This window comes from Eptatretus burgeri, chromosome 9 (genome assembly GCF_056783735.1).
Source record: "Eptatretus burgeri isolate ZD-2024b chromosome 9, Ebu_testis_v1, whole genome shotgun sequence".
Classification (NCBI taxonomy): Eukaryota; Metazoa; Chordata; class Myxini; order Myxiniformes; family Myxinidae; genus Eptatretus; species Eptatretus burgeri.
This window is the reverse complement of record NC_140969.1, coordinates 85417458-85489546: the sequence shown is the minus strand read 5'-3', so window position 1 is coordinate 85489546 and position 72089 is coordinate 85417458. Positions and strand designations below refer to the sequence as shown.

The 72089-nt window shown below is 41.7% G+C and overlaps 2 protein-coding genes across 4 annotated transcripts in view; both read left to right on the top strand.

Moving 5' to 3' along the window:
* The window catches only part of LOC147020517 (protein phosphatase 1 regulatory subunit 14B-like), a 42994-nt gene extending 33667 nt beyond the window's left edge, over positions 1 to 9327 (top strand). Inside the window, exons 2-4 of the mRNA XM_085895915.1 lie at positions 2308 to 2385; positions 4513 to 4545; positions 8988 to 9327. Coding sequence (XP_085752041.1) covers positions 2308 to 2385; positions 4513 to 4545; positions 8988 to 9056 — 180 coding nt within the window. The 3' untranslated portion in view covers positions 9057 to 9327. The remainder of the gene's footprint in view (positions 1 to 2307; positions 2386 to 4512; positions 4546 to 8987) is intronic.
* Positions 9328 to 16252: 6925 nt separating this feature from the next.
* On the top strand, positions 16253 to 65526 carry STYX (serine/threonine/tyrosine interacting protein). Of its 3 annotated transcripts, none has more exons than XM_085895912.1 (11): positions 16253 to 16484; positions 16676 to 16708; positions 27840 to 27893; positions 36918 to 37015; positions 37126 to 37186; positions 45552 to 45588; positions 45875 to 45914; positions 48996 to 49046; positions 49279 to 49351; positions 57389 to 57482; positions 65001 to 65526. In XM_085895912.1, the coding sequence occupies exons 1-11, from the start codon at positions 16404 to 16406 to the stop codon at positions 65063 to 65065; spliced, it is 687 nt and encodes a 228-aa protein (XP_085752038.1). In that variant the 5' UTR covers positions 16253 to 16403; the 3' UTR covers positions 65066 to 65526. The 3 variants fall into 3 exon arrangements, with proteins under 3 accessions (XP_085752038.1, XP_085752039.1, XP_085752040.1); XM_085895914.1 differs by lacking the exon at positions 16253 to 16484 and adding an exon at positions 16485 to 16563; XM_085895913.1 differs by lacking the exon at positions 49279 to 49351 and having other exon boundaries at positions 65001 to 65373.
* Positions 65527 to 72089: the final 6563 nt, after the last annotated feature.

The following is a 72089-nucleotide window of genomic DNA, read 5'->3' as shown; positions in this document are numbered from 1 at the left end:
TTAAGTCAACAGCTAAGCAGGATTTGAACTCGGGGCCATCAGATCCAAAGCCCACCACCCTAACCATGAAGCCAACACCAGGCATGAGTAGCTAATCAATCTCGATTATACGAAGTAGGGACGCTTAGCTAAAGAATTGTCTTGTTTGAATGTACACCGTACAGAGGATGTTGTGTGATAATAATTAATTAGGGAGTGAGGTTAAGGAAGTTGTACGTATGACCCCTTGTAATGTCCTACCGGATGGGACTGGGTGACCTTAGGGCTCTGTTGGGCAAGGAAGAAAGGGGACATGGACGCGTTGAGGGGTGGAGTGTTGTCTGGAGAGCGAGGGGACGAGCCTGTATCGCATGGGCGTGCTTCGTTTTGGAAAGATTGTGAGTCTGAGAGAGCCTGAGAAGGATCGTGGACTCTGGGGAGAGCTTATGGAGGAGAGCTTCCGTCCTGCCTGTTATGTCGTGTCTGCAGCCTGTTCGTCATCCCTAGTTCCTGCCATGTGCTTTCATCTCTCCTCATCGCCTGCTCGTCTCCTCATCTCCTCGTCGCCTGCTCGTCCAGCAGCAGCTGAAGCCACCCGATTCTTGTTCCCTTTCCCCATCTGTGATTGAGTCCAGAATGAGGTGCCTTCGATTTCTAAAGGTTTTAGTTCTCATTGTATATAATTATTTATTATCAATTCTGTGGTCCTCCTTTCTTCCCCACCTCGACCCGCTGTAGCCTCCACCGTCGCGATCACCATCCCCTGGTTCTTTTGTTATTTGTCTCGGGAATAAACCCCGTTGGTTTTAAAAGAGCGAAAGTTCTCGTGTTTCACCTCACAACTGCGCACGCGCGGAAAGCCGCCATAATTGACGCAGTCCAAGGGAGCAAAAAGCCAGATCAGTCCATCGGTCCAGCGTCGGTCTTAATCGGCGTAGACACGACAAGATACAGTACATGCATATTGGGACGCACAACAATGTACAACCGAAGCCAAAATGTTGTTGCAAGATGATTGTATTTCAAGATTGTGCCTTATGCATGATCACATTGTTGCACTCGATAAAATGATTAGTTGCTGAACGGTAGAATGTCCATCTTTGAGCTATCTAATTTGTGTTCCATCATCCTAGTTTGGTGTGGGCCATGATAATGTCCTTCGAAAGCATTTGCTTCCATGTGACTACTTCCTTCCACTTCCTGATTGCTCAAGTGTCAATCGTATTTTATCCAATTCGTAGTAGCTTATCCGGAGGAGATCCTTTGCCCACTTAAAATGGTCCACCTGTCTTTTATTTATTTCCTTTTTCTTTCTTTGAGTGCAACTACTTCCATTTGTAGAGCCATTGCGGTGTCATTTTGCTGCTCTGTTATCGGGGAAGGTTGCGTCGTTATCAGAACCTTTCTATCTGGCTAACTGGAGCCCACGAAGAGTGTTTGTTTGTTTTTCCTTTTTTATTACTATTTTCTTATTTTGGCTCTATCTTCAGACTGTGAAAGTTGATATACATATTTGACATGTAACAGTTTGTGAATTAAAGATGTGCTTTGGTTGAGATGGATCGTAAAGGAAAGATACAAGCAACTCTCTCTATCGAGTGCAGCCTGTGGCTGCTGATCGCATCATTGGTTGGGACGCGGCTATGCCGCTGATGCAGTGTCCCCCCATTACCAGTACACTGGTGCTCATTTTGCCGACCTCAGAAGGATGACAGGCTGAGTCAACCCCCTGGTGTGTATTAATTCAGCGGCCCAAGGGGGCTTGAACTCAGGACCCAAGGATCCCAAGCCGCCACCATAACCACTAAGCCAACACCAGGCTTTCATACAAGCAACTGAGAGTTCACAACAGCCGTTCCTTTTGACAGAATTTGAATGGTTGTGCTTTTATGTTGTGACCTTTATTTTATGACAATAATAATTTTTTTTTTTAATTCAACGTTAAAACAATTCTGAGTTAAACTTTGCGTGATCTTGAGAACTTCAGAATTGTCACATGGTTTCGATCTTTTTTTAAAAATTATTATTAAACTTTTTTTATTTTGCAGTTATTGATGTTCTCAAATGAGCTAAATAACAAGGTAGATTTGCAATGGAGCTATGGGGAACAAGCTGACAAGAGCAGACAGGTGAACAAGGTTAGAATCATAAAACTCGGGGTTAGTTGGGAGTTTACATGAGATGGCAGCTCGCTGCCATTTGAAGGGCTGTAGGGAAGGATCGGGACCAGTTCCTGTTTATGTTTGCTTTATCCGTTAAAGAGAATATTTGAGAGGGATTGGGGGGTCATTAAAAAGATAGGTGAACGTGATGTGTACCATTTTGCAGGAGCCCTCTGATTTGGAGATTGATGTGGATGACTTGCTGGAACTAGAGAGTGATGAGGAACGAGCAAAGAAAGTGCGGGTAAGATCGGAGGAAGGTCCTCCATTTAATTTGTCACTCTTCCGTTTTAAGCATCCATTGTATTGATCTCCTGTTTTCATCACCTGCCTTAGTTTGAACAAATTATTCGATAACGATATCACAACACAACTAAAGTACAATCTTGTACTTTAGCATATTTCTTAAACATTTGACAGTAATTAATGCCTTGGCATTGGCAAAACAAGAATGGCTTTGTTGGGTTAGTAAGAAGGAAATGGATTTTGAGTTTCTCCATGAAACAAGATAGATGGTGCACGGAAATACCGTCAGGTGGACAGCAACCTCCTGACCATACCTTGGTGTTACCATCACGCCAAGGGCTCAAGATACACGGGGGTGGTGGGTGAATTCGCCCTCAAAAGCTCCAAAACTGCCCTCAAAAAAAAAAAGTCTACAATATATTTTCCGTTCCCTGCTCGACGGACGATGACTAGCGATCTGCTTGCGGGCACGGCCATCGTGTTTATTTACCACATCGGGCGTAAACAGTAAAGTCTTGCAAGCACAAGTACACTTTGCAGCTTCGCCGATGAAAAAGACAATCCTGCAACAATCTCTCGCTAAGTTGGCTGGTTGTGGGTTATGATACGGCGTCTCGCATATTAGATGGAAGCATGGCGCATGATGGAATCGGTATCACGACCGGTTTCTGATTCGACCTAAACCTGCGCAACCCACCGGCACGACAGAAACTTCAAAAGTGCCTTCGAGGTCATCTTCTGAAACGACAAAGACCGGTGCATGTACTGTCCGTTACATGTTCCCATGCTAAAAGAAAGCAGAAGAAGAAGCCTGTTTACAATGGAAGCTGGACTGGATTTGGATGCAACGAATCAGCGACGGGAGGTTGCAAATACACTGCAAAGCCTGCTTGCCATATTCCTTAAATGTCTCATCAGGTAATGAACCAAAAAAGTGAACAATGGGTCAGAAAAGCCATTGATGTTAAAAATGCCATTGCTATCCATTTTTGAAAACTGCAAAAAAAAAAAAGTCAATATAAAAGAAAACGAAAAAATAACTCAACACAAATACATTAGGTAATGTTACTATGAGACTGCTTCACCGAGCAAAGAGTTAGTGAATGTGGAAAAGGAGCTCCTGAAAATAAAATAAAAATAATCCCCAGAAATCAAAAATTAGTGCTCGAAAAAAGTAAGCTGGGAAGTTTTTTTTTATTATTTTTTTTTTTTAAAAAGAACCCTCAAATATATGTTATTTTGAGACTTGCGTCACGCTGAAGCTGACACTTTAAGGATAGTTGAACTATCACTGTTTTTCACAAGCCAATGCCGAGCGGTTGTTGGCGGTGTATGATCCAGCAGGGTCTATTACCGTGCCAGTTAGAAAGCAGGATCACAATAAATTTAGCCCTCCAGGAATCGAGAGATAGTCCCAGCACAGCGCCAACTGGTCGGAGCTGATCCATGGGAGCCCAGAGGTCCAAACTGAGGCACATTAGCTCTTCCACGAGTCTTGACTTTGTATACCAAAAAAAGGAAAAAAAGATTGACTGTGGCAAAGACTGTGCTTTATCTGGTCCGGGGTTTTATACCCAACCCCCTCCACAGCCTCGGAAACAAATCCCCCCCACCCCCGCGCGCTGACAGACAGCCGCCAGGAGAAGGGGTAATCTCCCTCTGTCGGCGGAGGGAAGGAACATGCAATGCCGTCCCCATCCTTGCCGGCTCCACATAGTCCCATAGAGTGGAAGAAATGGATGGTACACTTTAATCTATCTTTCTTTAAATCGGACAATGCCTGTCTCATTGTGGGCAACACTAAAGACTCCTCACCCAAGACACTCCTCAATATAGGTAAGAGATGTTAAGCTGCGCGAACATACATGGTGTCCAGGATCTTAATCTAACGATGAACCCCTCCCCCGTAGACGTGACAGCACAGTCGTATCTCTTTTAAGATGCATTCTTTAAGACTCGTTTGATTTAAAAATAACAAAAAAAAAAGTATGACGTAATAAATTCCACAGTTTCAAAAACTTTTTGCAATTATCTTGTCCAAGTTATTCTCGAAGATAATTATTTATCCAGGTGAACATCTACGATTGTAATTGTGATGCTTGACCCTTTTGTTTTAAAATCGCAGGAACTGATTCAAGGGTGCGCAAAAGATCCAGAGGTAAGAACATAGCTGTGGATGCCCAGTGTGGCTTCCAAAGTCCCCCTGGTTGGTCTCCCAATCACACTTTTGTTTTGTCATGTTTTTTTTTTTTTAAATTGTCATTTATTTATTTATTTTCCTCATTTCCTTTTAACATGGGAAACGCTTGTTGAATGTACGTACAATGGTTAGGGTAGTTGGTAGCTCAGCTCCCCATGTTTTATTTAAAGCTCAACCTTGATTCGTTAGTTTCTTCATCAAAACCTTCATCTCTGGCAGTCTAAAACGGTGAATTGCCATCTCACGAACTTCATATGGTATTTCTCATGATTTTGGGTGAAATCGATGCAGCTTTGGTGTCGCCATGGTTACATTGATACAGGACGTCCAAAGGATGTAATCGAGTGACTCGAGTAACTTGCTGTTGGGTGGTTCTCAGCGGTTCCCTTTTTCATTGTTTACATTTTGGCAATTTTATCTCTTCTATTATGAAAGCAACAATCACCTTGACGTATGCATTCAAAAATAGTGAGCAATAGTCATTGATTCGCAATATTCCACAACATCCTACTCCTCCTCGTGAACTAGTTTATTCAGTCCCACCTGAGACTGTCCTGTTCGTCCTCTGGAGTCGAGACCTTGGTGCATTGAATCCTGTGGAGAGGTGGTTGTGGTCAGGCAGCTTGCTTTCTCAACACGGAAGGCTACCCCGACTGAGGGTAACTTTAAGTTGCTCCATAATCAAAAAGGAAGACCAAATACTGCATTGGAGTCATCAGGAGGAACCCGAATAAATAGAGCAAAGATCGAGTCATCTGGAGGAACCTGGATAGGATTCGGGTTTCAGTCGCTAGTCCACAACCCTCAAACCCATCGAGGCGCAGCTAAGTGAGCCTTACAAAAAACTTTCTGCAAGAATTTCATTCAAGAGGTGAATGAAACGCAGCGAGAATAGGAAGTGGAAGAGAAAGAGGAAGGTGGTGATTAAGTGGAAAAGGAACAAACTAACCAACAACTAATAAACAAAAAGTGGTGAGGGAGAGGAAGGGGGGGGGGTAATAACCTGAAAAAAAAAGGAGTGCTTGAGAATAGGGTCATTTGGGGTAGAAGAGATCATGAGTATGGATGAGGGATACCCTGAAGTAGTGGTGAACATCTGTTTTGAAGCCCGAGAGGGAAGAATGGTACTGAACAGACTGGGAAAGTTGTTTCCACAGGTGAGAGACAAGAGGAACAAATGGGTGGAGGTGGACAGTGAGCCTGGATTTTGGGAGCTTAACAATAAGAGGATTACTGGCACACCGTTGGAGTCACTTCGGGAGTCTCTTGTATGTGTGCTCTTCAGCCTGTCGCCCTGTCCTTGTACTTCTCATCGACGTCAGTCAGCACGCATCACTCGCATTCACAATAAAGGTGCAAAAAATAGATCCCATCATTTACAGAGCAGGATACTTAAATTTATATTCAGTGTCGTGGAATACATCATCACTGCCAATGAGGTCTTTCTTCTTAAAACAGCCTGATCTCTGGAAATCAGGTTGGATTCTGGCCCAGTCACTAAACACTGGACATGCTGCTGTTCCTCTCTCAGAAATTGACAGAGGCTTGAAATCTCAAACGCGGTCAGACCCATCTCCTTGGAGATATCTCAGGCATTCGACACGGTTTGGCATCCTGCTCTGCTTGCGCAGCTTACTGCCTCGTTGTCACCATGGCGTCCTGGTTCAAAATACAGCACCGCTTTCATACCTAGCTATTTTTACTTCCTTCACTCATGTAGTCAACATGTTTCTCTCAATGGAACCCTCTACTACTCGCTTCTCCCAGTGGAGGCTTGAATGCCCCAAGGCAATGTCTTTAGCACAGTCTTCTTCATGGTCAACATAAACAATTTCTCTGATATTCTAGAAAACCCTTCTTTCTTTTGTTTATTTTTTTTTTTTTTTTTTGCAGATGACTTTACATTGTGTCAAAAAGTATCCCATCCCATTGACACACAGCAGCCACATTGCAATTCCCGATCAACCACTGTGCTGATTGGGAATTGGTTCGATGTTGGCCTCATGTATGGAACACGTCCTTCATTCCTGTTCAATCTCGGTGTCAGCGTGTCGTGCATTATTGAAGCCATTTCTGCCATTTACTTTTCTCTGATCATTTGTCGACAGGCGTCATTGCCAATTTGCATGTTCATCTCGGACAGCTATGTCGTTTTCACATAATAACTTAACTTTTGTTTCCACTGACGTCGTGCTTGAGGGAGTGTACACATCACCATGCTGGTCCTCTTCAATGCATATGAACATGTTTGATTGAATGTGCCATTGAAACGATCCAAGCCTTGTGTGGTGTGTTATGGAGGAATGCTCAACTAACCCGAATGAACTGAAGACTGACAAGCTTGTCGCCACTTCCCACCAACCTGAACCCTTCAATAGCAAAAGGAACTCGAACGGCACTCGGTAGCGCGCACACCTCCGCCAGGCTGAATACTGTGACGTCCACGGGATTTGAACAGTCCCGCCAACGTAGAATGAGCCGAAACAATGGAGGCGGTTTATTTTTTTATAACCCAAAGATGGCGGTTTTAATCGCTCCACAGCAAACGGGACGAGGAAGGTGGCACGAGTCGCTTTTCACTGAGTTAATAATGTTTATTTCTCTAACAGAAATAATAATAAGACTCGGCAAGAGGAGGGATCCGGGGCGATTCGACGGGATGGTGGTGTGGGTTCGGACGTGGGGAAAACACAAACAATTCCAATGGATATACAAATCTCAAACCCTCTAAGGTGCCAGGTACACACACACACACACACACACACACACACACACACACACACACACACACACACACACACACACACACACACACACACACACACACACACACACAAAACGTAGCTGGTCCTGGTGGTCAGGCTGGCCCGTGGTGTAGATGCAACAGTCCCTGGATTGGCGTCGGACGAGCTGGCGTTGCGCTCATCAGGGGCAGGAGACACCGTGGTGCTGTAGACCTCCTGGTGTCGGCCCAAGTCCGCTCACAGCCGCCAGGGAACCAGTTCTGGCGCCAAGATGCGAGCAGGAGAGGGAGGCAGGTCCGCCCGCCGTTCAGCCCCATACTCCGAGCCAGCAGAACCCCAGAGCCAACCGAGGTGAAGCACGAGGCACAGCAAGGCCACGAGACACGACGAATCGAGGAACGAACCAGTGCAATAAGAGAGCACGCTCCGAGACCCACAGCCTCGACCAGACCCTTTCTCTTTATCAATCTTCTTCTTCCACCTCTTTTCCCCGAACAGAACCTTTTTATACTTGAGTCCTCGGCACTTCCAATCGAGCCGTTTTATTGGCCCTCCGCCGTCGCCTTCCGCCAATCGTGATCAAGGGGCGGAGCCATCCGCAGCACTGTCCTGTTACGTCACGGCAAGCCTCCAGGGAATACTAAAAGGGTTTACGCAGACACACTTACCCTAACCCGTCTCCCTATCTAATTACGTGACAATTATCATTTCCCCCTTAAAGAAATGAACATTTACTAGACAACTTATCACCACTGAATTGCTACTTATTACATCGAGATCCTGGTAAACTCGAACAGCATGGCATACCTAATTAAACATCCTAATTACCCTTTGAATGCATACCCCCCCCCCCCTCAGACGTAACAATACTTTACGTTTTATATCCCACTGAAAGGCCGGATCTGGATCCAGACCTTAACTAAAATCAAATCGGCTAGTTCTTGTCACCTAACCAACTCGTCCACCTAGTTTTCTCATAACTCCTCCACAAGTTTTTGAAATATCATGCTGTATATCGTTTTTTTGGCCCCGTCTCTCAATAGTGGAGTCACTGAAAAGATTATTGTATCCGGATTCAGATCTTCACCAAAATCAAATCAATTCTTCCTTGTCACACCCAACCTGTCCACCAAGTTCCGTCCGAATCCTTCCACAACTTTTTAAGATATCGTGTTCATTGACAGACAGGGGTGAAAACATAACCTCTGTTCACCTTCGGTGTCGGAGGTAAAAAGCATCGACACCTGTCCCAAAAGATAAGGTGAAAGATGATTGATTGTCTCCAGTAATTGCAGGTGACAGATCATGTACATTTAATAATCGTGTTTGAAGCTTTGTTGCCTATGTAATTGCGCATGGTCACGTACCTTTAACCTCGACATTGTGTGCTTATTCGAAAGAGGAACAAGTTTTTGAAATAATTTCTGTAAAACTAATTTATGAATGCCCCCACCCCACCTCCCCCCCCCATCCCCCAACTCGTCTCCCCTCCCACCACCTCTACCACTTTGTAAAAATTGCCATGTTTTTATTCTCAAGATTTTCTCGTAAATTCCTTCTTGGACATGTCTTCGTGCATGATTGACTATCAGATTATAAATGTGTACCGAACCTAAACAGAAGAAACATTGTTCTGCATGGTGTGTTCCGATCCAGGAATTTATTCGGGAGCTCGTGACCAGGTTAAAGGGCATGGAGAAGCTCAGCACACCCGGGAAGAAATAATGTTTCTCATCATGCAGGTCAAGTGTACCCAGAGGTGCATAGCGAAATGCTCTTGTAAGACTTGTGGGGAACTGTGTGTCGGGGTGGGTGGGGGAGGGAGGGCAGGGATGAAAACCACACAAGAACTGTCACGGTGTGGAAGGTCAGAGGCCAATGCCGGAATACTTGAGATTTATTTTCCACAATGGGGTGTGACACCATTTCATGTAAACATTCTAGAGTTGGTTTTTCTCCTAATTTTATTTTTATTACCAGATCTCAGTGCCTGATTTTAACTTTTTCGTTTTTTTAAACTCCTTCACCTTGTCCAAAGAAGTATGTCACTCTAGGTTGGCATGTTCACCAGGCCCCTTCGAGGTTGCCACGTTCACCCAGGCACCTACTTGGCAGCCTGTGTGTTTTTGACCAAAATCTGCTCCTGTCAGGTTCTATAATCACCATTCAACACAATGATACAGCGGAAGTGGATTAGTGGAGCCGAGAGTTTTCCATGACAAAGACATCACCAGCATTTCGTTAATCAAATCGGTTGTTTGGCTCGATGGTCCAAAATTATGTCATGGAGTTATTTTTGTCACCATGGGTGCGTGCGTCCAAGTGCTCGCTCCATACATGTCATGGTTTACACGTTACTCGGGGCATTTATTCTTGGCACAGAAGCGCATCAAATTATTCCCGTTACCGGTGTAAAGGCTCTGGTACACCTCGGTGGTGCAAACTCATTTTGGGCAAAATTATGATTGTTGTTGGTGGCTTTGATCTTCATCGAACCGAGTTTAGAGCTCACAAGTTGGACAATGCATGTACTCAGCTGTGGACATTGTACTGCAGACGTGTGGTATAACTGCAGATGGTCTCGGAATAAGGTCGACGATGGTACGCGCAAGTCGTTCAAAAGCCGATACAAGCCGGAGCCAATGCATCGGTGAACATCATTCCCGAAAAAACTACCGAAATACCTGTTGAGGCAAATGCAAGAAGTAGTCGTAAGTAGTTGGGTTTCAATTCATTGAACTGACTGGTTCTCTCTGGCTTTATCGTTTCTGTTGCGCGACACTTTAGAAACGGAAGAATTCATGTTTTTGTTTCTGCACTTTGAAGCCTTCCTTTTTTGTGATTTCCATGAATGAAGGATGCAGACACGAGCACCCTGAGTGAGAATTAGTGATGCAATAATCGTAGCCTTTGGCCAGCGGGTGCTCTGGCTCAGGAATGCACATCAAAAGCTATGCCAACGATTGCAGAACAAAGAACCTTGTTACAACGTCTAAAGCAAACGAGCTTTACTGCCAGGAGCTGCAGCCTTGGTAGCTGCACGGTTGAACAGGTGCATTTGTTATTTTTATTTTAAAATATTGTACGTGCCACGTATACATCTATCCCATTTGTAACGCGGTTTGCCGACGCACCGAGTATTACAAGTGTTGTGCATTTTAGTTTTTTTTTTTTCTCCATTTGCATTTTTATTATTTTATCAATAAAGATGACTCTTTGTTCTGGTGGGTTTCTTTTTGTTTTTCTTCCCTCCTTGTTTATTACAATTTGAATTGTAGCATATTCTTTCAAAAGGTACCTTTTTAACATTCAAAAGTGAATGCTACCAGATGGGTTATGACAAGTTTAATCTCCACTTTGTACAATGGCATACTCTTTAATGCAGCACTGTCTGTGAAGCAACAGGGTGAGGGGTTATAAGTGGGGCCGGGAATCGAACCCAGACTAGCTCAAAGCCGAGTAAGCTACGGCGTTCAAGAATTGCTGCCTCCTCAAACATTGTTCAACTAGGTCATAGAAGCAAATGTAATGGTCGATGATGTGCCAAAATAGTAACTTCTACTACTTTTAACGGCTCTAGTTATTCCTACTTCTTTGGGTAGGCCGGGGAACCCTTTGGAAAGCTTCATATTTGACTGAAGAAGATATAAAAATTAATTAATAGGTTCATGGTACCAAGTGATAAGTCACTTCCTCTTAGCTAAAGACACCATGGGATATTTAAATGTCTGCCAATGACCCGTGTTGGCGGACAGACGCATCCGAGGAATGGCATGCATCGATGCATCATATCGCATGCAAAACGCCAGGGTGGCAGTTTTTATCACTGGGTCAAGATTCGAACCTTCAAAAGTGAGTGTGCATCTGTGTATACCTCTGAGCTATCTTCCCAGTCCAGGGACCACATTAACAAGACGTGACAGAATTTGGAAAAAGGTCTTCCTTGTGAATTTAATGATGTAGCACTTCAGGTTTTCTACGGTGTGTACATGCCCCCAGGATGAAGGGCTACCTTCAGTTCGGTTGTAGGCCAATGACAGTCCTCCAGAAAACGAGCCATTTTCATCAAAAAGGTGAAAAATGTTTTCCCGTGGAATGGGCATCCGGGTATTCTTCATTGAGAACAAATGTGCAACCATCACAAGATTTCGAGGAAGATGTGACAGACGTGACAAACGTCCCATCATCGTTATCACAATGTTCCATGCCATGTCCAGAGCATTGGTGCTGCGGAAGCAGTTACTAGGCAACAATCCAATTCGGGTTTCCATTCCGACTCGGGAAGTCACGGCAGGAATTTGGAATTTTAGACATGGTGGTGGTGATAGCTCTCCTCCTCTTTTACGTCCACCAACTAATGACAGCAGACAGGACACCCGGTTTAACTTCCATCCGAAACATGGCACACACTGACAAATCACCCTGCCTGTGAAACACCAGGATGACAGTTTATAGCTGGCTCGGGATTCAAACCCAGGCTAGACAGCTTAGAGGTGAGTGCAAATGTCCCATACGTGTTCATTTGTTGAAAGGTGTGGAACCCCATCGGCTTGATAAACCCATCTGGTGTGCGAATATCCACGTGAAGTTTATGATATCTCTAGGGCCGTTATCCTCCCCAGGAAGGACATCATTTAGCTGTAGGACACCTTTTGATGTCGTGTCTTGTTGTTTCATAATCTCCAATCGGCAGAATACACCCCAGCCGAGCTTTGCAGTAGGTTGGCTATAATATCAAATAGACCAGCTCATCTTATTGGATAGCTTGAAGGACCCAATCGGAAATTGTACATTTGTCCATTGAATAAATGTTTGCTTATTCATGTAACTTTTGTACCAACCTCTCTGAGCAAGTCACTGTAGATGATGTATTCTTATTTTACCATGAAAATGTTGCAATTGGTCAACAGGCAAGCCAAGCTATCTTGTGATTAAATAGTGAGCTGAATGATCATTGATTGATGAAGCCTGGTGTTGGCTTAGTGGTTAGGGTGGCTGGCTTGGGATCTTTGGGTCCTGAGTTTGAGCCCTGTTTACCACTGAATTAACATCAGGTGGGTTGATTCAGTCTGTCATCCTTCTGAGGTCGGTGAAATGAGTCCCGGTGCACTGGTGTCTGGGCACAGCATCAGTGGCATAGTTGCGCCCCAACAAAATGATAGCTGCCAAACGCAAGAAGAAGAAGATTGATTGATGGAGACCTTGTGTATGTGCATGGCTCACAAAGTGGGTACACTACTGTTACACAAAGGGCAAAAAAAAAAGTTTAGGGAAACATGAAATGCAACCCATTATGTTAATCTGCATGTATTCAAATAGCTAAATCTAAATTTTTAGACCTGCAGCACGTCCGGTTTTAAAGTTACCACTGAATATGTACAACTGTAAATACACGTTCGAATTTCGAGCTTGGTGTCAGTGTTATGTACGGAATCAGATGAAAAAAAACAACATGAATATTATATTTTGGGATAAGAAACAGATAATTTTTACTCTGACAGGAAAAATAAAAAAACAACACATTTTGAGAGTTGTTGTTCATCTTTCGGCTGCTCCCGTTAGGGGTTGCCACAGCGGATCATCCGTTATGATCCGCATACTGATTTGGCAGAGGTTTTACGCTGGATGCCCTTCCTGACACAACCCTGGTCGCCTCTTACGACACAGGGATCAGGATTTGGGTTTCGCCATGATTCCGGGCTGCTCTACACCCTGCCCAGTGCAGAGCCCCCGTCCTCAAGCGATCCTCCAACCCAAGCCTCCGAGTCGCCGGATTACAGGCGCACGCCACTACACCCGGTACATTTTGAGAGTGTCCAATGTTATAAATTACGAAGAAAACACAGACGAGTTCAGTACCAAAGAAAGCCACACTTGTAAGTGAAAAATAACGTTAAAATCGAATCTCTTTATTTCGAACTTTTCAAAATAATCACTTTAAACATGAAAATAAAAACATAATTCTTACCTCTCGAATCCTCACGAAGCACCAAAAAAATTCGAGCGTTGGTTAAAATGAAGAATTATCAGACAAATGCGAGTCACCTCATTCGGCTCGGCGTTCTCATGCTGGATTCGTACATTACGGCTCTCGCAAAGACACGGACACAAAGACAAACGCTGTGCTCGACGGCGAATGGAAATGTGTTGACATGCTTGCAAGTGCCTATTATATCAATCAATCGGGGAAGTTTGCAAGATTTTCTAATGCTAGCGTTATTTGCGTCCGACGAGAGATGATGATTCGTACATAACGGGATTGACACGAAAATCAAGACGAGATTACTTGCGGTCCGAATTTTATTTTTCTGATCACAATTTTGATCTATATTTTTCTGCGTTAGACTCTGTCATATTTCCAAGAAATTAAGGGAGATTTGGAATAAAAATCATAAGAAACATTATCAACACTGGACTCCTTATTTTTCTTGATGCAGTGGACACAAAGCGTTATGTACGAATCCATTATTTCATCAGATAGGAGAGATGCCAGAAAACCCGAATAGGGAGACAGAACATCATCAAAACATAAAAGAGACACCAAGGTTCACATTCTGAGTCACCACAATCAAAATAACTGTCACAAAAGAAACGTTCAGTAAAATAAAAATTTTACGAATCAAACTGTAACATTTCTAAGGTTAAAATAACCATATTCTGTTGCTTTAATAAAACAGGGAAATGGAGAGTATGATATTGCCGTTTTCTACAGGTTCCCCAAGATGTCCACTTTCATTTCTGACCATTGATGGTTTGTCGGAATACCTCATAATAGTTTTATGTGGAATTTCCCACAAACATACCACAGCATACCCACTTTGTGAGCCATGCACATATACATGGTGATTGCATGGTGTTGTCAAGGCTTTGGATTCCCACTTTGGGGTTTTTTTTTAAGATACCTGGTGTTTAAGTGAAGTCTCCCTTGAAAGAGTACCCATGGCTGTTTAACACTGTAAATTGTTATAATCTTTTAATTTCAGGGAGAAGACTCCCTTTGGATTGAGAGTAGTATCCTACACCCCTATGAAGTAATGAGTGCATTATTGAGAGTCATCCTCTCGTAAATATAACTCCTTTGATTGGCAACCATTTTGTGTTCACCTTGCATGCCTCCACTGTGGACACCACCCACAGCTCTTACACTACATAGACCCAACATCACCGCTGACAGTACCTGCAAACTCTGCCAGGCTGCCCTACACACCACAAAACACGTTATGGAAGACTGTCCTCTCTGGTCCTGGCTCCACGTAGACAAGAGTGCAACATCATAGATGTGAGGGATCTTGGGGTTGCCCCTGGGAGATCGTTCGGCTATCTCCCTGCCACGGGCCTGTTCGAGCAGAACTGACCGGGGCAACATAACAACAACATTTCTCCAACATGTCCCCCCCCCCACTCCCAACTGGAGGATCTTTTTTTTTCATTGAATTCAAAATCCTCCACTGTCCATAGATGTCAAGGGTCGACAGCTGTTTTGAAAACAGCAAATTGCTGGAGAGTGTAGAACTGCAACCACAGGCACGAGGAGGGATGTCAAACCTTTTCTAATACTTTATTAATTGCAGCATGAGTGGTCTCAATGAGGGAATTATTCAAAAACATTCTCAACTGACTTTTACACCTTTTTAATGGATTGGCCTTCAAGCTTGCTTTTCTTTTCAGTCGAGGCTCGTGGAAGAGCTGGAACATTGTATGGATCAGGATACAACAGGACAAAAGGAACGGTTGAAGGATAAAATAGAGACTGACAAATAAGGGACAGGGGAGGATGGACAATATGGATACAGAAGCAAACTGGAAATTTTGGAGGAGTAGAGGTAAACAGGGGTAGATAATATCATTGTTTTCGATGGAGGATGATCTGAGATGGTGGAGAAGAGCTGTCTTGAAACCGTGAGGGGGGGGGGGGGGGAGAATAAGAATGTGGAAGTTGATTCCACTGGTGGGAAGAAAAAGGAACAAATTATTATTAATATTATGTATGCAGCCTGTGGTTGCCGGTTGAACCTCAGCACTGCTGCAGTGCCCCTGTTACCAGTAAGCTGATACTCATATTGCTGACCTCAGAAGGATGACAGGTTGAGTGAACTCACCTGGTGTTGGTTAACATTTAAACAAGGGCTTGAACTCAAGACCCTAAGATCTTTAACCAGCCACCTTAACCGTTAAGCCAACACCAGGCCAGAGCAACAACAGAGTAGGGGTGAGCAGTGATTGTGGATTTGGGGAGTTTCATGAAAAAGGTGTTGAGAGTGGACCGGCATGCACCTTGCAGAAACCTTTGCAATGATTATGTTCCAGTTTGTGCACTTTCTTCTTCTAAATAATCTCCAAAGACTAAAAAAAAAAATGCAGACCTCAATGGTCTACGTCATCAAAACACACTATGGGATCTTGAACCTGCACAACATAAATATAGACCTGCAGGCATGCTCTGCCATACGGCGCCCCCTGCTGGCACTGGTCAGGATCAGCAATTGATCGTCATTTGAGCCGTTCGATTGTTTTGCAGGAGACCAGTTATCAGCTGAATGCGACCATTTGAGATATGCAGCCACACAGAACAAAAATAAAATGCACAATAAATACATTTATTACGTACGCACGTGAGTGGGAGGAAATTCCAAATGATACAAGGAAAAGAAAGGCGAGGAGTATGATTGATCAGGATGAAGGGAGAGAGAGAGAGAGCAAGGGGTGGGGAGAGAAGGGAGGGAGGTTTGCGAGAAGATGAGTCGAAGAAAGGGGATTTTTACGCAGGCTCAGAGGAACCTCCGCGGTACCTGCATACGTCATAAATAAACGGATCAAAATAAAATAATTTAATGCAACAAACTTTTGCTCACTCAATCTCTCAACTCTCCTCTCAAAACCCGTTTCCCAGCCCTCGTCCGGTTTCACGATTGCTTTTAATCAAGTTCAACAAACGAAACGCGAAATGCTCGCCATTGTGGCCGTGACGGACACCGTAGGGCCTTCCTTCAGAAAGACACAGCGCCGCTTGTCCGCTCGTACTCCGAGCCGCTGTGATGGACGCGATGTGTAACTGCAAATAGCCAGAGCAAAATGGGTGACAACAGGAACACCATGGAATCATTACGACTTCAGTTCCCGGCGCTTCCCGCTGGCAAGGCCGAGGATATCGGGGTACGCGCTCGACTAGTCTCGGCAGGGCCGCCGTTGCGCGTCGTTCCCATGTCTGTCTAGTCGACACGCGCCTTGAGTTGTGTGTGTTTGAAACGTTCGGTTGAAGATGTTTTGAGAGATTCTTGGTGAAATTGGACGCTTGGTCCGACCAGGTGGTGCTGATTTGTTTTTAATTCCTGTGTTATTTTCAGGAATGGACGTACACGATGCGCAGGGAAATGCAAGTAAGGGAAATGGATGTGATCGTTTGTCTCGTTCTCATTGACTTCGAGCGTCATTGTGCTCGACTTGTTTATCGGTGATTTCCGGGTACACGTACACACACACACACACACACACACACACACACACACACACACACACACACACACACACACACACACACACACACACACACACACACACACACCATTTATTCGATTACACACACACACACACACACACACCATTTATTCGATTACACACACACACACACACACACACACACACACACACCATTTATTCGATTACACACACACACACACACACACCATTTATTCGATTACACACACACACACACACACACCATTTATTCGATTACACACACACACACCATTTATTCGATTACACACACACACACACACACACACACACACACACACACACACACACACCATTTATTCGATTACACACACACACACACACACACACACACACACACACACACACCATTTATTCGATTACACACACACACACACACACACACACACACACACACACACACACACCTCATTTATTCGATTACACACACACACACACCTCATTTATTCGATTACACACACACACACACACCTCATCTATTCGATTACACACACACCTCATTTATTCGATTACACACACACCTCATTTATTCGATTACACACACACCTCATCTCTTCGATTACACACACACCTCATTTATTCGATTACACACACACCTCATTTATTCGATTACACACACACACACCTCATTTATTCGATTACACACACACACACCTCATTTATTCGATTACACACACACACACACCCTCATTTATTCGATTACACACACACACACCTCATTTATTCGATTACACACACACACCTCATTTATTCGATTACACACACACACCTCATTTATTCGATTACACACACACACACACCTCATTTATTCGATTACACACACACACACACACCTCATTTATTCGATTACACACACACCTCATTTATTCGATTACACACACACACACCTCAACTCTTCGATTACACACACACACCTCAACTCTTCGATTACACACACACACACCTCAACTCTTCGATTACACACACCTCAACTCTTCGATTACACACACCTCAACTCTTCGATTACACACACACCTCATTTATTCGATGACACACACACCTCATTTATTCGATGACACACACACCTCATTTATTCGATGACACACACACCTCATTTATTCGATGACACACACACCTCATTTATTCGATTACACACACACCTCATTTATTCGATAACACGCACACTCCTCATCTCTTCTATTACACGCACACTCCTCATCTCTTCGATTACACGCACACCGCTTGTCGATTTGAATCAATAAACACCGCTTGTCGATTTGAATCAATAAACACCACTTGTCGATTTGAATCAATAAACACCACTTGTCGATTTGAATCAATAAACACCACTTGTCGATTTGAATCAATAAACACCACTTGTCGATTTGAATCAATAAACACCACTTGTCGATTTGAATCAATAAACACCACTTGTCGATTTGAATCAATAAACACCACTTGTCGATTTGAATCAATAAACACCTCATGTCAATTTGAATCAATAAACAGCACATGTCGATTTGAATCAATAAACAGCACATGTCGATTTGAATCCATAAACACCACTTGTCGATTTGAATCAATAAACACCTCATGTCGATTTGAATCCATAAACACCACTTGTCGATTTGAATCAATAAACACCTCATGTCGATTTGAATCGATAAACACCACTTGTCGATTTGAATCAATAAACACCACTTGTCGATTTGAATCAATAAACACCACTTGTCGATTTCAATCAATAAACACCACTTTTCGATTTCTATCAATAAACACCACTTTTCGATTTGAATCAATAAACACCTCATGTCGATTTGAATCCATAAACACCACTTGTCGATTTGAATCAATAAACACCTCATGTCAATTTGAATCAATAAACACCACTTGTCGATTTGAATCAATAAACACCACTTGTCGATTTGAATCAATAAACACCACTTGTCGATTTGAATCAATAAACACCACTTGTCGATTTGAATCAATAAACACCACTTGTCGATTTGAATCAATAAACACCACTTGTCGATTTGAATCAATAAACACCACTTGTCGATTTGAATCAATAAACACCACTTGTCGATTTGAATCAATAAACACCACTTGTCGATTTGAATCAATAAACACCACTTGTCGATTTGAATCAATAAACACCACTTGTCGATTTGAATCAATAAACACCACTTGTCGATTTGAATCAATAAACACCACTTGTCGATTTGAATCAATAAACACCACTTGTCGATTTGAATCAATAAACACCACTTGTCGATTTGAATCAATAAACACCTCATGTCGATTTGAATCAATAAACACCTCATGTCAATTTGAATCAATAAACAGCACATGTCGATTTGAATCCATAAACACCACTTGTCGATTTGAATCAATAAACAGCACATGTCGATTTGAATCCATAAACACCACTTGTCGATTTGAATCAATAAACACCTCATGTCGATTTGAATCCATAAACACCACTTGTCGATTTGAATCAATAAACACCTCATGTCGATTTGAATCAATAAACACCACTTGTCGATTTGAATCAATAAACACCACTTGTCGATTTGAATCAATAAACACCACTTGTCGATTTCAATCAATAAACACCACTTTTCGATTTCAATCAATAAACACCTCATGTCGATTTGAATCCATAAACACCACTTGTCGATTTGAATCAATAAACACCTCATGTCAATTTGAATCAACAAACACCACTTGTCGATTTGAATCAATAAACACCACTTGTAGATTTGAATCAATAAACACCACTTTTCGATTTCAATCAATAAACACCACTTGTCGATTTGAATCAATAAACACCACTTTTCGATTTCAATCAATAAACACCACTTGTCGATTTGAATCAATAAACACCACTTGTCGATTTCAATCAATAAACACCACTTGTCGATTTCAATCAATAAACACCACTTTTTGATTTCAATCAATAAACACCACTTGTCGATTTGAATCAATAAACACCACTTGTCGATTTCAATCAATAAACACCACTTGTCGATTTCAATCAATAAACACCACTTGTCGATTTCAATCAATAAACACCACTTGTCGATTTCAATCAATAAACACCACTTGTCGATTTGAATCAATAAACACCTCGTGTCGATTTGAATCAATAAACACCACTTGTCGATTTGAATCAATAAACACCACTTGTCGATTTGAATCAATAAACACCACTTGTCGATTTGAATCAATAAACACCACTTGTCGATTTGAATCAAGAAACACCACTTGTCGATTTGAATCAATAAACACCACTTGTCGATTTGAATCAAGAAACACCACTTGTCGATTTGAATCAATAAACACCACTTGTCGATTTGAATCAATAAACACCACTTGTCGATTTGAATCAATAAACACCACTTGTCGATTTGAATCAATAAACACCACTTGTCGATTTGAATCAATAAACACCACTTGTCGATTTGAATCAATAAACACCACTTGTCGATTTGAATCAATAAACACCACTTGTCGATTTGAATCAATAAACACCACTTGTCGATTTGAATCAATAAACACCACTTGTCGATTTGAATCAATAAACACCACTTGTCGATTTGAATCAATAAACACCACTTGTCGATTTGAATCAATAAACACCACTTGTCGATTTGAATCAATAAACACCACTTGTCGATTTGAATCAATAAACACCTCATGTCGATTTGAATCAATAAACACCACTTGTCGATTTGATTCAATAAACACCACTTGTCGATTTGAATCAATAAACACCACTTGTCGATTTGAATCAAGAAACACCACTTGTCGATTTGAATCAATAAACACCACTTGTCGATTTGAATCAATAAACACCACTTGTCGATTTGAATCAATAAACACCACTTGTCGATTTGAATCAATAAACACCTCATGTCGATTTGAATCAATAAACACCACTTGTCGATTTGAATCAATAAACACCACTTGTCAATTTGAATCAATAAACACCTCATGTCGATTTGAATCCATAAACACCACTTGTCGATTTGAATCAATAAACACCTCATGTCAATTTGAATCAATAAACACCACTTGTCGATTTGAATCAATAAACACCACTTGTCGATTTGAATCAATAAACACCACTTGTCGATTTGAATCAATAAACACCACATGTCGATTTGAATCAATAAACACCACTTGTCGATTTGAATCAATAAACACCACTTGTCAATTTGAATCAATAAACACCTCATGTCGATTTGAATCCATAAACACCACTTGTCGATTTGAATCAATAAACACCTCATGTCAATTTGAATCAATAAACACCACTTGTCGATTTGAATCAATAAACACCACTTGTCGATTTGAATCAATAAACACCACTTGTCGATTTGAATCAATAAACACCACTTGTCGATTTGAATCAAGAAACACCACTTGTCGATTTGAATCAATAAACACCACTTGTCGATTTGAATCAATAAACACCACTTGTCGATTTGAATCAATAAACACCACTTGTCGATTTGAATCAAGAAACACCACTTGTCGATTTGAATCAATAAACACCTCATGTCGATTTGAATCAATAAACACCACTTGTCGATTTGAATCAATAAACACCTCATGTCGATTTGAATCAATAAACACCACTTGTCGATTTGAATCAATAAACACCACTTGTCAATTTGAATCAATAAACACCTCATGTCGATTTGAATCCATAAACACCACTTGTCGATTTGAATCAATAAACACCTCATGTCAATTTGAATCAATAAACACCACTTGTCGATTTGAATCAATAAACACCACTTGTCGATTTGAATCAATAAACACCACTTGTCGATTTGAATCAATAAACACCACATGTCGATTTGAATCAATAAACACCACTTGTCGATTTGAATCAATAAACACCACTTGTCAATTTGAATCAATAAACACCTCATGTCGATTTGAATCCATAAACACCACTTGTCGATTTGAATCAATAAACACCTCATGTCAATTTGAATCAATAAACACCACTTGTCGATTTGAATCAATAAACACCACTTGTCGATTTGAATCAATAAACACCACTTGTCGATTTGAATCAATAAACACCACATGTCAATTTGAATCAATAAACACCACTTGTCGATTTGAATCAATAAACACCACTTGTCGATTTGAATCAATAAACACCACTTGTCGATTTGAATCAATAAACACCACTTGTCGATTTGAATCAATAAACACCACTTGTCGATTTGAATCAATAAACACCACTTGTCGATTTGAATCAATAAACACCACTTGTCGATTTGAATCAACAAACACCTCATGTCGATTTGAATCCATAAACACCACTTGTCGATTTGAATCAATAAACACCTCATGTCGATTTGAATCAATAAACACCACTTGTCGATTTGAATCAATAAACACCACTTGTCGATTTGAATCAATAAACACCACTTGTCGATTTGAATCAATAAACACCACTTGTCGATTTGAATCAATAAACACCACTTGTCGATTTCAATCAATAAACACCACTTTTCGATTTCAATCAATAAACACCACTTTTCAATTTGAATCAATAAACACCTCATGTCGATTTGAATCCATAAACACCACTTGTCGATTTGAATCAATAAACACCTCGTGTCAATTTGAATCAATAAACACCACTTGTCGATTTGAATCAATAAACACCACTTGTCGATTTGAATCAATAAACAGCACATGTCGATTTGAATCCATAAACACCACTTGTCGATTTGAATCAATAAACACCTCATGTCGATTTGAATCCATAAACACCACTTGTCGATTTGAATCAATAAACACCTCATGTCAATTTGAATCAATAAACACCACTTGTCGATTTGAATCAATAAACACCACTTGTCGATTTGAATCAATAAACACCACTTTTCGATTTCAATCAATAAACACCACTTTTCGATTTCAATCAATAAACACCACTTGTCGATTTCAATCAATAAACACCACTTGTCGATTTCAATCAATAAACACCACTTGTCGATTTCAATCAATAAACACCACTTTTCGATTTCAATCAATAAACACCACTTGTCGATTTGAATCAATAAACACCACTTGTCGATTTCAATCAATAAACACCACTTGTCGATTTCAATCAATAAACACCACTTGTCGATTTCAATCAATAAACACCACTTGTCGATTTCAATCAATAAACACCACTTGTCGATTTGAATCAATAAACACCTCGTGTCGATTTGAATCAATAAACACCACTTGTCGATTTGAATCAATAAACACCACTTGTCGATTTGAATCAATAAACACCACTTGTCGATTTGAATCAATAAACACCACTTGTCAATTTGAATCAATAAACACCACTTGTCGATTTGAATCAATAAACACCACTTGTCGATTTGAATCAATAAACACCACATGTCGATTTGAATCAATAAACACCACTTGTCGATTTGAATCAATAAACACCACTTGTCGATTTGAATCAATAAACACCTCATGTCGATTTGAATCAATAAACACCACATGTCGATTTGAATCAATAAACACCTCGTCTCGATTTGAATCAATAAACACCTCGTGTCGATTTGAATCAATAAACACCGCATGTCAATTTGAATCAATAAACACCACTTGTCGATTTGAATCAATAAACACCACTTGTCGATTTGAATCAAGAAACACCACTTGTCGATTTGAATCAATAAACACCACTTGTCGATTTGAATCAATAAACACCACTTGTCGATTTGAATCAAGAAACACCACTTGTCGATTTGAATCAATAAACACCACTTGTCGATTTGAATCAATAAACACCACTTGTCGATTTGAATCAATAAACACCACTTGTCGATTTGAATCAATAAACACCTCATGTCGATTTGAATCAATAAACACCACTTGTCGATTTGAATCAATAAACACCACTTGTCGATTTGAATCAATAAACACCACTTGTCGATTTGAATCAATAAACACCACTTGTCAATTTGAATCAATAAACACCTCATGTCGATTTGAATCAATAAACACCACTTGTCGATTTGAATCAATAAACACCACTTGTCGATTTGAATCAATAAACACCACTTGTCGATTTGAATCAAGAAACACCACTTGTCGATTTGAATCAATAAACACCACTTGTCGATTTGAATCAATAAACACCACTTGTCGATTTGAATCAATAAACACCACTTGTCGATTTGAATCAATAAACACCACTTGTCGATTTGAATCAATAAACACCACTTGTCGATTTGAATCAATAAACACCACTTGTCGATTTGAATCAATAAACACCACTTGTCGATTTGAATCAATAAACACCACTTGTCGATTTGAATCAATAAACACCACATGTCGATTTGAATCAATAAACACCACTTGTCGATTTGAATCAATAAACACCACTTGTCGATTTGAATCCAGAAACGCCACATGTCGATTTGAATCAATAAACACCACTTGTCGATTTGAATCAATAAACACCACTTGTCGATTTCAATCAATAAACACCACTTGTCGATTTCAATCAATAAACACCACTTGTCGATTTCAATCAATAAACACCACTTGTCGATTTGAATCAATAAACACCACATGTCGATTTGAATCAATAAACACCACTTGTCAATTTGAATCAATAAACACCACTTGTCGATTTGAATCAATAAACACCACTTGTCGATTTGAATCCAGAAACGCCACATGTCGATTTGAATCAATAAACACCACTTGTCAATTTGAATCAATAAACACCACTTGTCAATTTGAATCAATAAACACCACTTGTCGATTTGAATCCAGAAACGCCACATGTCGATTTGAATCAATAAACACCACTTGTCAATTTGAATCAATAAACACCACTTGTCAATTTGAATCAATAAACACCACTTGTCGATTTGAATCAATAAACACCACTTGTCAATTTGAATCAATAAACACCACTTGTCAATTTGAATCAATAAACACCACTTGTCGATTTGAATCCATAAACACCACTTGTCGATTTGAATCAATAAACACCACTTGTCGATTTGAATCAATAAACACCACTTGTCAATTTGAATCAATAAACACCACTTGTCGATTTGAATCAATAAACACCACTTGTCAATTTGAATCAATAAACACCACTTGTCGATTTGAATCCAGAAACGCCACATGACATGTAAAACACCATAAATACCATGAACAAAGAAAACAAGCCTTGTTGTTGTCCAGAACAAAAAGTACCCAGCGATTTTGGTATATTTTAGGCACAAATATAGAAAATGACCAGATACCACGATCTCAAAAATGAGATCAAGAGATCTTGAACGCTGAAGAATGGCAAAATTGTACTGTTGATAATTAATTGGAGCAACAGGAATAATAAAGAAGAACCTCACTGAAATTTTGAAAACAATTCCCAGGAATATTACTACAAACAATCTACAATTGTAGGCAATCCATGGTTCGGTGATGATCCTGAAAAGAGACCTCGGAACAAAACTCTGGGAACAACAAAGTTGAACAGCTTGGTCCATGAGCTGCGATCCCTTACCGAAGTGGAGGTGAATACTTTTTTTTTGTATACAATGTCGAGGCTCATATGAGAGCTACCGCACAGAACTTACAGCAAGGGGAGCAGGAGACGAGGGGTGGGAGAGGGAAGGAAAAAAAGTGTGGAACAGAGACATGAGGAGATCTGTGGAAGGAAGAGGGATGGGGTGGGGTACATCGGGTAAACTGCATGGACACTGCAGGGACTTTCAGGAAGGAAAGCAAGGAATTTGAAGGGTGTGGGTTTGGGGTGGATTAGCGGGTGTAGAAAAAAAATGGATGTTTTGGATGGGGGAAGATGAGAGATGGTGGTGAACAGTTATTTTGAAGGCCTGGAGGGAAGAATGGGATTGAAGAGAGTGTAGGAGTTTGTTCCAAAGTTGGAAAAAAACAGGAATGAAAGAGTGAAGGTGAGCAGTGATTCTTGATTTTGGTAGGTTTACCAGAAGAGGGTTGCTGGTGGACCTTGAGCACTCTGTGGAAATATGGTGTGGGACATATCTCAGACAGAGCAGGGGGGGGCGAGGCCGGAGAGTGGACAGTATAGACAGAAACACCACCGACCTGCCTGTGGTAAGCGAGTGAGAGACCCAAAAACCCAGCCTCATCACGGGAGGTACCAATGATCCTAAATGCCTTGGTTTCCACAGCATGAAGCTGAGAAAGGTGAGAGGTGGGAGCAGCAGCCCAGAGGGGAGAGCAGTACTCCATCAGGCTGCGGACCAAAGCTTTGTATGTGCTCAGGAGCTCAGATGTGCCAAGGAAGGACTTTGCACGATGGAGGATGCCCAATCGACGACTGGCTTTGGAGGCCAGCTTGGAAATGTGGCTTTCACAGGAGAGATCATGGCAGATAGTGAGACCAAGAAGCTTGAATGAAAGGACTTCTTCAAGAGGATTCTTGAGGAAAGAGATAGGGGGGTTTCCAGATGGTACTTTGGGAGAGACATTGTGAGAGTGTGAGATTTGTCAGGATTGAAAGGCATGTTCCATGTGTTGGACCAGTTGGTGATTTTATCCAGATCTGCAGTGAGCGAAGAGGACTTTGAGTCCTGAGAGGACTTCGTTCCACCTCCTCAAACCAGCAAATGGAGATAACAACCAGTGACACACACACACACACACACACACACACACACACACACACACACACACACACACACACACACACACACACACACACACACACACGTGATTGCAAAGCCCCGTCTTCCGCTACACGGGGGACGGCTCGTTAAATGTGATGTCGGTTCACCTTTGGTGATCTCTGGGTGCCCTGAGATCACCAATGTTTGTTCTTTAAACAGAGCCAGAGTCTTGCACACCACTTCTGCCGAAACATCGTCACACTGCATCGTGTCGTGTGGAGTAGTCTTCACGATTTAAGACTTTGATTTCTGTGCAGTTGTAATGTAATATTTCCTTTCCAGGATCCATGGTATTCACTACACATTCACCACACGACAACTTTATCACTGCCTATGCTTGATAGTCCTTCTGTGGGTGTGTAACTTTATGATCGCTTGCATGACAACCAGTCACAGTGTACTCTATCAACACTTGAATGTACTATGGAGCATTTCCTCTTCACACATGATATGTGATTCTGTCATTTGTGATTTGCATTTTATACCAAATTTTAATTATTTGCATAATTTAACAATTGTGTGTGTGTGTGTGTGTGTGTGTGTGTGTGTGTGTGTGTGTGTGTGTGTGTGTGTGTGTGTGTGTGTGTGTGTGTGTGTGTGTGTGTGTACATATCAGCGTTAAATGGAAAACAAACTGGCTCAGCACGTTGGCCCTAAGGCGAAGGCTCATGGTCATACAAAAACAGATTCATCCTTGCCCATAGGGTCCAGAATGCATGGTGAAACCTTAAACGATGGTGACCACTCGTCGAATAAGCCCACATTGCATAATAAAAAATAAGTTAATCAAACATTGAAACAGAACTATGGACGTGCACCACGGCCCCATGGCTAACGACACACTCCAACAAAGCTTGTCAAACTGATATACACAAGCACTTTGGCCTGCAGGCCAAATCCTATCGTCAAACAAGCACATACATACCTTACAGCCCACAGGGACAGAATGCATGAAGATATAAATTAATATGTCTGCCCATGAGGAAGTACAGTATATACCTCAAGCATCTCTTAACTGCAATAGTGACCTAAACACAGTGGATGTGTGGCAGGTATCCCTATTTATCCATAACCCTCCAACAAGTGCTGGTGTGGCACAGGGGTTTATGGTCACCATTCCACTTAAGGGGTGCTGGAGGTATGTATGTAAATGTATATGTATTTATATTTTATGCAATACTTGTTAAGATGTTCTACAATCGCATTTGTGCCTCAAGATTAACTTGAATAGCTGAGTTTACAATTTTTTTTTTTTTTGGTGATTTGTAAATCCAATTTATATTTTTATTCTGTTTAATTCCTGCAGGAGATTGTTCCTGGCGTGTACCTTGGCCCATATTCTGCAGCAATGAAGAGTAAGGTATGGTTCAAGTTTGAACACCTTTATTAGTAGCACATTGTTTGGTTCGTTTTGGTACTTTTTACCTGTGTGATGAGCCTGAAGGTGGATATTGAGCTTTCATGCTTCATGTGCACTGAAATGTGGCTTGACCTGTTGGACAAATCAGCATTGTAAATGATGGACAAATCAATGCAAATACTGTATATGGCAGGTTGTGAGCTGGATCGAAAACTCTTGAGCGTTTTAGATAATTTGGTCAAAAAGATGTTTCGCCAAATCCTAATTTGTTTCTTGCAAACAAGAATTAAAACATTTTGTTACGTTGGGGGAGGGGGGGGAATCTGTGGCTGGATTGGGATAATTATAGCATGATGGACTGTTAGAACAGGGAATATTGTTAGAGTAAATCGTATTGTAAAATTTGGACTGAGGAGGCAGTGAGTGTTCACTTTAAGACGGTGTAAAATAAGTTTGTTGTGTAAAACCTATTGTTTTTGAACAAGACCGGGTGAAGACTTGGGCATAAAGGCACAACTGAAAAGTGCATTGCGCTTTAGGAGGAATCGGCAGTGACTGTTTGGCTGGTGCACCGCAAGCCATGGCGGCAAGATCGGTTGCAGAGCCTTGGAGAAGGGAGTGTAAGACTTTTTAGCAGCGTCTCGCGTAGCGAACACTGCACTAAGAGAGCTCGGCGCTGTTGTTGTTGTTGTTCTTCTTCTTCTTGTGAAGACAAAACCTTTATATTAGGACTCGGCTCTTTTATATACAGGATCCGGATCTCCTTAAATACTAAGCACCTGTACACATCCTCGCATTGAGGATGCCTTTTGAGAGCGTCTATCATGAACTTTTAAATATATTCACACATTTGCTTTAAAGTTTCGAAAAGTTTACGTTACTATTTAAACATTATTAAATTTAATGTGTTGTAATTTCGTAAATACACGATTTATTTCGTAAATACACTTTATTTCGTAAATACGTAAATACACTATGACGGGTATCGCTATTGGCTTAATCAAGGCACGTGACGAAATATCGGAAGTTGTTGTTGTTGTTGTTGTTTGTTTGTTTTTAGCCGACAAAACCTTTAGGACGCTGCTCTTGGACACATTCTAGGGCATAGCCAGGCTGAGGCAGACGAGGCGGTTGCCTCGTCGCTCATTTCCTGAAATATGATCTAGCCTGAGCCCTCTGGCCATCTGCGCTCCCTGGGGAGTAAACTATCAAAGCTACCCAGCAGTGCTCTGAATACTCTTATCTCCACTCCTATCACAATACCTAAATAGGACAATACCCCCCCCCCCCGACAGTGACTGAACAACCCTCCTCCCAGTACACTGATCTCATGAGGACACCTTGCGCATCCTCAAGGCTTGGGATACCAGTCTGCACAGAAGAGTGGCACTAGCCTTCAACCATCATAAGGATGATGAGGAACATTGTGATTGAATGATGAGAGAACATGTGGGGTCAGGCGTGGTAAGGGTGTGGGGTGGGTTTACCATGGGGGCTAAAATGTTTTGACACAAACAAAATTTACTGTTTGACTGTATGGATATATATATATATATATATATATATATATATATATATATTTTTTTTTTTTTTTTTTCATGATTAATGTGGTTGAAATGAACATTAATATTTTTAAATTTTGAGCATTGAAATTAGCCAAGAATAGGTTTCTGGGCATCAAAAATGCATTGTCTTCTGGGGGCCGCTCAAGGCCCCCAGACCCCTCTGGCTTGTAATGGCTTCGCGCCGTTGGCGCTCGCAACGCTGCGCTACACGCACCGTCACATCAACCAAGTTCATCTCTTTTCGCCTCATCGCTTTTGGACCTCTGACTACACCCTTGACATTTGTCCTTGTTTTAATTGGGACCATCCCGTGGGATGGAACGGCCCAGAAGGTGGCACGCCCACCAAAGTGGATGGCCAATGAGTGAGATGCATCACCCAAAAAGGCGTATCATAGTTTATGAGGCTGTAACCATACCTGAGCGCAGCAGTTCTGGTTTTGCAGTTGTCGTTGGAAATTTTGGAGTTGCAGCTTGGAGTTAGAATCCCAGTTTTGTGTTGTAAATTTGGAATGAGAGTTGCAGTTGGGATAGGACCTTGGCAGAGGCAGCATCCCTCTCCTCATCGCCATAGCTCTCCTCATCGCCATCCTCCCGCCCTGTGCCGCACCAGCATGTACGGATCCACAACCAGCTCGTGCCTTGCCTCAAGCCCTTGCTCATTCCCCATTGTTGTGCGAGTCCCAGTATTTATTTTTGGTGCCATAGTTGGGTTAGGCTTTAAGCGTTATTTATTTTCTCTGTATATAAATGCATGTGCCTCCCTACTTTGTCCTTTGAGCGCCGAGTCTGCCCTGTATATTTAATATTTGCATTTCGTCTTTCCCCTCAAATATACCTCTAATAAACATTTTAATTGTTAAAAAGAAACATTTTCCTGTTTTCCGACCTCCCCATGTGAACACTGCCAGTTTTAGATACTAGTACATGCCCGTACATGCGTGGCCGTACGTGCGTGCCCGTACGTGCGTGGCCGTACGTGGAAAAAAAAAACCTTTCAAACTGCGAGCCAGAAACAACAACCACACAGGCCGTTCCTTCGCTCTCATGTGCCCGTACATGCGTGCCCGTACGTGCAACCCCCCCCCCCAAAAAAAAACTTTCAAACAACCACACAGGCCATTCCTTCGCTCTCAAACGACGACTGGATTGGGGCATTGTGTTTATCTATAAATGCGCATAAGAAATCGAGAAATTATTAGAATACATTAAGTCATCACTATCCGGAACTGGTGCGTGCCTGTACGGAATGTTCACATACATTCCACAAATTATCGCTTGCATTGAAGTAACAACTGCTGTGATACTTACACAGAGTTAATTAAAATCAAGTTTACCTCCCTGTCTTTGCTTGCCATAACATTCGCTGCCATTGACCATTGCCACTCCTACGCCACGGGAACTAAGGCACCGATCCCCATCGCAACCGGCACGGCATGTGACATCATCGTCGGCCGGCCGCACACCGGCCTACGCAGCCACGCCTACGCAGCAACGTGTCCTTTCATTGGTTGGTAAATAAATGGCCATAACTTGGGAACCACTTGTCCGATTAATATCAAACCTTGAAAAGGCACATACTCAGGTCCCCAGCAATATACCTGGCATGTTCGATCGGACTAGTGGTTGTCGAGAAACAGCGGTCACACACACACACACACACACACACACACACACACACACACACACACACACACACACACACACACACACACACTGCTGGAATTATAGATCGATGTTGTGTGAACCTTGGGAAATTCCAGTAACGTTAAACGCAGTTTAACCACCGTTCCAGGATCCGCGGATGGTCCTAGACTATCCGGCTCAGAGTGGTCTGTGTTAACTGACCCCTCTGACATGACGATACATAAGGAATACATGTTTATTAAGAAAAGCAACAAAGAAATGTCAAAGGAAAATAGTAATAAGCAGATTGGAATATGCCAAAACAACCATAAACAGTACAATTCCAATCCCTAAACGTAAGCAGTTGTTGGGATCCCTTTACTCACCACATCATTCTCTATGGTCTCAAAACACCATATGTACAGGGTGTTTCAAAAAGATTGATACAACTTTGACTTCCTACCATTTCTTTGTTTTTTTTACCTCTCCTGTTTTTCTTTTCAGGGTTTGGTGGTGTTATCATGGTATTTGTTCCCTGGGATTTCTCGCTCCGTAGCTCAACTATGCTATTGACAGTGAAGCATAAGACAAAAGTGGTGGGTCTGACTAAATAATATGTAGACACCAGCCAGAAAATGTTGTTGTGGTTGTTGATGGCACCGTTCAAGTGGAAATGGGCTTCATCACTGAACCAGATCAGGTTGATCCAGCTTGGGTACCGCTCCATCCTGTCACTGAGCCAATTGCACATATCAAATCTCCTTCTCCTGTCATCTTGACTCAGGTTATGCCTAATGGAGATGATGTATGGGAAAAGCTTCCGTTCCTCAGTGAGGATACGCCAGACTGATGTTGGTTTGATGCCTAGCTCCCGGGAGTGCCGGCGGTGGGACGTCTTGGGACTGTGCACTGCAGAATCCCGCACGGTATTGATGTTGGCTTGGTTATTGGTTACTGATGCTGGCCTGCCACTGTTGCCCTTGCTCTGGTTGTGCACTGTACCCTTGTGCTCAAAATGTTTCACAATATGTTGAAAATGGCACAATTTATGGGTCCATCACGTGTTCTGTGGTCGTATTTCCTGGCAGAACCTCCGGCGGGTGTCTACATATGATTTAGTCAGAGCCACCACTTTTGTCTTCTGCTTCACTGTCAATGGCATATTTGAGCTACGGAGCTGGAAACTCCAGGAAACAAATACCACAATAACACCACCAAACCCTGAAAAAGAAAATGGTTTTGGTCAAAAAACAAAGAAATGGCAGAAAGTCAAAGTTGTATCAATCTTTTTGAAACACCCTGGAGTATTGGGTGTGCTGTCATTTTTGCCATACTCGACGTAAAGCCACTTGTACTTCTCCAGCCGTCTTCCTATCAGTTCTCCTTTGTTAGCTCACCGGGAACTACGTTCCAGGTGAGTTTATGGGATGGCGCGTCACCCGTCCGTCCACAAATACTTGAAACTTCTTCTCTGACCACACATGCGATTTTGATGAAACTTCACCACAACATTCATCACCCTGTATGTACCAGTTTGTTCATGGCATTAAAAAATCTGGTCCGAAGGGGGTCTACGGGGGGTTGCCCCCCAAAATAGGTATTTGCTTTCTTCTCTGAAACCACACACACAATTTCAATGAAACATGACCACAACCTTTATCACCCATGATCTACCAAAGTTTGTTCACGGTATAAAAAAAAAAATCCATAGGTATTTACCTTCTTCTCCGTAATATATTTTGTGATCCATGCCTACCAGTGCTTCCTTTGTTATCTTATTCAGCTGCTACGAGGTGAGCATCCAGGGGTATTGCCCCTATGTTTTTTGTATGAAGCTTTCCACTTCTTTCTTTTTTACACTCTATTCTCCCACCTCAGTCTCCTGTAGATCTTTACAATTTGATGCATTCCTTATTAACCCTTTTGTGCCTGGTCGTAGCATTGTAGGATTGCAACAGTAGTATTGCATCATCATCCCAGAATATATATATATTTATATATATATATATATATATATATATATATATATATATATATATATATATATATATATATATATATATATATATATATATACGGTGTAGGAACCTTCTCGTCTTGGAAAATGAAGCTTGGACATCTCTGTGATCAGACACATTAGGCGTTCGTTTTCTGGAATGAGAATTAATGGGTGACCATTTTCTTTAGGTGTACTATATGGAGGACACCAGGAACAAAAGGACTCCATGACATTTGATGCTAAAAATCAGGTTACACTATTACAATAGTTTCTCTGAATGTGTGGGGGAAATGACCTCAAACACACGGAATGCTCGTGCTTCCGGGTTCATGGTATAGATGTGCTAGATCAACTTCGGCCCATACTTTTAATAGGCTTGCTCTGAATTCCTATTTGGTGAATATGCAACAAAATAATTCACCAGGTTCACCTGCTGTTCATATGCAGTGGTAATGTGGTGAACTTGCAGATTTAACCCTGTATGGGATTTCAGACCATGATCCTGGAGTCAGGAGAAAATGGCTCATCATGCTGAGATGCCACGTTTAAATCTCATATTAGGTTGACAGCTAACTTTTCAGACATCTGTTTTATCCTAAAATCCCTCAAATTGTAGTTACCATGAGTTTCACCGTGAGCCAGCATTTCATTTTCAGCATTCTTAGCAGTATGTTTTATCTCTTTCCTCTGATCTACTGTTTACCTGTTTCCCTTTGACATCCTTTTTTGCTCATGTTACATGTTCACTCGATGATCTTGCCCTCCCTTCCTCATACAGTACAGTATACTCCTCCTTGCGTTTCCTTTGGCTTTTTGGTGGCTGGTGGAAGTTTCATATGATTATTTGAGATATCTCCAAATATTTTGGAGATATCTTAACTGATGCTTGCCCATCAATAATTCCTGCATTCTGCCACCATAAATAATTGATAACAAGTGATAAGGCAGCACCGCTTAGGGGCAGGCAATGGGCGCTCGGACCCTGATGCAGTACCACACACAGTTACGGTTGTTCGGTAACTGAACGCAGGATGCATAGTGTTAAAAAACACTGTGAGTAAAAGCTCAACCATGGCTGTACAGCTAGAAAAGCTCAAATTACATTAATTTTATCGATATATTCCTACCTTTATTATCCCCACGCTTTTTGGAAAAATTAGGGATATTGTAATCATGTCTGTCTGTCTGTCTGTCTGGCTGTCTGGCACGCTATCTCCTCCTAAACGGTTGTGCAGAAATCCACCTAACTTGGTAGTTATGATCACCACATGGTAAAGAAGGTGCAAGAGTAGTATCATTTTGGTCCCTGCCCCCTGGGGTGAGGTCAAAAGGTCAAACACTAAAAAATGCATTTACAGGCACATTTTCAAACATTTTCAAAAGAAACATCGCATAGCTTATGCAATCAACATTGGGGGACGCATGAAATATGTGAAGATTTTTTTGGGAATTTTATCCCCGGTTCATGCCCCAGGTGGTGTGGAGCTCGGGTCACAGGGGTCAAAACAGAAGAAAAAAAAATTAACTCAAAATTTGATATTGGGTCATTACTAGTGGAACATTTTGCCATTTTCAACTTTGCTTTTGGTGGGAAGTGTGGGGATATCCGATGGTGCGCCATCGACTTTTCTTCTTTTTTTGTATACATTGTTGAGGCTTGTGTGAGAGCTAACACACAACACACATCAAGGGGGGCATGAGACAAGAGGAGGGAAGGACAAAACAGTGGGGCACAGAGACATTAGGACATCTGTGGAAGGGAGAGGGATGGGGCGGGGAACACGGGGTATACAAGATGAACATTCCAGGGACTTTCAGGAAGGAAAGCAGAGAATTTGAAGGAGGTTGGTTTGGGGTGGATTAACGGGGGTAGAAAAGATCGAGATTTTGGATGGGGGAAGATAAGAGATTGTGGTGAACAGCTGTTTTGAAGGCCTGGAGGGAAGAGTGGGATTGAACAGAGTGAGGGAGTTTATTCCAAAGTTGGGAGAAAAAGAGGAATGAAAGAGTGAAGGTGAGCAGTGATTCATGATTTTGGTAGTTTTACCAGAAAGGGGTTGCTGGCGGACCTTGAGCGCCCTGCGGAAATATGGGTGGGGGGGGGATATGTCGCAGACAGAGCAGGGGGGGTGCGAGACCGAAGAGGAGACGGTAGACGACAGAAAGACCACCGACCTGCCTGTGTTGAGAGAGTGAGAGGCCCAAAGACTCAGCCTCACTGCGGGAGATACCAATGATCCTAAATGCCTTGGTTTCCACAGCGTGAAGCCGAGAAAGGTGAGAGGCAGGAGCACCAGCCCAGAGGGAGAGCAGTACTCCATCAGGCTGCCGACGAAAGCTTTGTATATGGTCAATAGCTCAGGTTGACCAAGGGTGGACTTTGCATGATGGAGGATTCCCAGTCGGTGACTGGCTTTGGAGGCAAGGTTGGAAATGGAGCTTTCCCTGGAAAGATCATGGCAGATAGTGAGACCCAGAAGCTTGAACGAAAGGACTTCTTCCAGAGGATTGTTGAGAAAGTATATGGGGGGAGAGGATGGGGGGAGAGGATGGGGGGAGAGGATGGGGGGTTCCAAAACGCTCCTTTCGGAGAGACATAGTGAGAGTGTGAGATTTGTCAGGATTGAAAGACATGTTCCACGTGTTGGACCAGTTTGTGATTTTACCCAGATCTGCAGGGAGCGAAGAAGCTGCTGCTTGCCGGTCTGAGGGATGACAGATGGTACGGCAGAGGGTGGAATCATCAGTAAAGAGATAAAGAGGATTTTCCAGAGAGTCGGAGAGATCATTGATGAAAACCAGAAAAAGAAAAGGGCCCAGAACGCTACCTTGAGGAACTCCAGCCTGGACAGGAAGAGGGGATGAAAGAACTCCATTTATGGCCACACGTTGGCCGCGACAGGAGAGGAAGTCTGTGAGCCATGAGTGGAGATGGCCTTGAAACCATTAGGAAGTTTGGACTTCACTCTAGTTTGTACTTAAAATGTAGTTGTTATATTTAGATGTGAGCAGTCGGTGCGTTTTTTTGGATTCTATTTGGTGGTATTGCCCAATATGTTGAAGTGATCCCGCAAAACCACATCTTCGATTCCCCAAAATGTTTACTGCCAGCGGAGTCGACAAATAGTAAATATCTACCTGCACAAGAGCAAAAATACCCACCTTGAGCATGCTTGCTGGACTTGTTTACATTACTTCAAATGGAGTAATTGCGTTGATTTGTCCATGTTCTGCTAATTTCTCCCGACCCTCAACCCCCCCCCCACCGTCTCCCTACCCTCAACCCCCCCCTCCCCGCATCCCCCCAATCCCAATCCAGCATGTGATGTATATGTACAAGTTTCTACGTGTCAAGGCTGTTGTCGAGGCAAAAAGTAAACTCCTGTCGTTTTTTCAAAACTGCGTTTTGTTCACTGTGGAAAGAAAAGCGACCTCACAAGACGGCGTCGCCGGTACCCAGAGTGTTCTAGGAAGGGCTGTTTGATGTTACAAAAAAAAAAAAAACATCTCGAGTCTGGTGTTGTCTAATGCCTCTGTCTGCATGTACGTGTGTTGTTAATGTGGCAGGTCTTCCTTGAGCCTTTGACCCTATTAAAAATATATGTATCTATTTAGGATACATCTCAGGTACTAATAATCTTGATTTGGATATTAAATGGTTATTAACTATTATGGGACAACATATGGCTTCTTCTTCCATCTCATCTTGTTTGTACTTCCTTGCATACTTGAAAGATTCGAGTAGATTTTCATGAATATTCCAGCAATGGAATTGCTTAACCTATGTGATTAATGAAAATATAATTCTGCTGACTTTTGTAATGTTTATTTTCAGCTGCATGTGCTGGAGAGCCGTGGAGTGACACATGTGGTGTGTGTCAGACAAGACATTGAAGCCAATTTTGTAAAACCAAACTTTCCTGAGCGCTTCCGGTATGCTCACTGAACTCCCTCCAACTGCACTCACCTCTTGCAACTCATCCGAGTTGCAAGATGTTTTTGTGAACGAATCGTTAATTGCAATGAAATTGTATTTCTTTCAGGTATCTAGTGTTGGATATTGCAGATAGTCCTCTGGAGAACATCATTCGCTACTTCCCTGTGGTACGTCGACACATCGTTCAAAATCTTCTTCCTGCACTGAGAGCCTCAGCTTTACTGTTAACTCTGATTATTACTTTGGGATTTATTTTCAGCGAGCAGAGGTACCTGGCATTTCCCGGTGCTGATCTAATCCTGTTGGCATTATGAATAAATCAAAATTTGTTTTTTTTTCCTATTTTTTGTGGGGTCCTAAAACACTTCCCTACACCCACTGAGGAATAGGGTCAGGGATTCATTCAATATTAATTTCACGTAGATACACAGGCTTGGGCACTATTGAGTGATTGTAAAATAAAAATCAAACTTTTTTTCTCTCTCTAAATTTTCAAAAACTTTCTTCACTGATGAACCTCTGAAAGTTTGACGAAGATCCGTTTGGCCATCTCTGACAAAAATGGTGACACGCAGACATAAACAGACAAACATCTCTCTTATCGTATCGATAATCGATGTATAATTTAGTTTCTAAAAATTTATATTGTGTTTAATATCTTCTATATATATTACTAAAACTCTCATCTTGTGTGCGTGCATGTATATGTATGTATGTATGTATGTATGTATGTATGTTCCCGAAATACAGCCAAAACGATACACAATAGCGCAAAATTTTTTGGCCCACCTTACTCACCATTCTCTTGCGGTGTGCAGTATCGAGTTTCGTTCAAATCGGGCAACGAAGAAAATTATTAAAAAAATCAATTCCCGATTCAGTCAAGTAATCTTTTATTTTGTAAAAAAATTTTTACAAACATTTAGTACAGACAAAGAACAATTTTTTTTAAGAATAAAATAAACATCGCCATTTTGATCTAATACTTCCGTGTTCATTAATAAATAAAATTGTGTTTAGAAGATTATGCACAATAATTTCTTCGACTTTCTTTTCTCCGTTTTTTTTTTTCACATTGACGCGCAATATCAAGTTTCGTTCAAATTGGACAACGAAAAAAATTATTAAAAAATCAATTCCCAATTCAGTGAAGTACTCTTCGGGATTATTTGATCAATGCAAACAACCTCAATGGTATAGTTCGCTGGAGCAATATATATATATATATATATATATATATATATATATATATATATATATATATATATATATATATATATATATATATATATGTTTATGAATTTTTTTATCAACCACTGTCACAACGGGAACTCAACAGGTTCACGGGTCGTCTAGTGTAAAATAAAATTGAAAATCAACTGTTACTGCAACTACATTTGTTTAGTTTAACAAGCAGACTTCTCCTTTTATTAGATCATCGTGCTAGCCTCTTCCCTTAGCGTTGTGCCTTTTTGCTGCCTTTTTTTAAGCTTTCATTAAAAAATTTTATTTGATTGCCTTTTAAAAAACTGCTGTGTGTACAAAATCCTTCATCTTTTTTTTTTGTCATTGAAGATGTATAATTTGATTATCAGCATGGAATGTGGATCACTTGAGCACCATTTTCCCATCGTGTGCAACCTTTTTGGCTGCTGGTTGCATCATTGGTTAGGGGCCGCTGATGTTACATGATGCTTGCATCTATGCCGCTGATGCAGTAACCCTATTACCAGTATACTGGTGCTCATTTCACCGACCTCTGAAGGAAGACAGGCTGAGTCAACCCCCTTGTGTTAATTCAGTGGCTAACGGGGCTTGAACTCAGGACCCTAGGATCCCAAGCTACTACCCTAACCGCTAAGCCAACACCAGGCTAGCACAATGTTAATATTAGTAAATTGGGAGAGCAAACCCTAACTTGAAATGAACTTTCCCAACTAGCCTGTGCACATTTTTGCTGTGCTGTAAAGCAATGCATCATTCACAGCAAGGTGTTTTACTGTGACATTTTGCACAACACAACACTGCCATCTTTGATACAATATTACGTATGGTAAGAGCCCTTGTGTTTATCAGCATTTTAATGCCCCTCACTATTTCCTCATTTGTTGATGCATAACTGCTTGTTTTGGTTTGTTGTGACTTTATATCTTTTAAATGACATGACTCACAGCAGCAGGAAAACCTGGAGGACTATGCAGGTAATTTGCAACAACTCCACAAAATTTAACACCCATTATAATGTTACAGCAGATCAACTTTCTGATCAGTTTCTCATTAATGTAGGGTTTCCAAGCCCCTTTGATTCTCAATTCTTGAACTTTTGAGCCTGGGTTTACTCGATCATTTTCCACATCTAAACTCTTAAACGATTACAAGACATTAAAAAACAACAAAGCAGCTGGCCTCACTAACATCCGATATGAGCAGATTCAACATTTTTGACTGGAAACATTGCTTTGGTCGCCTGATTTGTACAACTTGTGCTTGTCAGATCAATGCTAGATCTATAAAATATGCTGTTGTGCATTGACGGAAGCCATTTTTAAACCTGGTTAAGAACCCTATAAACCCAAAGAAATGCAGACCAATTTATTTATGTCACATGTGTGAGTTAATGTAACATCTCATGTTTAACCAGATATTTTCCCATGTGTAACAAGCGAGTTTCTATTCCGGAAAGTCCTGCATAATTCAACTGGAGAGTTCATAGAACATCTTACCCCACATAGTCTTGAGGAAAATGACATGGGAAGGGTCTTTTCAACTCTTGCTTTGTGTTTCCGAGCACAATATATTGTTGCGAATCTGGAAACCATTATCGCACTCATCATTCAGGTCCTTTAGCTCAGTTATCTCGGTAAGTACATGTTCCATAGATAGCTCGCCTTCCATTGTTTAATGGGTAAATCTATGTAAATGCGCTGTGATTTATTTTAATAGTTAGGTCAGAACAACAAAGAAGAACCCTCTCGTCACGAGATTCAGCACGGTAAACAGCCCCCACCCGCGGTTGCGGGGGGGGGGGGGCGGCGCACAAGGGCGCATGAGTCACGCCAAAGCGAAGCGAGGCGGGGCGGAGAGGAATAAGAAAGGGACCCTCTGCTTGGCTCGAGTTCGTTCTTGTCGGGGGGTTGTTCTTCGAGTGGCTGTTGCTCTGCTTCGTGGCCTGGTACGGCTAGCTCTTTTTGGTTTGTGGAGCTCTTCGTGGTCTCTGCTTGGTTCCCGGCTTGGTGCGACTCTTTGGCCTCATCTTGGTTGGTGGTTTTTCGGGGAAGCGACGCATCGGGTCGAGAAGGATCGGCGCCTCGTCTCACCAGCATGTGGTCCGGAGCACGAGGGGATCCGCCGGAGCTCGGAAAGGATCGTGGTTCGCGGTGATTGGATCCAGTTCGTCCACGCTGGTGCCCGGTCCAAACAGCTTGAAGACCACACAAGGTGGAAAGGTCCGAGGCAGACCCTGGGCTTCAGCTCCTCTGTCCCTCCGAGCTGAAGTCTGCATTATAGGCATCGGCCACCATTTCTTGGGTGTGTGTGTGTGTGTGTGCGTACGTGTGTCCGTGGGCTCGTCTAACAAGTAGAGAACTGTTAAGTGCTTTGTGTGCTGTAAATGATTGCATTGCATTTCGTATAGTCGGTTTAAATCTGCTCTTACGTGTTCCCTAGTTCCCCATTATTATTAATAAATACCCCCATTGTTGAATGTAACAGCTCGTTCTGTGTTTCTTTCATTGGCTCGACATGACGCGTTTGAGGATTAGTGTTCGTAACTTGTTCATTTGGTCCGGCCCGACTTTGGTAATTACGCTCGGTTACGCCTGATCCGAGTCGGCGATAGCGACTCCATTCGGACAAAGTCGGCCGAGGGTGAACTTCCCCGGTAGTCGGACCACGTGGGTACTTAGGTAAATTGAAGTTGGCAATCGACCCTACACCACATGGCTATCCATTGGCGAAGATCGGTCCGATAGGGGACCCGTCAGTTCCAGAGTTATCCGGGGCGACGACCTTTACATTCCGGGCGAGCCGGCTCGCGGCTCCATCAGAGCGGTCGCGCTCACGGTCGACCCCCCGGCCCCGTAACAATATGTTTCCTACGAGCCGTGATTTTGTCTTGATCTTGACATTCCCCAATGCTAATTGGCAAATGTGATTGGTCAAGATGGCATAAAATGCCGTCATATTTTGTCCGGGTACTGTTGAACTGGAGGTTTTTGGAAGTGAAAACTTGGCGATTTGTGTTCTATGGTATTCAAATATAGGATTCAATTGAAAAGAAATAATAGTTTTAAAGGCTGTAGAAAATAAACTTTTTTTGGAAGTTAATTGCATTGATGCACTCATTCTTTGAGACCACCTTATTAAACGCATTCCATGAGTTATTCATGCCCATTGTTTGGGGCCTTTATGACGTCCCTAAAACTGTTTCCTGTTTGGAATGACTTTCAATTTTGTTTGACTGTTGGGCAGGCAGACAGAGGAAAGCATTTACCTTGCTCCTCTCGCTGCGCATTCGCAATTGGGCGAGATTCCGTACAATTTGCCTAATTCAGAGGCTATGTATTGCTAAACTACAGGTTTGTGTTCAGATTAGTGTTCTACAGTGTTCAAAATATAACATTCAATTGAAATTCAGAATGTAGTTCATCAATCATAAACTGACATCTGTACACAGATAGAACCAATTGTTTAACCCCGCTTTTGCACTTCGCACGTTGGTTCACGATTTAAACTGACCCAGCATATTGGAGATAGATTAAAACTAGGTTTAGTAACTGGCACCTTTCACAAGAAGGTGATTGGTGATTTGCTAATAAAAGCTTCTCAGGTCTGTGTCAGCTGATTGATGCTGCGCTAAAGGCCCAGTCACACCTTGACATTTTAGCCAGCAATGGCAACGTATCAAAATGTATGTAAAACGCTGGCTTACGTTGAACTTTTGATGTTTTTTTTTAAAAGATTCGGACGTATTCATAACGAGTTGGTCTTATGCATAACATATTAGTAATGGACACAGAACGTTTCGTTGTCGTATAGATAACTTATACCAAGAATGCTTAGCCTGTTGTCGGCGTTCACAACCTATGCCCAACGATAGTCTAACTTATGCATAGCGCGCTGCACGTATCGCCGACGATCACGTGGCGTAGCCTATTAAAAGGCTGCCGCACAACGATTCAAATCATAACCGCCGGAGAAATGGAAGTGTCAACATCGCAGTCACACCTTGGCGATCTTGCCAGCATATGCCGACCTCTGAAAAATGCTTCTAAAACGCTGGCACACGTCGAATACGGTATGGGTAAGTTTGGTATACGTGAATAGAACGCTAAAGTACGCTATCATACGTCGTAGTAAGTGGAGTACGTCTTGAAATTTTAAACGTGTTAAAAATTTTACGACGTACTTTCCGTATGCCTCACACATTCCGCATGCGATGGGAATAAGTTGTACGCACGATATGCGATCGTTGGCACACGTCGACAAAAGTTACTTGTAAGTTACTCATAAGTCGAAACACGTCGAGGTAATGGTTAGCGTCAGTGTTCCAGACTCCCTGGTTTTTTGGGGGTTTTTTTTTTCTTCGGCATGACGGTGATGTTAACAAATGACGGCATGACGGTGATGTTAATCTACCGAAGCAAAAAAAAAACAAAAAAAACAGGGAGTCTCGAACACTGACGCTAATTACCCTGACGTGTTTCGACTTATGAGTAACTTACAAGTAACGTGTGTGGACGTGTGTTAACGATCGCGCAACGTGCCTACAACACGTTACTCATAGGTTAGAAATAAGTTTCGGGTACGCTAAACATTACCTCGACGTGTTTCGACTTATGATTAACTTACAAGTAACGTGTGTCGACGTGTGTCAACGGTCGCATAACGTGCCTACAACTTATGGCCAGCGTAGCGGAACTTGTGAGTCATACGCTGGCATAAGTCGTAAAATTTCAAGCATGCTAAAATTTGAGGACAACCGCAAAGTACAACGATGAAAGCCAGCGTACTACGACGTATGGCAGTGTTTTTCAGCGTGCTCTCAATGTTTCCAAAACTTACCCATAACGTATTCGACATGTGCCAGCGTTTTAGACAAATTTTTCAAAAATCGGCATAAGCTGGCTAAAACGTCAAGGTGTGACTGGGCCTTTAGCAGGGTAACAGCTCACATTGCTTTATGCACTGGGCAGTTCCGCGTTTCTCACAGACTGCAAGTGGGTTGGAATGCATATTTAATTTTGATGTCTTATTAACTGTGCAATGAGTACTTAAATGGTGAATGTGTGACAGTGTTCCCCTGTTGGTCAGGATCCATGCTGCAAATGGGTGTGGCATAGGGATTCATGGTCACCATTGCAGTAAAGAGGCACTTGTACGCATTGCTGCATGGATGGCCTTCACCCAAAAGTGCTTTTTCACTGTCTGGGTGGGAAACAACCTCGTTGGAGGTCTTTGGCACACCTGAACTATTATCTCCCTTCAACGCCTTCATCCGCAGCTTGATGGAGTGTTGCTCTCCCCTCTGAGCGGGTGCCTTGCCTCACACCTTGTTCATCTTGACGCTGTGGAAAGGCCGTCAGGATCATTGTAATATCCTGCGATAAAGCTGAGTCTATGGGCTTATCGCGTTCAATTCACAGACTGGTCGGTGGTCTCTCTGTCTTCAACCACCTCCCTTCTGGGCTTGCCCCATCTGCTTTCCATGCTCTGTCCCCCACTGTCCCCATCCCTCCCCCCCTCACCTCCATATATCTGTGGGGCATATGCATTCTGCCAGCAACCCATTCTGGTGAAACTCCCAAAGTCCAGAATCATTGCTCACCTCCACTCATTAGTTCCTCCTTTTTTTTTCCCCTCTCTGGAACCAACTTCCAAATTCTCTTCAATTTCATTCTCCCCTCCAGGTCTTCAAGAGAGTTGTTCACCACCATCTGCGATCATCCCCCAACCATGATCTTTTCTGCCCCCCGTTAACCCTCCCCAAGCCCACATCTTTCCAAGTTTCCATTGTTTTTTCCATCCTGAGAGTTTTCAGCTCAATCTAGCCATTTGCTATAAGATGAGGTGGAAGGCAAATGGATCCTGAATTATTTTGGAATTAACCATGTCACGGACAACGATTTGTTGACCAAAGTTAACGACAACACTTCGACTAATTTGAATATATAAATATACAGTTACATTGCAGACACATGATTTTAAAAAGAAGAAAGGCACGTGCAACCAAAAAAGTAACTAGATCTACTCTGTTAATTTAAGTAGTAAGCAAAAGCAGACCCAGTCTCCTCAGGCTATCGCTACATTTTAGGACTGCAACATACCAGGTAAGTTTTCGACTTCGTTTCTGTATCAATTAAACATGCAGCCACTCAGCTCTGAGCAGGTTCGGCTTCTGATGTGTGTCCAGGTCTACCTGAACGGTTGCTCCAGTTCAGTGACATTCAGAGATTGAACCCTTTGGTCATCTCCTTCATCCTGCCCAAAAAATGTGCGCAGAACAAACTTGAAAATTTTGTTCTCATGGAGCAATGCTGAAACTTAAATTCTCGTTTTGCATTTTTGGAATCTTTGTGTCTATGTTGTTATGCACAAAATGAGTGTCCAAAGCAAGCATTACTACTGACATTACTACGAAAATTGTTGAATTTAAGACTCTATTGAATTATTTGTACATATCGGTCTTGTTGACTGAGGAATTGTTAATGTGCATAAGTAAGTGTTAAGTATGTATCTCTTGTTTTATTGATTCTTGTAGTTGCCTGCTCGGTTCATTCCCATGTTCCCACACAAAAACTCCACTTTTGACTCTTTATTCACAGCTGACGAGAATTTTCTGATAAATATATTTTGTGTGCTTACAAGCCAAACATCGTCACCCTCACAAATAACAGTGCGGTGACTTGGTGCAGTTTGTGTAATCTAGTGGTTGCACTTCTGCTGAAATTGTCTATCCATATATGGTATTGCTGCAGGTTTATGACCATTTTGTCGTTTAGATATTTTTATATGTCTAAATCTCTCCCTCTCCCTCTCCCACCCCTCTCTCGCTCTTTCTTTTTCTCTCTCTCTCTATCTCTATCTCTATCTCTATCTCTATCTCTATCTCTATCTCTATCTCTATCTCTATATCTCTATATCTCTATATCTCTATATCTCTATATCTCTATATCTCTATATCTCTATATCTCTATATCTCTATATCTCTCTATCTCTCTATATCTCTCTATATCTCTCTATATCTCTCTATATCTCTCTATATCTCTCTATATCTCTCTATATCTCTCTATATCTCTCTATATCTCTCTATATCTCTCTATATCTCTCTATATCTCTCTATATCTCTCTATATCTCTCTATATCTCTCTATATCTCTCTATATCTCTCTATATCTCTCTATATCTCTCTATATCTCTCTATATCTCTCTATATCTCTCTATATCTCTCTATATCTCTCTATCTTTCTCTCTCTCTATCTCTCTATCTTTCTCTCCCCACCCTCTCTCTCCCCCTCTTCCCCCCCCCCTGCAGACTAAGGATTTCATCGATGACTGTTTGCAAGCTGGAGGTAAGTTGAGCATGACACAGCACAAGTTATAGTTGATTTCAACTTTTCAATATCAACCTTTTGCACCAGGTGACTTCAGTGTTCGCCTCGTTAATGATTTTTCAGTGCTCAAAGTATTGGTATCTTGAAAATCCTGGCTACTTAGTTGATGACAATTCTGTCCTTTTGTGTGACTAAATTTTCCTGTGTGACTAATGAAGCGATTCTGAGAGACTCAAGTATATCAACATGTTTTTGGGACTTGCAACGCCATTGGTTTAAATAACGGTATTTTTGTTTTTTCCAGGGAAGGCTTTAATCCATGGAAATGCAGGAATTTCTCGAAGGTATTTTTTTCATTCTTGCTATTTTAAATGCCATATTTTTTGGCGTATACGTCCGGGCCTTGACTTGTACTCAGAATCGACTTATCGTTCAAGACGTTGAATTGCATAAATGGAAAAAAAATTGCAGTGTGATATTTTCTGAAATAAATGGTATAATTGTTAATTTAAAACGCATTAAAGCAAGTTTCCATTTAACATTGTGGATGCGTTCCAAGAAAGTGCAACGTTAAGCAAAACGACTTTAAGCAGATGAGATCTTCCCATGGATGTAGTGTTATAATGGGGGGATGTGTTCCTAAGGCACATTTTCGCTCACCCAAACATAACTTTAACCTCACTTAACGACATTGTTCGCCTCCTCATCTTACCTTTACCTTTACAAGGGGTGAGGTCCAATCGCACCAAGCTTCTACCCTGCCTCAACCACGGTACTCCTTCACCTCCCTCTGTCCTCAGCCAACTCTCTCCACTCTCCAACCATCCCTCCCCTTACTCATATCCCTCCTCACACAATTCTCACATCTCAACCGTGGTCTCCCTCTTTTTCTCTTAACCTTGCTCCCTCAACCTATCTGCTCTCTTTGCCATTCTCTCTTCCCCGATCCACACCAAGTGTCCAGCCCATCTCAGCTGGCATTTCACCAGTTTCCTCATCAAGCTCATCTGCACACCAATCTCCTCCCACAGTTCATCCATCCTCCTTCTATCCACCCTCTTCACTCCTGCAATCCTGACCCAGTTGTTGTCTCTATGTCTGTGTCACTGTTCCCAGACCGTGAAGGTAGGCTGGCATTACACACGACATCTGAACCTTCCCTTTCAATTTGCTCGATATCTTTCTATCTGTCACTACTCCCTCCACCCTCCTCCACGCATTCGCACCTACCTAAATCCTCATCCGTACCTCTGCCTCCTACTTACCATCCCCAGTTATTGTTCCCCCCAGATACTCAAACCTATTTCTCTGTCTGATCTCCTTCCTCTCTAACCTGACATTCATTTCTTTTTTTCTGCTACCAAACCCACATCACCTCAGTCTTCTCCATACTCATTTTCAGCCCATGTTTCTCAAATACCTTCTTCCACTCCCCCAGTAGTGCATCTCCCACCAATTTTCCACCACAACCGCCAGATCTTCCGCATACAACATCCTCCCCAGAATACCCCTCACGTTTACCTTCCTGCTTATCAACTCCATAACCATGATAAACATGAGTGGGCTGAGAGCACTTCCCTGCCTCAAACGAATGTTCACGCTGAATTCCTCAGGCATCTTAGGACCAACCAAAACTCTTCCCTTCATTCCTTTGTGTATCCCTTCCACCAACCCAATGACAACTACCACTTCCAGCACTCCCATCCATCTCAGTGTCACCATCATCATCTCTTTCGGGCCAGTGTCATAGGCCTTCTCCAAGTCCACAAATCCCAATGGCATCTCACCTTGCACCTTCAACCTATTCTCCACCAGCTTTCTCAGCATGAACATCCCATCCGACAAACCCCCTACCCTTTCTAAACCCCTGCTGCTCTTCTCCGATCTTCATCTCCACACTCTTCCTTTTCTTCCCATCCAGAATCCTCTCCAGCACCTTCATTACATGACTTAGGAGCGTAATGCCCCTGTACTTGCCTGGATCATGAACATCTCCCTTCCCCTTCCATATTGGCACAATTAACCCTGCCCTCCACTCCTCCGGAACTGAACCCTCTATCATGCATTCAAAAACGTCTTTGTCCAACTGACTCCAACTTTCCCTGCTGCAATTATCATCTCTGTGCACACTTTAGCAATGCCTGGTACTCTTCCCTTCTTCATCCTCCTCAATGCCGTCTGCACCTCCTCCTCCATGATCTTCACCAACTCCATTGTCCTCTCCACATAACACGGTTGCTCCAGCTTGCCGCTGTCCTCTCCCTGGTTCAACAGCTCTCCGAAATATCCTTTCCACACCTTCAATACTTCCCCCCTCTGTCACTAGCCTCCCACCCTCATCCTTAATAACCGCCCCCCCCTTTTATTGTCCTTATTATCCTCATCCCAGTCACAAGCCAGTTTATAAACCATCTTCCTCCCACTATCCTCTTGCAACATGTTGTACTCCTCCTCCTCCTCCCCCATATCATTCCTAATCTTATCGACGGCTCTCCTTGCTGCCTTCTTCTTCTGCCCATACAGAAGCATCAACCCTGCATCTGGTTGCCTCCCTCTATCCTTGATCTTCTCTATCCTCTTCCAAAACTCCTCCTTTTCACCAACTGCCTTTGCCTACCTAATCTCTCCACTACATCTGGTTTCTATCCCTTGATGATACACCCTTTTCTGATGTCCTTCCACACAAAACTTCTTCAGTTCCCCTAAACGCTTCTCCGTACTTTTTCCACTCCTCCAAACTTTCCACTTCTTCACTAAGTTGCTCATGCTTGGCCCTCGCCCTCTCCTCTTACTCTACGACGATGTTTCCCCCTCCACTTCCCCCACCTAATAATCTTCTGATCCCTGCTCTTAACCTCCCTCCTTCTCGTCATCCAAACCACAAGCACCACAGGCTTGTGCTGGACGGTGACATGCTCTCCTGCCATTACCTTACAATCCGCAATCCTCCACAACTTTCACTTCCTTACCACCACCAAATCCAACTCTGTTCTATGCTGTTGTGGCTTTCCCGCTTTTGACTACTAAATACGCTTCCTTGTTTTAAAGAAGACTCGTAGGCAGCGATGCGTTGAGTGTCAATGAAGAATTAACACCTCTATTATCCTGACTGAATGACAGTTTTGCTAATTACTGTCGTTGATCTAGCTTCGTATTGTACTCCACATCGACTTGTAGGCTGAAAAATATGGTAATTTCCAATGCTTTTAACTTTCTGGTGTGTAATCAATGGGAAAATGGTTATTTTATTTTCCAATCTCTAACAATAATATTTGTGCAATTTCACAGTGCAGCAATCCGAGTGTTGTCGACATTATCTACGGAATGTAGATATAGGAGGAATGCCAAAGTGGTGGATTTGTTCACCTCTTGTTGGTTTGGGTCTGATTCCAGACAATATGATTATTCTTTTTTTTTGTTTGCAGTGCAGCTCTTGTGATCGCATATATAATGGAGACCTTTGGTTTGAAATACAGGTATTTTAAAAGCACTACTTGCCTTTTTTCCTTAATGTAGCGCTGCTTGTGCACTTGAGGGCTTGCTTGGACACATTCCCATGCTATGATTGTCATTCAGGCTGACATATAACATTTTCCTTGCTCTGTATGGTGTCGCTGAAATCAACTTGCACTACTCCGTTTGCTTGTGTGTGTGGATCAATGGATGATGATGTATTGCCAAGTTCTTTACTTGCCTTGCCTTTATCAGAGAGGCTTTCCTGTACCTGCAACAGAGGCGGTTTTGCATTAATCCTAATGCTGGCTTCGTTAATCAGCTCCTGGTGAGAACTGTTCTTTCGCTTGTGATTCCAGGAGTGCGTTGCACTTGGAAGTATACGTCATTGCAACTTCCATGTACAGGAACAAAGTAGACGTTGGTATATTATTCTAACACAGTTTTCAATTGTGATTATAAGTTGATCTTGCATGTTTTTTATTGTAATTGGTATTATTATTATTATTATTATTATTATTATTATTATTATTATTATTATTATAATACCGAAGGTGGATGGAGGTTGTTTTCACCCCTGTCTCTGTCTGTCTGTCTGTCTGTCTGTCTGTCTGTCTCTTTGTGAACAAAATATCTCAAGAAGTTGTAGATGGATTCGGACGAGAGCTTGGATATGTGACACCTCCGAAATGATAACATTTTTTGGTGAACATCCAGATCCGATAATTTTTTTTTAAGTGATTCTTTTCACCATTGAGAGAGAGATAGAGCCAAAAACGACATATTGCAGGATATCTCAAAAAGTTGTGCACGGATTCAGACAAAACTTGGTGGTTAGGTTGGGTATGTAACAAGGAAGAATTGATTCGATTTTGGTGAAAATCCGAATCTGGATCCAACAATTTTTAACTGATTCTTCACAATTGAGTGATAGAGCGAAGACGATATGTGTATAGCACGATATCTGAAAAAGGTATAGACAGATTTGGATGAAACTTGGTGGATGAGTTGGTTAGGTGACGAGAACAAGCCGATTAAATTTTACTTCAGGTCAGAATCCAGATCCAGCCTATAATTGGGATACAAAATGTAAACTATTCAGCCTGGCGGAGGTATGCCCTTCTAGTTATTTTTGTATACATAGTCAAGGCTCATGGAAGATCTGTTAAACTGAACGGATCAGGACACAACAGGACAAATGTAACTCTTGAGAGAGGGGGGGGGAGAAACACCAACAACAGAGTTGAAGGCCAAGACAGAGGCAAACTTGGACAAGCAATGAGTGTGGGGAGGAATGAGAGGCAGGAGAGGATACATGGAATGGACCAGATGGATACAGAAGGAAACTCTCAGGAGGGTAAACTGGAAATTTGGAATAAGGAGGGATTGGGGGGAGTTAATGAGGGTAGAAAAGATTGTGTTGTGGTTTTGGATCGGGGACAACATCAGACGCTGGTGAACAGCTGTCTTGAAGACCTGGAGGGAAGAATGAGATTGAAGTGTCATGCTTAGAAATGAAACGTAGAAACATGCTGTTTGGCCATAAATGCACGTTTTCTTTTTATTTGCTCAGACACAGAAGTCGTTCAGTTTGTTTAATTCTGTGGATGTTTCATGTAAAGTGCAGTGGCACGGTAAAATTATCTAAACTGCTTCTGTTTATCTAAATTCTCCAGCACTATATTACAAGCATGTACGGTTAAATTTGTGTTTGCTTAAGCCTTATATAGACCAAATTCATTGCTGGTGTGACAATCAAAAATATTCTGCTCCAACCGACATGTGTTTATCAAATATTCATTTGGATGTTTCTTTTTAAAAAACAATAGCTTAACTGAACTAAAACTGAGATAATGGGCGGTGGTTTACTCCCTGTTCTCAGGTATTAACCTGCTTCATGAGGCTTATCTGTTACACCACACAATATCTGTTCAAGTGTCATACTAGTGCATGCAGTGTCTTCAGAAAGTATTCACACCCCTTGACTTTTCTCACATTTTGTTCTGTTACAGCGTGAATTTAAAATTACAGCCACAAAATACCCCAGAATGACAAAGTGAAAGCATGTTTTTATAAATTTTTACAAAGAAATTGAAAATGAAAAGCAATAAGTATTCAACCCCCTGAGTCAATACTTTGTAGAAGCACCTTTGGCAGTGATTACAGCTTCGAGTCTTCTCGAGCTTCGAGATTACAGCTATCAGCTCTGCACATTTTTTGGGATTTTCTTTTTTTTTATTTTTTATTTTATTTTTGATTGATGAATTTTGGGATTTTCTCCATTCTTCCTTACAGATTTTCTCAAGCTCTGTTAAGTTGGATAGGTAGCGTCGGTGAACAGCAATCTTCAAGTCTTTCCACAGATTCTCAATGGGATTCAAATCTGGACTTTGGCTGGGCCACTCAAAGACTTTCACGTTCTTGTTCTGAAGCCATTCCAGTGTGCTTGAAGCCATTCCAGCCATCCAGGATTAAAAACAAAACCTGTCAAAGGCTGGAGGAGCTCCTTGTGAGCCAACGGCCATCCATATCTAGTGCCCAACTGTGTCTGCGGACATCCTCCTGCATTTGGGTTACCTTTTATTCAGAAGTTGGTGGCAGGATTTGCACTCCAGCCACCGCAAAACACTTCATCCTGCAAAACATACCAAAAGCAAAAAGAAATCTGAAAACCCACTCCGTGGGAGTACCTCCTGTGCAGCTTCCCTTCACAGGGCAGCTCGCCGGATAATGAGATTGGGGCAAAGCCTTCGGGACCCCCAATCTTTGATGATAGGTGAAAAACCACGGGGTAAACTTCCAGGGTCAGAATGCGGTTGTTTGTGTGTCGGGGTGGTGCTGTGGTGTCATCCACCAAACGGCGGTCTCCTTCGGTTAACCTGAGACGGTCCCTTCGGATGGGTGCCTGGAATGTCCTATCCCTAAGAGAGGATGATCACCTATCTCTGTTATCATCTGAGCTCAAGCATTTAGACATCGGCATTGCAGCACTCTCTGAGGTTCGCAGACCGGATTGGGGAGAGATCATGGCTGGTGGTTACACTTACTATTGGTCTGGTCGCTCTGATGGTTACCATGCCCAAGGAGTTGCTGGAGCTGTGTCCAACAAGCTGATTCCAATGATAATTGAGGTAACACCAGTGAACGAGTGTATTACGAGATGAAGGATTTGTCACTCTTGGGTGTCCTTTCCCTGGTCTCTGTATATGCTCCAACTGAGGCGAGTGATCTCATCATGAAGGACACATTCTATGCCACGCTCAAGTCTGTGGTCGATCATTGTCCCAGGCGAGATACTCTTCTCGTCTTTGGGGATTTCAATGCATCAATTGGAACTGATAGGGATGGCTATGAGACATGTGTTGGTCCCCATGGGTCTGAAATTGTGAACCAGAATAGCACTAAGTTCCTTGACTTTGCAAGAAGTCATGGACTTAGGGTGGCTGGTTAATGGTTTCAGCGCCCACAGGCTCATCGCAGGACTTGGTATTCCAATGTTGGTAGTGTGGCAAAGGAGATTGACCATGTGCTCAATGATGGTCACTGGAGGATAATCCAGGGTCTACCGGAGTGCTCAGTTCCTCAATACTGACCACAGACTTGTGGTAGCAACTCTGAAGTTGCAGCTTAAATCCAGGAGAATGGTACCAACCCAGCCTAAGCTGGATGAGGGTAGCTGAGGAATTTGCGAACACGCTGAGTGGAGATTTGGGGGGTCTGTGTGCTTTGGGGGATCCTGAAGAGTTGTGGAGTGCCTTCAAGACAACTGTCCTTGATGTTGCCAGTGGATGGCTTGAAACGCACCGAAGGGCGAAGAAGAATTTTGTCTCTCAAGGAACACTGGATACCATTGACCAGAGTCGCAGGGCCAGGCTGAATGGCAGAGCTGAGCTGTTCAGGGAGCTGAGGCATAAAACTGTACGTGCACTCAGGGTGGACAAGGAGGCCTATGTGCAAGGAATCTGTGAGGGGGTAGAGCATCACCTGTGGTCAAGTGATTCTCATCCTGCTTACAGGGGAATTCGCACATTGCGTTCATCCAATCCCATCCCTCGGTGTACTGCAGTTAGAGCAGAGGGTGGTGGGCTCTTGACAGAGGAGTCCGAATTGAAGGCCCGCTGGGCCGGTTACTTTGAGCGGCTGTACCAGGAAGATCCACCAGCTGTTGAGTTGGATGTCAGGGGTGTTACTATCCTATTGCTGACCTTCCAATTAATTGCAGTCCACCTTCGTTTGTGGAAACACAGACTGTGGTGAACTGGTTGAAATAGGGTAAAGCTCCAGGGATCTGTGGCATCCATGCTGAACTTCTCAAGGCTGGTGGAAATGCTGTATTCATGTCGTTGCATGTAGTTCTGTGCTCTGCCTGGAACACAGGGATCGTCCCAACTGACTGGAAGAGGGGCCTTGTTGTCCCCCTCTGGAAAGGGAAGGGTGATCACCAAGACTGCAACAATGACCGAGGGGTAACGCTGCTCTCAGTGCCGGGCAAGGTCTTTGCTCGGATAATTCTTGATAGGGTTCGCCAACATCTCCTTGAGTACCAGCATCCAGAGCAGTCAGGCTTTACACCAAAGAGGTCAACGATTGACCATATCCTTGTTATTTGGGTCCTCTCCAAACGCAGATGAGAGTTTCGGCAGGGGCTGCTTGCAGCCTATGTTGATCTCTGTAAAGTGTTTGATTCAGTGAATCGGGATGCCCTCTGGAGGATTCTTGGTCTTCGTGGGGTGCCACCAAAACTGATCGATCTGATGTCTGAACTCTACTCTGGGACAGAGAGTGCTGTAAGATGTGGTGGTACCATCTCTGACTTATTTCCAGTTGTAACTGGAGTTCGTCAGGGGTGTGTACTGCCCCCCACACTTTTCAGCACATGTATGGACTGGATTCTGGGGAGGATGTTAAGAGATCAAGTTGCGGTGCATCGTTTGAGAATGTCAAGACAGCTGGGATTACGGGTTTCATGGGTCAAGACTAAGATCCAAGCTTTCAATGACATCCTGGATGCTGCGATGTACCTGTTTGTGGTGAGGATGTTGAGGTCACGGAGAGATTCACTTTTTAATGGCAGTGATATTCATGTCTCTGCTGGCTGTGAGTCAGAGGTCAACAGACATCTGGGTCGGGCCTGGGGAGTCATGGATTCACTGGATCATGGGGTGTGGCACTGCCGGTACCTGTGCGGGAGGAAGAAAGTTAGAGTCTTCATGTTCTTGGTGCTTCCAGTCTTGCTCTATGGATGTGAGACTTGGACTCTGACCAGGGATCTGAGACAGAGACTGAATTCCTTTGGTACCAGGTCTCTTCGGAGAATCCCTGGCTATCGCTGGTTGGACTTTGTGTCGAACGAGCGGTTGCTGAGAGAGACTCAAATGAGATTTGTTACCTGCATAGTCCGTGAGCGTCAGCTGCGGCTGTATGGACATGTGGCTCGTTTTCCTGACGCCGATCCTGCTCACCAGATTCTCTCAGCGATGGAGCCTCGTGAGTTGAGGAGGCCAATGTGCCGGCCACGTGCCTCGTGGTTGCAGCAGATTGATCAACATCTCAAGGAGATGGGGATGGGCCAGGCGTCTGCCTGAGGGATGGCCAGACGGAGGCCCCTGGAGTACTGGCGGAAAGTGGACGCAGCGACGCGCTGCTCTGGCGCATGCTCCCATACCTGACCTGACCTGACCAGTGTTGCTTTGGCTGTCTGCTTGGGGTTATTGTCCTGTTGGAGCATAGATCTTCACCACAGTCTCAGGCCTTTTGCACTGTGAAGCAGGCTCCCCTCAAGGATTTTCCTGTATTTGGCTCCATTCATCGTTCTCTCTATCCTTTCAAGTCTCCCAGTCTCTGCTGCTGAAATTCATCCCCATAACATGATGCTGCCACTACGATTCTTCACGGTGGGGATGGTGTTAAATTTGATGATGAGATGTGCTCGTTTTCCACCAGACGTAGCGCTTTGCATTCAGGCCACATAGTTCAATTTTCATCTCATCAGACCACAAAATATTTTGTCTCGTGCTCTCAGAGTCTTTCATGTGCCTTTTTAAAAACTCCAGGCATGCTGTTTTGTGATTTTTCTCAGGAGTGGCTCTGTCTCACCATTCTCCCATAAAGCCTAGATTTGTGAAGTGCTGCAGAGGCAGGTTCTCCCATCTCAGCCAAGGAACTCTGTAGTTCTGTCAGAGTGGTCATTGGGTTCTTGCTCACCTCCCTGACCAAGGTCCTTCTTGCCCGGTTGCTCAGTTTGGTGAGATGACCAGCTCTAGGAAGAGTCTGGAAAGTTCCATGTCCTTTTATTTCCTAACTAGCTGAAACCCCGTCACAGACGGATTCCGTTCATTCAACCACCCTCACCAGCTCACCCACACTCGAGGGACATGAACTGGACAGGGCGTGCTTGCGCCCTCCTACTCATCCCCCGCCCCTGCTGCATTCCCCCCCGCCTCCCACCCCCCGCCTTCAATTTGCTTACCCCGCCCAAAAATTTAATTACCCAGCCCCGCCACCGACTCTTCACTCCCCGTCCCCCGTCTCTTCATCGCCCACCCCCGCCTCTTCACTCCCTGCCTCCGTCTCTTCATCCCCCGCCCCCCCCTCTTCTCTCCCTGCCTCCGTCTCTTCATCCCCCACCCCCGCCTCTTCACTCCCTGCCTCCATCTCTTCATCCCCCGCCCCCGCCTCTTCACTCCTCGCCCCCATCTCAACGAAAAGTGTTTATTCTGCTTCAGAGTTGAAAGTTGACTATTGCCACTATGTGCGATGCACTCTTACAGGTACGAAGTTTCTTTCAGTCCAGGTCACAGTACCGAGAAAAACGTGACGCGACCGCGAGGAGGAGCATAAAATTGGTCCTTCAGTATTAATATATAGATGATGGAGCTGATTCCACTCTTGGGAACTTACAACACTAGAAATTGTTTTATACCCTTCCCCAGATCTTTGCCTTTTCACAATTCTATCTCGGAGTTCTACGAACAGTTCCCTGGACTTCATGGTGGAGTTTCTGCTCTGACATGCACTGTCAAATGTGGGGACCTTATATAGAAAGGTGTGCTTCTTTCTAAATCTTGTCCAATCAATTGAATTCGCCACAGGTGGACTTCAATCAAATTGTAGAGACATCTCAAAGATGATCAAAGGACATTGGATGCACCTGAGCTCAATTTGGAGTGTCATAGCAAAGGGGTTGAATAATTATTGATGCAATACGTTTCAGCTTTTCATTTTTAATTAATTTATAAAAATTTCTAAAAACATGTTTTCACTTTGTCATTATATGGGGTATTTTGTGTCGATTGGTGACAACAAATTTAAATTTTATCCATTTTAAATTCAGGCTGTAACACAACAACATGTGACAAAAGTCAAGGGGTGTGAATACTTTCTGAAGTTACTGTGTACATACCTTAGGTGTCCTTGTGGATTCTGTGCTTTCTTTTGGACTAAACTCATACTGTCATAAAATCGGCTTCTTATCACCTCCATACTAGTTTGAGGAATTGTAAACTGGTTAGATAAAAAGACAAAATTGTTGATTTTGTCACGCACATCCACACAACAGTTTTCAGGGGGTGGGGGAGGGGGGGATTAAAAGGAATGGAAAAAATGTAAATGGAAAAAGAAGCCAGGTCCGAAAGAGAAGTGTAGAAGCAAGTGGGGGGAGGGCGGGTGACATGAGGAGGGTGCTGGAGCCAGTTTCAGCCAATTCTGCTTGTCGGACCGTTGCATCGGTTGATTTGACTTTGGCGCAACGGAAGAATCTCTCGACTGATGCCGGGTCGTGCCCGTTTAAATTGTCTTTCTTCCTTCTCCACCTTTGGTCGATATTTGAACCGGTTTATGCAACCATGAGCCTAAACAGCCTTCGGGAGTAGATGTGCAAGTGCATTTTCAAATGTTCAGTCCACCATCAGACAAGCAGTTGGTGCAGACTGTGGGGGAAAGTGTGGAATAAATAAATGAATGATGAACTATAAAATAAAATACCACCTGCTGGCCATCTCATAGTGACCCTGTATTTCTAATAATATTTTATTTACATTCTAAATGGAATTATCATCATGAAAGTACCTACACAATGTCATTGAACGAATTATATAAACAAAAAATGACCGAGTTTTTCATAACAATTCATTGTCTGGTCACAACTCGGTTATTATGGGATCCACCTTCACTTTGTGAATTTCATTTAGGAAATTGTTCATAAGATTTATGATGATATTTTAACACCAGTTTTTAGTTTGTTGAATTGTACCAAAAATTTGAGTAGATTTTGTTGCTGGTGCCTGTCCATGTTTTTTTTAGCCTAAGCCCCCCCCCTCCTCCCCCACCCTTATACTCCCCCTGCCCCTACACCACCACCGTGCAGGAGTACGAAGCAATTTATCTTGCGCGCCTCACCATACAGAAACTGGCAACTCAGGACATGCCTCGCCCACCACAATCCACAGGATCTATCGCCCGTACGTATGTCCTCTTGTTCTGTTTGATGCTATCACAAAGTTTGGTGAAATTTTGAGTCTTTATATTGAATTTGCAATGCACATTAAAGTGTTTCCCTGTTAAATATCATGAAGTTCTGCACATATGTCATGGCGATGTTCCTTCTGTGCTGGTAATCTCCTCTTGTACTTTGATTGAAAAATAACAATGCTTGTGTTTTTTTTTTTTGTTTTTTTATCCTGACATTTAAAAAGGTAAGGTGTTACCATAACATGATCCAAAAATTAGAAATGTAACAACATGCGATAAGAGAGAGCGAGAAAGCGATATTGTGATGCTGAACCTGGAACTACATCAGTAGTACATAGTCTCTGTTCATCTACCTCTGGGTCACATTCCATCATAAGTGAAATTGAATTGTGGTAAGTCTGGTGTGGCTGATGCTTTGAGTGTTGGACCTTCATCAGAGGAAAAGAGGAGTTTTTATCCAATACGCTCAACTTGTCAGACGAGACAAATATGCTTTTATCAGCATTTACTTCCAAAAAGCAAAAGCAAAAACCACTTGTGAAAAAGATACGAGCAGCATACTGACAGTGGGGCAGCAGGCTGGTACAAAGAGCAAGATAATTAGGAGAGATTAGGGGAGGAAACTAAAATGGTTAGGGTGAGGTACAGTTAGTGGGGGTAAGAAAAGATCATGGGTAGGGAGGAGGAATGACATGACATGGAGGTATTCTGCCAACTTATAATCCTGGAGGAGAAAGTTGAATTGAACATCCTGAGAAAGGCAGTTCCACAAACAGGAGAAAAGAATAGAAACGTTGTGATCAGTATGTCTGGATTGTGGGAGATTAACCAGGAGAGAGTTACTGGAAGGACTTGTGTATTCTTTAGGAGCTGGAGAGTGTTGAAGGGCTGAGAGATAAAAAGCAGCAAGATCGTAGGAGAGCTGAGAAAATACTGTTACGGGGGATGGTGTCAGCAACCCTGGGTCATATGCAGTCACAGCCCCACTTATGGGGGGAGGGACACTAGGTAAGGACAGGACACTAGGTCCTGTCCAGCCTGTCAGAATGAAGTCCGCAAGCTTGCCGAGCGTTATTGGAAGCATGCACAATTTGTGTGGGAAGAGGGACCAAAGATGCGCTGTGGGAGCTGGCAACGTGCCCCTTTTATGCTTTGGGGCCATTTTCCTACGTGCAAGAGGTCTGTTCTATGGTACAAATTCAGTGGCAACAATGGCTTCCTAATGAAAGCTTTAATGAAATAATGATTCACAAGCAGCATAAGCAACATAAATACACGTAACACTTTGCTGAAATGACCCTCTCTACCTAACACACACACACACACAGAGGCCACAGAACTATCCGACAAAGGCCTACACGTTGACATGTTTAGATGTCTAACTAAGGGAGGGGAGGTGTTGAAAATAACAAATAAAAAAGCAGCAAAAATAAGGTAAGTTACAAAGAGAAATAAAGGATGTTTGGTTCAGGCCTGGTTGTTGGTTTGCAGTTTTATGGTCTCCTCTTGGCTGTAAGGTGGAGGGTCAGCAATTCCATCCTTCAGTGATCCCCCAGCCCCAGGCACATCTGGGAGCATCATAAAGGGCCTGTCTGATCTCTCAATTACCAGACTCCTCACGAGAGAGAGAGAGAGAGAGAGAGAGAGAGAGAGAGAGAGAGAGAGAGAGAGAGATAGAGAGAGATAGGGAGAGGAGAAGAATGGTGGTGCGCCGTCTTCAAGCCAAAAACTCTCTCCACGACCCCTCCATTCATTACTTCCCAATCATCTGATGTGGTTCATAAAAACAATTTACTTTCCATCCGAAGTTTGCCAAAGAAACCATTAACATTACAAAATAGTTAATGCATTGCCTTTTCAAAAGTAGGACATCTTCCATTTAATTATCAGCCATGAAGGCAGAGCCTCCAATATCGGGAACATCAGGCCCATCTGATGACGACACGATGCAGCTTTAGGGAAGGGTGGGTAAAAATGGTGGTGTAACTCAGAGATAAAGAAAAACACAACTGGAAGGGCACTCGGTAGAGTGCATACCTCCGCCACGTAATGCCTGATCCATGAGAACATATCAGGCCCATTACATTTTTAAAATATCATGCTATACAGTATGATATCGTTTTTTGTCCTATCTCTCAATGGTGAAGAATCACTTTGAAAATTAAATAACTCTTGTATCTAGATACACACCCAACATGTCCACCAAGTTTCATCCGAATCCGTCCACAACTTTTTGAGATATCATGCTATATATCATTTTTGGCGCTATCTCTCAATGGTGAAGAATTACTGAAAAGATTCTTGCAGTCGGATCTGGATTTTCACCAAAATCTAATCAGTTCGTCCTTGTCACACACCCAACCCGTCCACAAAATTTAATCTAGATCTGTCCACAACTTTTTGAGATATCCTGCACACAAACAAGAAGAAGACATCGTGCAGAGGCACGATACTTGCAAAATCCATAAAACAAATTTGACCTCAAAAATAATTGGTGGTTGAATTCAGTGACCTGATATGCAAATACGCTTCAAATTTCAAGTCAATCGTATGAAAATTGAGGATTTTAGAAACAATTTAAAAATTTGGCCTATTTTTGGCTGACCTTTTGACCTATAATAACTTCAAATGTAATAGGCGGTTGAATTCACTGGCCGGAAATGCAAATCCTGTTCAAATTGCAAGTCAATCGGATGAAATTTGAGGATTTTAGAAAAGTTGGCTCAAATTGGCCTATTGGCCTATTTAGACCTTTTTGGTCAACCAAATTTTACGAAACTTCAATGCGGGACCGTCGCAGGGTCGGTGACATTAATCTCTGAAAATTTCAGAACGATCGGTTGAGTGGTTTGGGCTGGAGGCGAGCGGACAGACAGACAGACAGACAGACAAACAAAGAAAGACAAATGGAGGCGATCAACATAGTTATCCAAAAACACATTTTTTTTGTCAAGTAATAAGAAAAAGACGTCGTGCAGAGCACGATACAAAATCCACCCCCTCTCAAAAGGTTGCCATGGATACATCAATTTTTCCATTTCATTAAGATTAAAATTGACAATCTTAATCAAAGCTCAGGTCAATCGGATGAAAATTGATTATTTTTCAGATTGAAATTGATGATTTTAGAAGTTTGAACTTGATTTGACCTTTGACCTTTTGATCTCATAAATAGTTGGTTTCCAAATTCAGTGTTGCACTATGCAATTGCTGCTTAATTCTCAGGTTAATCAGATGAAAATTGACGACTTTTCAGTTGAAAATGAATGATTTTAGAAGTTTGACCTTGAGTTGACCTTTGACCTTTTGATCTCATAAATAGTTGGTTTCCAAATTCAGTGTTGCACTATGCAATTGCTGCTTAATTCTCAGGTTAATCAGATGAAAATTGATGACTTTTCAGTTGAAAATGAATGATTTTAGAAGTTTGACCTTGAGTTGACCTTTGACCTTTTGATCTCATAAATAGTTGGTTTCCAAATTCAGTGTTGCAATATGCAATTGCTGCTTAATTCTCAGGTTAATCAGATGAAAATTGACGACTTTTCAGTTGAAAATGAATGATTTTAGAAGTTTGACCTTGAGTTGACCTTTGACCTTTTGATCTCATAAATAGTTGGTTTCCAAATTCAGTGTTGCACTATGCAATTGCTGCTTAATTCTCAGGTTAATCAGATGAAAATTGACGACTTTTCAGTTGAAAATGAATGATTTTAGAAGTTTGACCTTGAGTTGACCTTTGACCTTTTGATCTCATAAATAGTTGGTTTCCAAATTCAGTGTTGCACTATGCAATTGCTGCTTAATTCTCAGGTTAATCAGATGAAAATTGATGACTTTTCAGTTGAAAATGAATGATTTTAGAAGTTTGACCTTGAGTTGACCTTTGACCTTTTGATCTCATAAATAGTTGGTTTCCAAATTCAGTGTTGCAATATGCAAATCTTGTTCAAATTTCAAGTCAATCTGATGAAAAATGACTTTTAGAAATTTGACCACAAGATGACCTTTGACCTCAAAATCAATAGGCTTCTCAGTTGAGACTACCACTACAGCTTGGTAAAGTTTCATGACGATTGGTTTAGAATTGTGACCTGTAGGCGATAGACAGACAGACAGAATAACAAATAACAAAGTCGACTGGCCAATATAGTTGAAAAATCTTCGATTTTGCAAGTAACAAACAGAGAGAAAGAGGTGAAAACGTAACCTCCTTCACCTTCAGTGGCAGAGGTAATAAAGATGCTCGTCTTTCCAACAACTGAACTGATATTTAATATGTGAGACTTAAACAGCACTTATCACCATTTTTCAGCTCTTAAGCTATCAACATCTCTCCCTTCTTTCCACAATTGTAACAATACATCGAGGCCATTGACCTGTCTGCAAAGTGAGAGCAGGCCTTGTGTGTCTGCCTCATCGTGGAGATGCTGCAGATTGCACAGAATTATGAGAGCTTTAGATTGCACAGAATCCAGGAGAGATGAATGTGAAGCGGGAGTGCCAGAGAGCAGTACACCCGGACCCCGACATTCGTGGGTTCCACGTATTCGCGGTTGATAATATAATTTGCGACATGCTCCTATATTCATGGGAAATTGCCCAGCGTATTCACGGTTTTCACGGCAATTTTTTTTTTCCCACGAGCCACGAGCAAAACACAGTTCTAAACTAGAAGGGCATTCGGTGGAGTGCATACCTCCGCCACGTAATGCCTGATCCACGAGAACATATCTGGCCGAATACATTTTTGAATCATCATGCTGTGCAGTACTATATTGTTTTTGGCCCGATCTCTCAATGGTGAAAAATCACTTGAAAAAATAAATAATTCTCGTATCCAGATCAGAATTCGGATCTTCACCAAAATCGAATCAATTCGTCCTTGCCACACACCCAACGTGCCTACCAAGTTTCGTCCAAATCCGTCAACAACTTTTTGAGATATCGTGTTATATATCAGTTGAGCATGATCCCAAAATGATGAATTACTGAAAAAATTATCAGATCCCGATCCGAATTCAGATCTTCATCAAAATTGAATCAATTCTTCCTTGTCACACACCCAACATGTCCACCAAGTTTTGTCCGAATCCGTTTACAACTTTTTAAGATATCCTGCACACAAACAAACAGACAGAAAGGGGTGAAAACATAACCTCCTTCACCTTTGGTGGCAGAGGTAAACATATCTTCCATGAGCCACTAACATGACTTGCTTCCTGGACGTACATTGTAGTTTCACGGGGTAAACATAGTTTCGTAGGATGTCTCACCGTGTGTACTTTAAACATACGGTGTGTTTGTTTATTAAAAAAATCGAAACGGTACATCATGTTGTTGTCTTTTTTTCATTTCGCGGTGTGGTACGGTATGGTTAAGGGAATTTAAAATGCATTCTTCAATAAATTGGAAATGGTACCTGGTGTTGTTGGGGTTTTTTATTTGTAATTAACTTTAATGAAACTGTACATTTGTGGTCGAAAACATTTTAAACTTGAAAAACTTTCCCCTTTGAACCAGGAACTGCCGTGACCCGATAACGTTATCCCCCTTGTCCCCATTGTACCAATTCCCCAACTTTGGTGGTGTTACCATTTACGGCCTTTTTCGTAAACCAGGAACCGCTGCGGACCAACAACATTATCCCCATTGTCTCCATTGTAACAATGACAAAACGCTTGTGGATTTTACCCCAACATTCACGGATTTTACCCCGACATTCGCGGATTTTACCCCGACATTCGCGGATTTTACCCCGACATTCGCGGATTTTACCCCGACACTCGCGGATTTTACCCCGACACTCGCGGATTTTACCCCGACATTCGTGGATTTTACCCCGACATTCGGGGATTTTACCCCGACATTCGGGGATTTTACCCCGACACTCGCGGATTTTACCCCGACACTCGCCAATTTTACCCCGACATTCGTGGATTTTCCCCCGACATTCGGAGATTTTACCCCGACACTCGCGGATTTTACCCCAACATTCGGGGATTTTACCCCGACACTCGCGGATTTTACCCCAACACTCGTGGATTTTACCCCGACATTCGCGGATTTTACCCCGACACTCGCGGATTTTACCCCGACACTCGCGGATTTTACCCCGACACTCGCGGATTTTACCCCGACATTCGCGGATTTTACCCCAACATTCGCGGATTTTACCCCGACATTCGCGGATTTTACCCCGACATTCGCGGATTTCCGTCTATTTCCACAGCATTTTCCCCAACATTCGTGGATTTTTCACGGGTCGGGAAATTTCCGGAACCTATCCTTCCAGTTCCCATTGAAACAATGCCCTCATATTTGCAGTTTCAACATTTGTGGGGTTTTCCTGAAATGTATCCCCCACGATTGTCGGGGTCCTGGTGTACTTCATTGAGCTATGAGCAAAGGCCTGATTGCCTGTGTGTAGGAAATGTAGTTCTTCATTTTCACGGAAAGGTGGCGTAGTTACATTATATATTTTAATTTTTAAGAATTCATTTTGTTTTTTTCAAAAATGGGATGCTAGTACGACTCAAGATTATTGGACTCTCCCACAATGAAGCTGAATCTATGGGCCTCTCATAGACTGTCTCTGTTTTCTACCACCTCCTTTCTGGTCTTGCACCCTCTGCTCTTTCCGTGCTTTATCCACCCCCCAACCCCCCCCCCCCCAGGTTTCTGCAAGGCTCACACAGTCTACCATCAACCCCCTTCTGGTGAAATTACGTAAATCCAGGATCATTGGTCACCACCACTCATTTGTTCCTCTTTTTTCCCATCCTGTGGAATCAACTTCCACATACTCTACAATCTCATTCTTCCCTCCAGGTCTTCAGGACAGCTATTCACCACCATTTCAGATCATCTCCACTCCAAAACCATGATATTTTCTACCCTCATTAACCCCATCCCAATCCCTCCTCATTCCAAATTTCTAGTTTTCCCTCCTGAGAGTTTCCTTCTGTATCCATCTTGACCACTCCATGCATGCATCCTCTCCTGTCCCCCCCCCCCATTCCTCCCCATACACATTGTTTTCCCAAGTCTCCAATTATGTTAGCCTTCAACTCTGTTGTTCGTGCTCATCCCCCACCCCCGTCTACTGTTCCTTTTTTGTTCTGTTACCTCCTGATCCATTCAGTGCACTAGTACTAGCTCTTTCACAAGCCTCGACTATGTATATACAAAAACAAAAATCCGTGACTCATGATGCATTGATTCCAGGTTTTAGTCCAGGTTTAAATCCAATCAGATATGTCGATTCATTCATTGTTTCCTAATATCTCCTTATAATTCATGTAGAAGTCCTAATGTCCTTGTCCTGTGTGTGATTTATATAGAAGTTACACCATGAGCCTTAAATCACTCTTGAAAAACTGTTCTCATGTTGAACCAAATAATTATCTTCTGAATTTTGTCGCAAAACCTTTTGAAACATTCTTGTTGCAAAGCAATGCAATTGTGGTTTATGGGATGTTTATTTATTTATTTATTTATTTTTACAGGCAAGAGGACGCATGAGGATGACGACGATGTGGAAGACGTTTGCCTCGATGTGAAGGACAGGTGACGGCTGCAGGAACGAATGCCGCCGAACACCGGACCTGTGTGTCAGCCTCCTCGTTTAGCACCGCACCTTCATTTGTTATTTCTTTGACAACTTACCACCATCGTCGTACTACTATCCCATTTTTTGGCATATGATGAAACTTTCCTAGGTGTCATTCATAATGAAGCAACGAAGTGAGGGTTGAACTACGATGCACGGCTTTCATCTTTCTTCATCGTCCTGTCACTTGAAGAGCATGCGGCTTCAAAGCAAGGAGACATTTGTTGTGTATTTGGGCTTCGATTATGGAGTCAAATCATGAAACAAGAGGATCTACATATGACTCATCATATCTGGAGTGCAGATTTCCAGTGTTTACATTTGCTAAGTGCAGTAGTAATAAAAAGGGTATGTCTTCTTTTGCAGAATCAAGAAACTTACGTTTCTTCGGAGGTAATTAAAGTATAAATCGATGCCGTCAATTGATTTTTGCTTTCCTTTCTCGCGATTCAAATGAATTTTCATTCTCAAACAGGTGAGGGGATTTAATTGAAATTGACATCAAGTGCATGATTTAATCGGAGTTTTTCTTTTAAATTTTAAAGTACCATGTCGGTAATTGGGCATCAAGGCGAGTGAGAGTCCAATGTTATTATTCTTGGTCACTGTTATTTGGAGTTACAAAAGGATATATACACTGTATATATATATATATATATATATATATATATATATATATATATATATATATATATATATATATATATATATATATATATATATATATATATATATATATATATATATGAGGTCCGACTAAAAAGTAACGGGACTGAGCCTTCCCTGTGCTCCACTTACACAACTTGAATGAACGGGTTGCGTCACAGTCTTTCGCAACATTCCAGCAATATATATATATATATATATATATATATATATATATATATATATATATATATATATATATATATATATATATATATATATATATATATATATATATATATATATATATATATGATTGGTGATGGTTGACTGCGCGCATTGTGTGATTTTTTTTACAGATCGTGCTCTACACGTCTAGTCTGAGTCATCACGCTATGAGTCGTGAGCAGAGAGCCAATCTGGAGTTTCTTGCCAAACTTGGCAAAATACCTTCCGAATCCTTTGCAATACTGCAGCAAGTCTACGGGGAAGAAACGACGTCACGTACACATGCATTTGAATGGCAGAAGATGTTCAAAGAGGGATGGGAGGAGGTTGAAGACGATCCACGGTCTGGAAGACCTTCAACGAGCAAAACGGCGGACCACATCGAGCGTGTGAAGCAGATGGTGCGCGTAGATCATCGACTCATGGTGCAGATAATTGCTGAGGAACTTTCCATCAACAAGACCACTGTCTGGAGCATCATCACTGAAAATCTCGAAATGCACAAGGTGTGCGCAGAGATGGTCCCCAAGCTGTTGTCCGAGGACCAGAAACAGCAAAGAGTCACTGTCTGTCAAGACATTATCGAGCGCCTCGAGGACGATCCAGACCTGCTCGGGAGAGTCATTACTGGCGATCAATCGTGGATATTGGAATATGATCCCGAGACCAAACGGCAGAGCCATCAGGGGAAAAGTCCGGTATCACCAAGACCAAAGAAAGCACGGATGTCGAAGTGGAAGGTCCAGGTGATGCTCATCGCGTTTTTTGACATCAAGGGCATCGTCCACTTCGAGTTTCTACCACAGGGTCAAAGGGTGAATCAATACGTGTACAAGGAGATCCTCCAGCACCTCATGAGATCAGTCCGGGACAAGAGGAGGGATCTGTGGGAGAACAACGCCTGGGTGCTCCACCATGACAACGGCCCTGCTCACAGTGCCCTGAGCATCCAACAGTTTCTGGCAGAGAGGAACGTGCCAACTTTGGAGCAACCCCCGTATTCGCCAGATAAGACTTGGCCCCTTGTGATTTTTTTCCAATTCCCCAAGTTCAAGGGGGTGATCAAGGGGACCCGATTTCCTGAGCCATCAAAAGGGCCGTGACAACGGAGCTCCGGAGGATTCCAGAAGAAGCCTTCCGGGGGTGCATCGAAACGTGGAAGAAGAGGATGGGCAAGTGTGTGAGACTGGAGGGAAACGATTCTGAAGGGGACAAGCTGTGATTTCAATATATTTTTTGGAATAAAATTTCTGTGAAGTCAGTCCTGTTACTTTATAGAAGGACCTCGCATATATGTATATATATATATATATATATATATATATATATATATATATATATATATATATATATATATACACATACATATATATATATATATATATATATATATATATATATATATATATATATATATATATATATATATATATATATATATATATATATATATATATATATATATATATATATATATATATATATATATATATATATATATATATATATATATATATATATATATATATATATATACACATATATATATATATATATATATATATATATATATATATATATATATATATATATATATATATATATATATATATATATATATATATATATATATATATATATATATATATACACATACATATATATATATATATATATATATATATATATATATATATATATATATATATATATATATATATATATATATATGTGTATATATATATATATATATATATATATATATATATATATATATATATATATATATATATATATATATATATATATATATATATATATATATATATATATATATATATATACTCCACCAGTCAAAAGTTTTGGAACACCCCCATCATATATATATATATATATATATATATATATATATATATATATATATATATAAATATATATATATATATATATAAATATATATATATATATATATATATATATATATAAATATATATATATATATATATATATATATACATATATATATATATATATATATATATATATATATATATATATATATATATATATATATATACATATATATATATATATATATATATATATATATATATATATATATATATATATATATATATATATATACATATACATATACATATATATATATATATATATATATATATATATATATATATATATATATATATATATATATATATATATATATATATATATATATATATATATATATATATATATGTATACATATACATATACATATATATATATATATATATATATATATATATATATATATATGTATATACTCCACCGGTCAAAAGTTTTAGAATACCCCCATTTTTCAGTTTTCACTGAAATTTTAGCAGTTCAAGTCCAATGAATAACCTGAAATGGTACAAAGCTAAGCAGTAAACTGCCAGAGGTTAAAAAAAAAAGTTTAGGTTACCAAAAACTGAAAAATAATGTAAATTTCAGAGTTGTTAAAAAAGGCCCTTTTCAGGGAACAAGTAATGGGTTAGCAACTGCAGCTGTTCTGTAGCAATGGAAGTAAATTAAACCTTGAAAGTTGATGCAAACAATTCCTACAGTTGTCCCAACTTTTGTTGATTCGTTACCAACCCTCTGTCTGTATAAAAGCAGTGTTGGAGCAGACTGTGTTGCTACACCCTCTGAAGCATTATTTGGACAATATTGCACTGCAGGAAGTTGGATATTGCTATCATAATGGTGAGTAAAAGCCAATTAACAAAGGAAGACACACAGACCATTATAACCCTTAAAAGTGTAGGTCTTTCCTTTGGAGAAATTGCAAAGCAAGCCAAGGTGTCAGTGAGTACAGTTTCCTCCACCATCAAAAGGCACTTGAAAACTGGAGGAAGCTCTGACAGGAAGAGGTCTGGTGGACCCAAAGCCACAACACAATCAGAAGACAAGTTTCTGATCGTCATCAGCTTGCGTGATAGGCGGCTCATAGGACAGCAGCTTCAAGCACAGCAGCTTCAAGCACAGTCTAACACTGGTCGAAGTAAGGAAGTCTCAGTTTCAACTGTGAAGAGAAGACTTCGAGCTGCAGGTTTGACAGGTCGAGTGGCAGTAAGAAAGCAGCCATTGCTAAGATGGCAAAATAAGAAAAAGAGGTTTGCCTGGGCCATGAAGCACTGCCAGTGGACTACTGAAAAGTGGTAGAGGGTCTTATGGACCGATGAATCAAAATTTGAAATCTTCGGTTCATCACGCAGGGTTTTTGTATGCCATCGAGGAGGCGAAAGGATGGTTCCTCAGTGTGTGACACCAACTGTCAAACATGGAGGAGGAAACGTGATGATCTGGGGCTCTTTTGCTGGATCCAGAGTCGGCGACTTGCACAGAGTGACTGGCACCCTCAACCAAAAGTGTTACCACAGCATTTTGCAACACCATGCAATACCCTCTGGTCTATGCCTAGTTGGTCAGAGGTTCATCCTACAGCAAGATAACAACCAAAACATACCTCCAGGCTATGTCAGAACGACCTTAGAAGAAAAGAACAAGACATTAGGCTTCAAATCATGGAATGACCAGCACAGTCTCCAGACTTAAACCCCCATCGAGCTGGTTTGGGATGAACTGGACAGAAGGGTGAAAACAAAGCAATCTACAAGTGCAACACATTTGTGGGAACTTCTGCAACAGTGTTGGGAAGAACTTTCCAAACAATATTTGATTTCCATTGTGGAAAGAATGCCACGAGTATGTTCGGCTGTTATATCTGAAAAAGGTGGCTACTTTGATGAGTCAAAAATTTAGATTAAATTTTGTTCAACAAAACGATTCCATGATTTCTTTTTTATCTGCAATTGTTTATTTGTTCTGTGCTTTAATTTCAGAGTACATCGAAACATTAAACCGCTTAAATTTCAGTAAAAACTGGAAAAATGGGAGTGTTCTAAAACTTTTGACCGGTAGAGTATATGTGTATGTGTATGTATATGTATATGTATATGTATATGTATATGTATATGTATATGTGTATGTATATGTATATGTATATGTATATGTATATGTATATGTATATGTATATGTATATGTATATGTATATGTATATGTATACACACAGACACACATACTTGTGGAGGAGCAAAACAACAAATGGTTGCAGGTTCATTGGCAGGATCAAAGGAGCACAGGGAGACAAAGATGTCGCACATGTCCAAGTGGCCTCGGTTGCTGAGGTTTCAAAGCTTGAGGAATGAATTGTTTACCATTAAATATTTATTTATATGATGTCAGGTTTAAAAAAAAAAAAAACAATCTCAATTAATGTAATAATTTAGCATGGTTTTCATTGAAGGATGGGTTGGTTATTCCTCACAGATCAGAGATTAACAATTAATTAAGAACTATGATGATTTCTTTCCATTTCTGGCTTGATAAGCATGCTTATGAATATTCCTTCAACAGTGAGTGAGAGAACCATACCCATTCAAATTCTTTAGAGGAATATTCTCAGCTCATTGTTAAATATTGGCTCATCCTTGAAAAGTGCCACACTATTTTAACTTTATCGGTTGCTGAGCACTTCTGTAACTGTGCACATCTGGGATTTTTACACGTTAGTGCAGTTTTTAGTGTGAAGGTGTATCTGTATAGACTACATACTATTTGCCTGTAGTCCTCTTTTCTATCTTTCTTTCTTTCTTTCTGACAGTATCAATGGCTCATAGTGTAGCTGCTACACACACATCTCACACACATGGCCATGCAGACGAACACACGGGACGCAACACAGGACTTTTAGACAAGACAAACACAGCCACTGAAGTTGGGGGGGGTGTTCAGTCACTTCCCGGGGACTCTGGGTACCAGTGACACTACAGCAATGGCGCCACTTTTCTCACCGCACTCAGTGAGGCATTTCCTAAGAAGGAATTTCCTCTTCCCACAGATGCCAACCTATGGGGATTATCTGTGTTCTTATCTTTTTAAATTCTGAATGTCAAGCAAGGAAGCAAGCAGCAGGTATCATTTTTTTTTTAAAGAGGTTTTGAGCCACCGCCGTCCCAGACTCAGAGCGAACGTTCCAACTATTACACCACCGAGTCTGGTAGATCGAGCTTGAGGAAAATCGATCGAACTTCTTACATCAATCAATCGGCCCCACTCCTGGATTTTTCAGGGAAGTTCTCGAGCGATGACAGTTACGACCACACAAGGAAATTGTTGGATATTTCATGAATGTTTTTTGAAGAGACATTCAACGAAATTTAAACTTGAGGAATTTTTGAAGCCAATGGGATTGTAAATGGATAAATTTGGTTCTATCTTGAAACACCTTTCTTGATTAAGGGCCATTTCTCAGCACTGTGTCCTAAATGACGGACACTCGAGCGATAGACAGGTGGAATTGACGAATTGTAAATATTCTCACTATCTGGAGGAATGGCTTAAAGAACATGAGGTCTTTTCAAATAGAAAAAGCACCATTTCAATTGGTGGATTGTTCTGCGTTGTCAGGGTGACACGGTTAACAGGAATTTGAAAAGATGCATCGTGGCTTCGGAAGAAATTGAAGACCTATCATCTAAGCGTACTGCTTGACAGGAAATTGTTGCAAGATTTTGTTTTTGTCCTGCCTATGTGGTTTTTTTTGTTCAGCGTCTGCTCAGAAGTGTTCTTTTTCAAGCCATAATAGGGAACATCTTATAAGTATGAAATCATCCACAAATTATTAAAATCTAGTTTCCAGCTATGAATTACTGTTTGGTCGAGAAGATTTCCTGATTACTTACAAACCTCGTGGAGTTCCGCATGTTGTATGCATTGTAAATGAGTATCTTCTTTCCCGAACCAACTTATTCACTATCTCCTTCTGAAAATTTTAATCTTACAATGAACAGAAACTTTGTAAATGAAATAACATGAAAATAAATTCCATTTGTAAAAGTTTTTAAAATGGCCATACCAAAAGCTTCTGAGCCTAAAAGCCTAAAACCCTTGCCCTGCCCTGTCCCCGAAATCCCTGCGGAATATCTCTGGAGCTGCTCTCTCATGGACAATGTTTTGTTTTTGTGTCTGGTCCACCATCCTCCCAACTGTGATAAGTTTGTGA

Excerpts from the sequence above, each read along its gene's own strand:
- STYX (XM_085895912.1), top strand. The coding sequence starts at position 16,404 with ATGGGTGACAACAGGAACACCATGGAATCATTACGACTTCAGTTCCCG. Across the intron at positions 16,709-27,839 it reads CGATGCGCAGGGAAATGCAA|GAGATTGTTCCTGGCGTGTA; the intron begins GTAAGGGAAATG and ends TAATTCCTGCAG. Across the intron at positions 37,016-37,125 it reads AACTTTCCTGAGCGCTTCCG|GTATCTAGTGTTGGATATTG; the intron begins GTATGCTCACTG and ends TATTTCTTTCAG.